The 60,948-nt window shown below is 36.2% G+C and overlaps 4 protein-coding genes across 8 annotated transcripts; 2 read left to right on the forward strand and 2 right to left on the reverse strand.

Annotated features, from left to right (window-relative positions):
- Positions 1-5,518: 5,518 nt before the first annotated feature.
- On the reverse strand, positions 5,519-7,371 carry LOC103715401 (probable glycosyltransferase 2). Its single transcript, XM_039116562.1, has one exon. The coding sequence runs from the start codon at positions 7,228-7,230 to the stop codon at positions 5,842-5,844; it is 1,389 nt and encodes a 462-aa protein (XP_038972490.1). The 5' UTR covers positions 7,231-7,371; the 3' UTR covers positions 5,519-5,841.
- A 4,462-nt stretch (positions 7,372-11,833) lies between these two features.
- LOC103715399 (peptidyl-prolyl cis-trans isomerase CYP71) lies at positions 11,834-40,282 on the forward strand. 5 transcript variants are annotated; one of them, XR_605378.4, is made up of 15 exons: positions 11,834-12,125; positions 12,379-12,464; positions 15,075-15,163; positions 19,806-20,045; positions 20,152-20,273; positions 23,304-23,379; positions 25,930-26,037; positions 26,108-26,284; positions 29,827-30,044; positions 30,434-30,566; positions 30,898-31,121; positions 33,132-33,285; positions 33,372-33,483; positions 34,458-34,513; positions 39,720-40,282. XR_605378.4 is itself a non-coding variant. In XM_008803014.4 (14 exons), exons 1-13 carry the CDS (start codon positions 11,971-11,973, stop codon positions 33,453-33,455), a joined length of 1,866 nt encoding a protein of 621 aa, XP_008801236.1. In that variant the 5' UTR covers positions 11,834-11,970; the 3' UTR covers positions 33,456-33,483; positions 39,762-40,282. The 5 variants fall into 5 exon arrangements, 3 of the variants coding, with proteins under 3 accessions (XP_008801236.1, XP_008801234.1, XP_008801237.1); XR_605379.4 differs by having other exon boundaries at positions 34,481-34,513; XM_008803014.4 differs by lacking the exon at positions 34,458-34,513 and having other exon boundaries at positions 39,762-40,282.
- A 6,498-nt stretch (positions 40,283-46,780) lies between these two features.
- Positions 46,781-52,512, forward strand: LOC103715398 (monodehydroascorbate reductase 3, cytosolic). The gene is made up of 10 exons (XM_008803011.4): positions 46,781-46,937; positions 47,352-47,423; positions 48,915-48,966; positions 49,578-49,658; positions 50,234-50,352; positions 50,572-50,791; positions 51,094-51,212; positions 51,316-51,441; positions 51,707-51,847; positions 51,971-52,512. Exons 1-10 carry the CDS (start codon positions 46,887-46,889, stop codon positions 52,292-52,294), a joined length of 1,305 nt encoding a protein of 434 aa, XP_008801233.2. The 5' UTR covers positions 46,781-46,886; the 3' UTR covers positions 52,295-52,512.
- Positions 52,513-55,378: 2,866 nt separating this feature from the next.
- LOC103699020 (60S acidic ribosomal protein P2-like) lies at positions 55,379-59,318 on the reverse strand. Its single transcript, XM_008781061.3, has 4 exons — positions 59,181-59,318; positions 57,048-57,136; positions 56,390-56,622; positions 55,379-55,708 (listed from the first exon to the last, which is right to left on the reverse strand). Exons 2-4 carry the CDS (start codon positions 57,133-57,135, stop codon positions 55,682-55,684), a joined length of 348 nt encoding a protein of 115 aa, XP_008779283.2. The 5' UTR covers position 57,136; positions 59,181-59,318; the 3' UTR covers positions 55,379-55,681.
- Positions 59,319-60,948: the final 1,630 nt, after the last annotated feature.

A 60,948-nucleotide genomic window follows, 5' to 3' on the forward strand; every position in this document is an offset into this window, starting at 1 on the left:
AAGGGAGGAAGAGTTGGAGAGATGATGGTGCCGGACCCAAGCCTCTTCTTGATAAGGGAGACATGGAAAACATGGTCCAAGCAAGTCTCTAGTGGAAGGGCTAGTTTATACGCGACTGCTCCAATGCATTGTATTATCTAAAACGGTCTATAAAATCTGGGCGAAAGCTTGAAATTATGACGGACAGCTATTGAATATTGCCAATATGGTTGGAGGCATAAAAAGACCTAATCCCTATCATTGAATTCTCGATCTGTTCTGTGCAAATCAGCAGCCTATTTCATGTGCTCCTGTGCTTGATGTAGGTATTCCTTGAGTAAGCTTAGGATATGGCCGTGGGACTTGAGGGTATCTTCAACCGCCCAGTAATCTCTAGAATGTAGGAAACCAATCGAGGTGGAGCAACCCCATAAACAGCTTCAAAATGTATGAGTTGTGTGCACATGTAAGTGTTGGTATTGTACCAAAACTCTGTTAAGGAAAGCCACTGAAACCAATCTTTTGGGCGTGAACTAGCAAAACAACGAAGATAATGTTCCACACTCTTGTTCACGATCTCAGATTGTCCATCGGATTGGGGATGATATGCGGAGCTATGAGCAACACGGTTCCTTACAAGCAGAACAATTCTTCCTAACCGACTTGTGAAAATTGGGTCCCTATCACTTACAATAGAAGTGGGCATGCCATGTAACTTGAAAACATTATCAAGGAAGAGGCGAGCTATGTTGGCAACGGTATAAGGATGTGATAACTTAATAAAATGAGAATATTTGCTCAAACGATCAACAACCACATAGACATCACAGCCGTGCGACATAGGAAGACCTTCGATAAAATCCATAGAAATTTCGGTCTATACATGCGATGGAATTGGAAGTGGTTGGAGGAGACCTGCAGGAGAGATATTCTTGGATTTGTTGCGTTGACAGCTATCACATTCATGGATAAAATTCCTAATATCAGATTTCATTCTCTTCCAATAGAATTTCTGCTTGGCATGCTACAGTGTTTTGTGAAAACTGGAGTGGCCCCGAAGTGGGCTAGAATGTATTTGATGAGAATTTTGGACCGAAATGGCATGCTAGAACCCACGTATACCCTTCCGTTGTAATATAAAAATCCATTATACAGTTGATATTTGGAAGAGTCCAACATACCTTGACTTAACTGCCAAAGAAGCTCTTGAAGCTCTAAATTCGTGTCATATTCAGACTTTAGCTCATCTGCCCATGCTGCAATTGAACTTGAGATAGCAACAAGAGTGGCTTTGTCCGGGTCATCTTCATGGCATCGTGAAAGGACGTCTACCATCCGATTTTCATTCCCTGCTTTATACTCCACATGCATATCATACCCCAATAACTTTGATGCCCATTTTTGTTGCATTGGCGTATCAATTCGTTGCTCCAGAAGAAACTTGAGAGCCTATTGATCTGTGTGAATTTTGAAGGGTTGGCCAAGGAGGTAAGGTCGCCACTTTTGGACAGCAATGACAAGAGCCAAGAACTTCTTTTCATAAGTGGATAAATGTAGATTCCAACCCTTCAGAGGATGACTTAGGAATGCAATTTCCCCCAACCCTAAGTTTAAAATTTCTTCTGTTATCATTCTTCATGTGCGGTAAGATTCTCTGACCCTCCTCACTTGGCCCCCAACTAGAGGTTAACAAAAACCTATACCGCAACCCCACAGCCTCACATATTACGGGCTCGTTTGGTTCGCAGGAAAAGGAGGGGGGAAAGTGTGGTCAACGAAAAAGTAATGAAATGCCTCTTGTTTGGTTGGAGTTTTCAAAGGAGAGAGATGGGAAAGTTGTATTCCCATGGAAATATAATTCCCACATTTCATGGGAAAGTCTTTCCCATGAGAAACATGGGAAAGTTACTTTCCCATGAGGTGGGAATCACTCCTTTTTTATTTTTTCCCAAAAAGACCCTTCAGCATTAAAGAAACATTAAAGAGGCATTAAAGACCTAATTTTTATTAAGGGCATAATAGGAATTATACATAACTTTCCTAGGAAAGTGGATGGTCAACCAAACATAAGCACTTTGGAAATTTGTCACTTTCCCATGGTTAACCAAACATGCCAAAAGTACTTTCCTAGGTATCCTCTTCCTAGGAATCTGATTCCCAGGAATCAAATTCCTAGGAGGGAAAATACTTCCCGCGAACCAAACGAGCCCTACAAGATTTCATCAACAACCATGTAGCAATGACCATCTCTCACGATCTTGCCAATAAATTTTCCTCATAGCAGGAGCCCCGTAGCATTACTCTTTCCAATAACATCCCATTTAGTAGAGGCCATATCTCTTGGGATTCTCTAATTTGAATCTGTCTTAGATTTTTATTGTTTGTCTTTCCTGTTTAGATCCTATAGAAACCAAGATATCAACAACTACTTCTTTCTCAACTAAGCTCTGACATGTCTTGTCCCTTTTCTTCCGTCTTGCTATATCTCCCTTCTCCTGAACTTCGCGATCTCTAATTTAAAACTCTTACTGCATATGTTCCTCGACAGAGAAAGGTCATTTTATAATCTCTCTTTTAAACTCTTAGTATATATTTTCCTCGTGAAAATAAAAACTTTTTATATTTTACTTGTTTGTGCATTAACAATCACATATCACCTCCCACTCTTCCTCTCAAAATCTCCATAGGTTTTTTCATGGAAACCACTAAGCCCAAGATATGGAAGTACCTCGCCAACCATATTATTTTTTAAGGAAATAGAAATTAATATATGATCATGGATCATGACTATAGCTCATGATAATATGTGTAAAATAAAGTACTTGTTTCATCTAATAGTTGAAAAGCAATCATTATTATCATGTATATATTATTATACAATATATTATTGCATCTTGGCCCCCTCTAAGGATATATTCTGGCTCCACTCCTGATTGACAATGATCAGTTTCATTATTATTATGGCTCTGACTCATCTGGATATATTCTGCTCAATAAGATAGCTATGTCGCCATCATTTCCCTCTTCATCGAAGTACTCTGTCTTTGATAAATCGTTCGCAAATGCCACTCATCATGAGATTTGCTTGTGACATTTCCTACAACTTGAAGTACAGCTGGAAAAAAATAATGTATAGCAGCATTCAAGTATGCAGATCAACATGTATTCCACTATCAGATCAACAGATTTTGTAAGCACAATTACCAATCACCCAACACAGAAAAATATTGTTTTAGGAAAGGAAGCAAAGGATGTACATTTTCATGAATTTCCATGCTTGTGTCTGTACGAATGAGATAGGGACAGGAGAGAGAAGTAGATGTAAACCTACATCTTTCATGAAAGAAATAGTTGCTTCACAGTTTCAGCACTCACTCTGCCTTGTTGACCAATATCTGAGTTTCAATCTTGTCTTCAGATTTTTCAGATTTCACCTTGTAGCACATAATTTTCTCACCAAAACTTTTCCTTTTTGCCTCACTTTTCTTTCTTTGCATTAGCTGGAACTTCATGAAATATAGACGTATCTTACATTATTTGTCAATAGCAAAGTTTGTTTGCATCAGAAAGCAAAATCTAATACCTTAGACAAGTCTTCTTGATTATCATTCAGATGAAGTTATTCAAATTCTCACGAATCACAAGCACCAAGCATTAGTTACAAAGATGCACTATCTTCACATATGCCACCATTCATTCTAGCGCAATATTAAAGAGTGAAGATAAATGGTTGCAGAGAAGCAAAAGAGCATAAAAGATATCATCATTATTTCTGTTTGCAGATCATAAGGCAGCTCTGGCTTACAATTAGCATAACAATACATTAGGCTGTCATTTGGTAGTGCCAAAATTGTAAGCTGACCAGATCGAGTGTAGCTTTAAGAAACCTTCTTTTAAGAAACTCCTCTCTGACTACATAAGAAGATGATAAATTTGCATACTGGTGCTCTATTGTTCAATTCTACATCACCAGGGGCGGAGCGAAGGGATGTTCTAGCGGGATTGCATCCCACCTAAACAATCTGAAAAATATATGTAGGATCTCTTTCCTGTTCCAAATAAATACTCTTCTTTGACCTCGAAGAATTCAAAGGTTTCCATTACATATGCCACCCCTCATGCAGAAAACGAAGTGTTTGAAGTTCTCGCTGACATTTTTTTGAATTGGGCAGTTATAACTGCAAATCCATAAGATATCCCATCTAAAGCAAAAAAGATTATTAAACCAGTGGATGGATCATGGGAAGAAGAATGGCAGATTGGGAGGTTAATCATCTATTTACTTAATTGGTAACCTTAATGTGCAAGGAGTTCCTTCACAAAACAAACAACAAAGTATCCCCTTACAATATATGTTTTATTTTAGATAAAGAAACCTAACTTGTTTTGTCTTTAGCTGAGAAAATACTGTTGCAAGGGGTTTGATAAGATGACAAGCAATGGGAAGCCAACCTATAGATGCTACATAAAAGGAGAGGGATTTATAGTGATTTTTCTTCCTCTTATGCAGGAGTCAAATAAGATTAAGAAAAAAATTGGGAAGCGCCCCCCCCCCCCCCCCCCCCCCCCCCCAACACACCGCCACCCAAGACAAGAAAAAAGAAAAGAGGACACCAAAAGGACAATTTTCAGGCTCCGCCCCTGAACAGGACACATACTATATCACATTTCGGCATGAAAAGACATGAGCAGAGAAGTACACGAAAGATTTAGATAGAAATATAACATCCTTAACTTTGATCCATTAGACAAAAAAATCTGCATCAACATGGAACAAAAAAGTTAGGTAAAAGATAACAGTGTTGACAATAAGCATGACAACCTAAAACAGAATCAAATAAAACAAGAAAAGTTATGATTGTAATATACTAGTATATATGGAGAAACATGTTACGAAATACTGCATCATCAAAATGAAACATATTATGTATTCCTTTTATATCCATATTTAGTATAAGACAAGGTTGGTTACAGCAAACTAAAAGATCACCACACCTTATTCAACAAAATAAAAGAAAGAAAACACACTGGCAAAGCATCCAAAAGGACAACTAATTACCTCCCAATTGCTGCTTTCAAAATCACATGCATTTGACTTATACAAAAGTATAGGAAGAATCCAGTTAGGCATGAGTCATCTTCAAAAAAAAATTAGAGATGGTCCAAAATTATGCTTATGAACAAGTAAACAAGGCCTCTGAAGGAGAAAGGCTTAGTTGTACAACATGTGCATTTCACAAAACAAAGTTGCGAAATAGGTCTTGTAAAGGCTTCAGCTGACTGGAAAGTTTACAGTGATGAAGAAGATTTCAGGAAGTTGACCTTAATAGAAAAAATATGTGTCACTTTATATAATAATGCTAGATATTTTTCTTCCCCCATAAATTTGAAAAACATGATCAAAATTCCGAGACAATTTGTACGTAAGATGACATTAAGAAAGACAATTAAAAAAATTGTCTTTAAAAAAAGAACCATATCGTCTCTTGACTTGAATTTCAAATATGAAAACATAACTTTGTGTCCACAAATTGATATAGATAGAAGAGAATTAGTTGCTTTTCACAGACTGATCATGAATCATTTACTCAGTATACATGAATGATTTAAATAATTTAATCAGAACATTTGAAGATATAAGAGAATTCCCTCGCTCCCTCCACCTTATATCCTCCTTGATTGGAATCCCCAAAATGAATTTAACAACCAAAAAGTTCAATGCTATCCAAAAAACCAAAAATGTTGCACCTTGAAGTTTAAAATTACATAACCAGTTAAGTTGATCATCATACAGCGCAACTGAAGTCACGAAGCTGCCCTGAGACAGCAGCAGGACTAGATTTTGTGGCCAACCTTGCTTGATTACCCAATAGATACCTTGGCTTGGAGATTTAGCTGGTCCTTGAATTCCAATGGTCTTGCTGTCTGATTCCTAGTCCTCTTGATGCTGGGGCTCGACAGTCCCCTGTGTCCAAATCCATACCAACGAAGCACCTGGTTGTCAGCGAAGTTGAAGGCTCTCTCCATACTGCCGAGGCACCTCTCAACAGGGTAATCCCCATAGCTGCCACATGGTTTGCACCCGACAAAGTGTGTTACGAATGGCCACCTCCCATCCCCGAGCCCTGGGTGGTGCTTCTCCATCATATCCTCATATTTGTCCACCAGTCCAACCCAGAATCCATGGAGGAAGTATGAATTCTCAATGTAAACCTTGTCCGACCAGCGATCCTGCTGCGAGATAAGGAGGTAAATCAAAGCAGACTGGTCATCAGCTTCAAATGCCGGCCGGCCCTTGAGGTTGGCAGTAAGCACCCGACCAGCCTCCTCTCGAACAGGGCCCTTGGGGCCCATCGGCGCCCACGCGTCGAGTAGGTCGAGCGACCACTGGCAATTGCGGAGGAGGAAGCTGCCCGTGTTGAGGGCGATCCAGGAGCGCTGCTCGAGGAGGTCCGGATAGCCATGGATGACGAGGTTGTGGCCGTCGTAGCGGGACAGTGGGACCTCGAAGGCCATGTCGGTGAAGAGGGCGTCGCTGTCCATCCACCAGATCCACTCTACCTCCGGGTGGGAAAGCAAGAGGAGGCGGATCAGCGGGAGCTTGGCCCAGTAACCGGCGAGCTCCCAGTCCAGATGAGCCATGTTGTAGACGATCTCGATCCCGTGGATACGGCAGTAGTCGATCTTGTTCTTGGTGCCCTTCAGGAGGTAGTGGTCGCCGATGGGATTGTCGCAGGGGCCGGGCGGGGATCCGGTCACTAGGAGTATCCGGGGCTTCCCGGCGGCTATCCGGCTCGGGAACTCCGTGTGATCCGCCAGCCACCGCCGACGCTGCTCGTCCCAGTCGGAAATCTTGGGGCCCAGGGTGTAGTTCTTGGCGGGGGTGGTGGTGGAATTGGCTGCGGCGGAGGCGGTGGAATTGGAGGCGGCGGAGGCGGTGGAATTGGAGGCGGCGGAGTCGAGGAGAGGCTCGTCGTCGGGATCGGAGTCGGAGCGGATCTCGCGGAGGATGCGGTCGATGTCCTCGACGACCTTCTGGTCGGAGTCGGCGTCGGCGGGGCCGGCGAGGTTGCCCACGCCGATGGTGCCGCGGAGGACGAGGATGGTGACGAGGCCGCAGAGAACGGTGATCTTGAGGTTGTTGAAGGTCTTCTTGAAATGCCGCCGGCGGGACCTGCCGCCAGCTCGGGCGTTGGGGAGGCCGGATCGCTCCCTCGCAGGCGGCTTGAATTCGATCCCCTCCAGGCCCATTTAATTGGCGTCCTGGTTCGCGGTTCCGCAAGGAATTCTTCTACAGCCGTGGAGATGGAGAGAGGGATGTTTCATCGCGGCGCTAAAGTGGGGGTTTACCCTTGTTTTTTATGGGAGAGAGGGGTTTTGACACTACGTGACCATTCCCTGAAACGAACATGGCGCCACAGGAGCGATCACGGCCCGTATTGACCAGAAAGCCAGCTCAGAATGTAGAATTGAATTGGAAAATATTTGTGCTAACGTGGTTTCGTGGATCCGCATAACAATCTCGCTCGATCTATTATTTTTTTTTATCGGTATGATTATGTATCTACTTATATTATTTTTTTATTAGTATAATTTGCCAAAATAATTTAAAAAACATATAAGAATATATTTATTATTTTTTATTAGCGGCGGTCTGTATTACTTTTTCAGCATAAGGTGTGCATATGCACTCGCATAATCCCCAACCAACAATTACTGAATGAAAGAAATAAAAAAATATTTTTTCTCTTTCTTTTATTTTTTTTCTTCCAACAGAGTATTGACTAGAAATACAATCAACCTTATCATTTAATAAAAGTGAACATGTTTTCTTTGCACCATTTGATTTAGTGCATTCTGATATGTAAGGATTTTCTTCAATCTCTACAATTAAAAGTTCCAGATGTTGTGCTCTATTCATTGATAATTATTTCTGTTTTCTAAAGTAGAGCTTTTATAAAAAGTTGTTGTTTGATAACTACATTTTTAAAGTGTTGTGGCACTTTAATATATGTTTGAAAAATAAACTGAGAAAGTAATTTTGTATAACAAAATTATCATAAAGGGCATTGCATAGTACTATACAACAGAACATAATAAAATATACCATATATTAGTACATAAATATATAATATAGTATACTATTGTTGTAATATAATATAATATTATTATAATATAGTAATATAATATTGTATACTATAATATAATAATTTAATATAATATTAAATTATTTAACATAATATATCAATATATTATGATATAATTAATATTATATTATATTTATAGTGTAATATGATAATAAAAGCTTTTATTCGAATAACTTCCCACTCCTAGACTTCTAAAGTTTCCAACCCGTATAACAGATTGATGCCCAGATGAGGTTTTGTAGCTTGGGATTGAAGAGACAAAAAAATAAAGCCTCGCATGTTCCAAAATCTAATTGCATGTTCATCTAACTACTCTGATATTCCTATGCTTGATTAGCAATAGTGCATGTAATAAGGACATGATTAATGATAAGGAACGGAGTTTCCGACATTAGACCCACCGAACTGGAACAGAATAATGGCTGTATCCCTCTCGAGGTATTGTCTGCTCCGGGGTTACTTACGCACCCTGAGACAGTTTTGCTCCACAAAAGGTGTCTCGTGAGGGAAAGAATATTCCCCTCCATTTAAGGCACAGACTTTTCTATGATTCAATCGATATGGGACTAAGTCCGAAAGCCTTTATTTCCACAATAATTAATATCCTAAATCATACATATGCACAAATTGCAATCCATGTCCTGGGGTCATAGAAACTTCCTTTCTTGTATTGTAATAGTTCCTCACAAGGTAACCTCTTCCACCAGAAGAATTTGGTCCATGGTGATGTTTTTAACGACCAAATCCATGAGAAGGATTCATGCTATTGCATCTGTCTTGATGGTTTGAGCAGCCTCTATAGTTCCTTGACATTGATTGGCCTTGCAAGTTCTCTCCTGAGCATAATTCATTATTCAACTTGTCCATTGGTTCCGCCATAGAAGATACCACTTGGACCAAATCTGGTGAAATGAAATTGGATAGCAATGCCTGGCTCGGTCTAGCCTTCAAGCATATTTTCCAAGCTTGCTCTTACTAGAGCTTGGAGCATTAAGTTGGGCCTTAGGTACATAAATATTTTATATTTAAAAAATATTTTAAAAAAGTTAAAACTAATTCAAAATAATTTTATTATTAGTTTACATAACAACAACAATTATCAATTAAGTTTAGAGATACATCAAACATAAATAAATAAAACAAGCAAAGTGAAAAAATCGGGTTGGGCCGGGCTTTAATACCTAAGCTTGAGCTTGTCCCGTTTATCCAATGAGTCTATCTTTTGTTTATCTTTTAGGTCCGTCGTCTCGACATGTCTAAATCTTTAGCCTTGTCCAAAAGACTTTGAGCTTAGTTTTTAGTTTTTTTCTAAGATATTCATGATTAGGATATGGGTTATTTAGATAAAATATGAAACTGTGTTATTTATCTAACTTTATTTTTCTAAAATTTGACAAACACAAAATTTGACAAATAGAATTTAAAATTATATATAGAATTTTTTGTATGTACATCCTCCTAAATATATGAAATTGCACGAATATCCTCGTAAAATTACTATTTGCATGCATATCCTTCTTTTTTTCTTTTTTGCATATATAGTACATGTTAACGTCGTTAAAAAATAAATGGCTTAAAATTAAAATGACTAAAATATTCTTATGGGTAGATATGCAAAAAAAATAATAAAAATATACATATAAATAGCAATTTTACGAGGATATTTATATAATTTCTCATATTGAGAAGGGGTATACATTCAAAAAATCTATAAAAAAAATCAAAACTTGGTTAAAATTTACCAAATCTTTTATGATACAGTTGGTTCGACAAGTCAAAAAAAGATCAAGTACATTGTCAATTTTCTTTTTTAAGATCTTGATTCAATCAAGTTAGAATATTGGGCGATCATTTTGGTAATGCTATTCTTTATTTGATTTTAATATAATTATGATTATTGAATCTATGATATCTACATATTCTTCATTATTTTTATAAGATTAAAACATCTCAAATTTAAATTAATTATAGATGCTTAGATTAGTAAAATAGTTTTTAGTAATTTGTTTTTGAGGCAAGAATTTTGTAAAAGCAACATAATTTATTCTATAAGAATTGATATTAATATAATTTAATCCTTTTTGTTATTTTTATTAATAAATTATCTTTACTAAATTTTGATCATATTTAATTAGATTTTTTAAAGTGTATATCCTCCTAATATATGCATAATTACATGAATACCTCACAAAGTTATTATTTGGATGTATATCCATATAAAGCTTTCTTTTTGCATGTCTACCCATAAGGGTATTTCAATTATTTTAATTTTAAATCGTTTATTTTTAACGGTATTAGATGGTATGGGTATACATATTAAAAAAAATAAAAGTAAGATATATATGCAAAATAAGTATTTTATGAGGGTACACATACAAATAGCAATTTTACGAGAATATTCATACAATTTTATATATTTTAGAGGGTATACATGCAAAAAAATCCATATATACATATATACACACACATACATATACATATACATACATACATACATACATATATATACACATATATACATATATATACACACACGTGCGCGCGCACACACACATACATAGACACACACACACACACACATATATATACACAAACACATTCACATATACATATACATATATATATATATATATGTGTGTATGTGTATGTATGTATATGTATATATATATATGTATATGTATATGTATATGTATATGTGTGTGTGTGTGTATATATATGTATATCTATAATACTATTATCTAAAAGATATAATGAAATATATATCGTTGCTTTATAGTTCCAACGTGGTTTTATACTCGAATTTAGCAGTGTGATCCAGTTTCTAGCTTTCTTTGATAGTTGAGGTCTCACTAGGTAGCGCATAAAGGAGAGAACCATCATGTGGAATATATATGTTCCACTTGTGAAGAGATGCAACAATAACTCAACAAATTGAATAACAAGCCTTTTTTACTTTCTCCAAAACATCGACATACCCTTTTTTGCGAATATGTCACCTTGCAAAGAGAGTACAAGTTTTCTTGAGAGCTCTTAATTTTTCTATGACTATTTCAAAACTATCAATACAAAAATAACACTTAAGATCTTGAGACTTATTTATGATGTATTAATTCATCCTACTTGTGTAGAAACATAAATGCATGACTCTAATGGCTATAACAATAATTAATAAATGCGAAATTCTGAAAGCTATGATATTAACTAATAAATACAGTCTGAAGGCTATCACATTAATTAATATCTAAGTTTTTTTCATCTACTAGGTTTTTTTTTTTTGCATAATACCCTTCTAAATATGTAAAATTGCATGAATATTCTTGTAAACTTTCTATTTACTTGCATATCCTTATAAATGTTTTTATTTACATTTCTACCTATAAAGATATTTTAGTTATTTTAATTTGAAACTGTTAATTTTTTTAAGAGTATTAGATGATATAAGTGCATATACAAAAATAAAAAAAAATGGAATAGCAAAATAAATATTTGACGAGAGTATACATATAAATATTAATTTTAAATAATTATTTATACAAAATTTGGTATTTAGGAGGTATTTATGGAAAAAAACCCGTATATTTATATCCCGATTTCCTAACGCATGTTCGGTGGAATTCAAATATTTGTATATCCTGACTGCGTAACTTATGTCGGTCGAATTCAAACCTCGAAAATAGACATAATTGCCCTTGCAAGGGGAGTTTTCCTTTCCTGGTTCTAAAACCCTCGCTCTCTTTGGAACCCTAGACTCGTCCTCTCTTCCTCGCATAAGATTTTCTTTCGAAACGACCCTCTCCACTCCTCTCGATCTCTCCTCTTCCTTCCCGCTCGTCGATCCTTTACAATGGCGGATCACCAGAACGGGAATCCACCTGTGGATCCACCGGAGAACAACGACGAGGAGCCGATGATAGGACCCGGCCCCGCCCTTCGCCCGCGCCCCAAGCGCCCTCTCCAGTTCGAGCAGGCCTTCCTCGATGCCCTCCCCTGTGCTCACATGTAACACTTCTCCATCCATCTCTATGTGGCCTTTCAAAGAATAACTGAATTCTAGGGTTTCTGATCCGGCCCTGCTTCTACGGGCTGTTCTGCTTAGCGAGCACTTAATTTATGCACTTCGCTTGTAAGCCAATGGTAGCAACAACAAATTGCTCCGTAATCCAAGAAATAATTACTAGATTTCTCGCGAATAGTTATCTATTTTGTGAAGGTTAGCCTTTTCTCCCCTCTATAAATGCGAAGCTTCTTGCAGGTATGAGAAGAGTTACATGCATCGAGATGTGGTCACTCATGTTGCTGTGTCGGCCGCAGACTTCTTCATTACTGGAAGCATCGATGGTGCGCACTCGCCAGCTATCTGAGTTCATCTGTCTCTAAAACAGTATCAATATTCAGTTCTAGAATATGTAACTTTGTTTCACATTTTGTCTAACTTAATGGTTATTGTTTGGCTATGACGGGAGCTGTTATGACTTATGGTTTTGCCTGTTTTTTATTTAATTGAACTTGAAACTTGTCTGGCTTTAGTCGTCTGTTTTGTCTAACAAAACGGGCTTATGGTTGTCAAGTTACATAATTTCATGTTACTCGAGATTTTTTTTTAAAGAATAATTTCTATTTGTTTTGCTATAACACTAGACACCAATTAAATTATGACAGGATTTTCTACAATGAACATTCTCTATATGAGGGAAACTTATAACCCATACACCTCTAAATAACTGAAATCGGTAGTAAATACAATTGGAGTCGGTTCCAAGTGTCCATGTTCATAATTCTGGAATATACTACATGAATGTTTTGTTAAATTTAGTTTCTCACTTTGTTTAAAGTCGGGGAATTTAATGATAGGAGAATATTTACGCATGAAAAACCCTTTTTAATATTAACATCTGACTCTAAAATAATTCACTAGTAGTTTGCTTGACTAAATTGTGCTCGTGCTTTAATTATACACTGCCATCAATTCTGAATATTATAGTAGAAGATGGAGTCTGAGGTGGCATTTTTTGCTGTAACTGTATTCAGGCTCATGTACTTTCTACAAAGTTTCTTTTGTCTATTTCTCTTGATTTTGTTGGAATTAAGTTTTCGATTGCTGGTATTTTCATAAACAATGAGTTACAAACTTCCTTCTGTCTTGCTAAACAATATTCAGTATTTTTGTCTACTTCCAAGAAAGGAGAATTGATAGTTTATACAGAACTACTTTGTCAATTATGATGCTTCTATGTGGTATGAAGTCAAATACAACAACAACCAGTAGGTTATTAATGATGAGCATTTCGTCGATCATTTAGTTTTTATGTAATATTTTGTATCAAAATAGAATGAAAAGTTTGCGGGAATGAATTGTGCACAAAGTTAATAATGAAATTCTTGAAGTACATAAACTTGTCCTCCAATATATCTATTCCATGGTTAAAAAAATACTACATGTGAAGAAAATTCCAAGGGCATGTTTGATGTCGCTTCTGCTTTTAAAAGGTCAATCTCAAAAATCACATTTACTTGATTTCTTAAACAAAAACTACTTTCTGGTGTATTTGGTATTTGGTTATCACATTATTCTAGAACGATTTTTTTGTGAGTGAGGTTACCATGTTAATGTTGTTTCTACTTCAAGAAAGTTCTTCTCACATAAGGAGAAGCCAAAAGCTAGGTTTCTAGCTTTTCCTAAAAGCACTTCTTAAACTTTTCCTTCTTGTAAAAGCACTTCTTGGAAATCATTATCAACCACTTACTTTTTTTCTAGGTAGCACTTTTTTCTTTAGTAGTTGCAAAAATAGTTTCTTTAAGAAACACCAAACACAGCCTTAGTTTCTGTAGGAATTGCATTTTTATTACTTCAAAATTTACAAAAGAACTTGGTCTAAGCAAAACCAAACTTGTCCTAACTGCCGGAGGAAAGAAGTCTAGAAAAGACTATACAACTATTAAATTGCATATTGTAAGTGCAACTATTCTAAACTATGAGTTCCATTTTTTTACCAAAGGATGAAGTGTAAGAAGCATGGAGCAACTTTGAACTGACTTAATTCATGCTCATCAAGATTAAAATACCGTGGGCTAATATAGTATTAATATCTAGTCTGCAACATAATACTAGATTTAGTTGGGTGTTGTGTGAAAAATGTAGTAGAGAAGTACATTATCATCTTATAATCAGTGAGAAAAACTGCATTAGCGCAGACAAGAGGGGCTTTAGATTAGTACAACATCTTATCCTTGCTGTTCAGCAAGCTATTTTTCTCTCTTATTTGTGAGATTGCATGATACTACCTTTGTTGGCTAGTGAAAAATGGGATAACTGTACAAAAGAGTAAGGAAGACCAGTACATGCTGCCTCTTCTTGGCTGCTAGGCACTTACGTATTTAGAGAGAGCTAAATAACCTTGTCCGGTGAATAAATTTATGTTATTGTTTAGACTGCAGCAGTTTGCTTATTGATATTTTTAATTATCTATTATTAGTTGCTAAGCAAGTTGTTCTGGAGGCATTCAAGTTCCTCTGATTCAAATGCTGATTCTGTGAATAAAATAGCAAAAGAAACTAAGAGACTTACTGATTGGACTAGATTAATAAAATTACAGCTAGTTGCATTTTTTTGTTACGTTTTCTGATGTTTGGTTTGCTAAATAGAAACTCAGTGGTTTCATCATTTCATGAATATTGCCCTTTTAAGATGCCTTTGCTGAAACCTGAAAAAACATGAAACAAAAAATGGTGCCTTTGCATTTGTTTTCAAAATCATGCAAAGAAATTTATTTAGTCTGATAGAGGACATTTTCTTTATTTTTTCATTAGAGGTGTTAAAATTTTCATGTTTAGGAAGTTTTTATGTATGGGATGTTCAGGCTTTTCTCCCTCAAGTCCCTAACTTGTTTGCCATGTTTCATTGTGCCTCCATTAGAATGCTGATATGTTCCTCTACATTTTTCGTTTTAGGGCATCTGAAATTTTGGAAGAAGAAGGCTATTGGGATTGAATTTGCTAAACATTTCAGATCTCATCTTGGTCCCATTGAAGGCCTGGCTGTGAGTGGTTATCTGGCTGTTTATTGTCGCTTGCAGAGAACTAGTCATTCATATGATATATCTTATGCTATAGTTAGCGTAACAAAAACCGTAATCTTTTTTATTGTCCAGATGCTTTAATCCTGGAATTGTTAATGCTTCCTTAGAGTTTGAAAGTGCAGTGGAAGAACCATTAAAGTTTATCACTCAAATGATTGTGAATTTTTATGTTTAATGCGTTTTTTGGTATTCAAGCTTTTGGGTATTTTGGGAACCTTTGCCAGAAATATTTAACATTTTTAGTCTAAAGATTGAAGTGTTATGATGCCACTAAATGTTACTTGATTAGTCTATTAAGGTTTTACATCGTGAAATTAAAAATATTTCAATTTTAAAATTGGAATAAGCATGCATCTCTTTTAATGTATGGACTATGGAAAACTCAAACACATGAAACTATTTTGGTTTCAAAATATGTCTATCTTGTAAACCTTTGGTCATGCCTTCAAATCCTTTTCATATTTAGCTAGTATAAGAACTTAGGGATGCTAATTTTTGACCAAGACCTGCGAAGCAGCCTGAACTCACCCAGAATAAATGGGTTTCCATGAGGATTTGTTGTTAATTAGGATGGGTTTGGGTTAGCCAAGACCAACTTGATTATAGATGGGTTTGTTCGGGTTTGGATTTGCCCTCCCCACCCCCCCCCCCCCCCCCCCCCCCCCACCAAAAACCCCCAACACACACACACACACCCCACAACCCAATGGGGCCTCATCGGTTGGACTAACCTTTAAAACCTATTTCTAGGCTTCCAGGATAGTGGTAATAGTGCACTGGCCATAGGCTAGTTAATGCAGAATTCAAGTAATTAGGAAAGTTATGCAATTAATGGTTTAGGAAAAAATGCTGAAGAGAAAAGTGAAGTGCGTAGTGTACGTTTAGGGTTTACTGTTTTTGTAGTGTACGTTTAGGATTTACTGTTTTTTCTTCTTTGCTTAAAATTTCTCTTGTCTCTCTTGCTTTATTTGGATGCATAGCCCTAGATCCCTTCTTTTCATCCCTATTTTGTTTACTTGTTTTAGGTGTATGACTGACAAGTGAAGGCTTATAATGGGTTGATGGATTGTGTATGGGTCCATATGAAATAAGTGGGTTCGCTATGGGTTTAGTTTTCTAAATCAGATTATATGCACTGGTTATGATTATGTATCATAAAAAAAAGCACTGGTTATGGTTGAAACTTTTGACCCAACGCAAATTCGACCCGATCTGTGCCTGACTTGACCCATTGCCACCCTAATAAGCACTAGAAGTAGATCATCCTAAAACCTATACTTTATATTAGAGCCTTATCCAAACTCTCTCATATTCAGCTTGTATGCAGTTTAAGAATAGATCTTATCTTGTGAACAGTATATCTTAGCGACACTTTTACATAAATCTTGTCTTTAGTGATTTAATGAAGAGCAACATAAATGTGGAATAAGCTACCATATATATGGAGTTGATGAGCGGACAGATAAAGGTGATCATAAGGAGATATCTTCCCATGGTATGTATGTGGATATAAAAAATTATAAATGGCTTGACAGCAAAAACTTGAAATATAGATAATTATCCTTTCACATTGCCATAAATAAAAAAAAATTAACAGTGTAGTCCATAATTCTGTATTGTTGCTTTTGTGTGTGCATGCAAGTGTGCATGTGTATGCATTTGGCTTTGAAGGAGTTATTTGGTCTTAGTGTGTTAGAACATTGTGAAAAGCTGGTGGTGTGATCTTAGAGTGGCTGACTACTATAGTGATGTCAATTTAGATATTTGTAAATTTTGGCTGCGTAGTTCATTAACTAGAGGACTTATTTCGTGACATTACACCTATGAGAGACAGAAAAATTCTCTAGAACAACAAAAGATGGGTTGCCTACAGAAACAGAGAGTAACTAATGAAAGAACAACTCATAACTGATCCTTGAACATTAAGACTAAACTCATGGTCGAAAAGGAGCTAAGATACAAACAACTCCTCATGGCAACCCCCAAACATCGATCTTGTGGATGCTGTTAACTACACGCAAAGAAACATATCACAGTAATCAACTTGAGTAGATACAATGTACAACATCTGGATCCTAGATACAGTTAACAGCATCTAGATCCAGTCATAACTGGGTTTACTTAGATACTTTCTATCCTTTTGATAGTAAGTTAGATTCGTCAAGTCTGTTGTTATGGTATACACTCAAGGTGAACCATTGGATAAAATATGCCTTCAAGTAGAAAAATAGAAGTGCAAAACAATTCTAAAATACAAGTGTCAATTTGAATCCACATCTAGTTTTTCTTTTCGAAACCAGGTATGGAATAAGGTTCATGTCTTATTCTGTATTAGACTTCCTTGAATAATGAATTGAGGAAAGAAATTAAGAAAGAATGAAGAGATAACACATAGATAGGTGGTACAATATAGGTGAGCATAGATAATAAAAAAATATGGAAAGAAGGGACCAAAAAAGGTGCAGCTTGCTCCGTGCATGTGGTCTAAGAGATGGATAAACTTACTTTGTTTTTATCCTAAGCCACTTCAAGGTGTTCATTGGCTTACTGGATACTGGAGTCTGGGCATATTCTCAAATGCCAAATCTGGTGATGCAGGCTGTGAAGGGGAGATATAATAAAATGTTATAATTGATCACACATGGAGCATATAATTAAGATGGATTGCATTTGTGGGTGGGAAATCATGGCCTCCAAGTGGGAGTCTGGGTCTCACCATGACTGTACTTGTCTTTTTTCTGCAGTTTTTAGTGCCGGATTGCTATGATTGGCTGATTAGTTCAGCTCGAAGGATTCATTTTAATGGTTAGAATGTCTGCAATCAAATCAGAGGGCTGTGATTGGTCTGTAAAGAAATTTATTTGTGTTTCTATATATAGCATAGATGTGGTAAATACACACACACACACATATATATTCAAGAACATTGAATTGGAATTTTTACAATGCAATCAAGTCATTCAAATGTTCAAGTGCTGTTAGTTGGGAGTATATCAAATTCAATGCTATCATCTTGATTAGTAAAAGACATTCTTACGTGGTTTTTCTTTTCTTTCTTTTTTTTTGTTTTTTTTTTTTGGGGGGGGGGAGATGGGGTGTGGGGGTGGGCCTCCGCCTATTTTAAGAAACCTTATGCAGTCATGCCTCTTCAACTATTGCACTTGGACAAGTGATTGGCATATTCTTTTTGTTGTAACAATCTAGAGCTGAAAATAGATTTGAGTATTGGTACACATTGATATCCACTTCTATTCAGTAAATACAAATATATATTTGAATACCATATGGATTCTTAGGCTTTTACCTGTACTTTCAAAAAAAAGGTGGGTACAGTTTTAATGTTAGTGATATCAATATTTGTCGAAAACAAACACTTAAATGAATCAAAGATATGGATGATATAACTGATGATTCATTGTCAAATAGGTTGGCATGTTAGTCCACTACACACCCATTTCTAGGTTAGTTAACCTATTCTTCGAGGGAGTCATTAGTTTTTTTTTTTTTTGACTTTTTTTTGTCAAAACTTGTCTCTTATATGTCAGACGTATTTCTTAAAGTATTAATCCAATATGAACTTGCCAGCTTAACTCAGTGGTTGTGCAGTGACCTGGGATCAAATCATGCCTTCACCAAGGCTTGGGGGATTAGGTGTATTTGGGGCAGGGCTACCCCCCATTGTGTAGGGCCCTTTCATGAAAAAAAATAATCCAATGTCAGGAGGTTGCATGAGTTGACTATGAACTAGAGACCAAAATGATGGCAGAGGCAAGGGCACTTTCTCCGAGGTTGATACCTTGCTAATGAGCAGCATGATGTACATGGACCCCTCAAACCCGAGCCTATGTGATGGCACCTAATCTAGTAGGAATTTCTAGTCTAGTCAGGAAGAACTCTTATTGGGATTGGACTTGATTTACTAACAACTGTTGGACAATGAGTATACTGGTTCATTGGTGAGTATACTAGAACATTGGGGTGTGAGTCCTATTGGGATTGGTTTTGATTCACTAACAACTGTAGGACAATGAGTATACTAGTCCATTGGGGTGTGAGAAGTCTACTTGGCTGAGGTATCTCAATAAATATTTTACTCTCAACGACCAACTCTATGTTGTTCTTTACCCATATCTTGGATGCCCATGTACTTGGTCTGTTATGGTTAAAGAAACAGAGGATCGGCAGGCATTATATTTATTTTCATCCTTGCTTTCATCTCTCCTTGATGTAAACTTTGACCAGGCATAAGTGTTGCCATAATAACATTGATGCACTAGAACGCAAATATTTGTTTCTACCAAAATCATAAGAGCCCCATGTCAAACTGCATGTAGCGAATAAGTGCGGAGACAATTGTATCCTGGAAATATCATATTGTTGTATGGCTGTACCCTAGTTTTCACTTTTTTTTTTCACTTTGCTGCTTTTGGATGATGAGTTTTCTGCATCTTCGCTTGTGCTTCTTCCATTTTGGTTTAGTTTCTTCTTAAATGTGAACCCAATTGTAAGTTGTTCTGCACTTCGGCTGATCATTATGGTCTGTTTTCCGTATGTTTGCTATTATTTAAGCAGCTGTCAATTATGGTGTGGTTCAGTAATGCAGGTTAGTATTGATGGTTTATTTTGCTGTACAATTTCTAATGATCGGTCGGTGAAGATTTATGATGTTGTAAACTTTGATATGATGGTGATGATGCGCCTTCCATTTATTCCTGGTGCGGCTGAATGGGCTTATAGACAAGGAGATGTCAAAGCTAAGCTTGCAATTAGCGACAGAAATTCCTCTTTTGTTCACATATATGATGCACATGCTGATTCAAATGAACCAATTATCTCGAGAGAGGTAAATTATCCTTGTTACTACATATTCTTTTCAAAAATCCTCTAGGAAAGTCTAGCTTACTCAAATTTTGTACATATAATCCTATGTATCTTTTTCTCTTCTGCAGATTCACATGGGGCCAGTAAAAGTTATGAAGTACAACCACATATATGATATTATGATATCAGCTGATGCCAAAGGGGTCCTAGAATATTGGTCTCCCACTACACTCAAGTTTCCAGAGAATAGGTGTGTTCTTAATTGCTTTCGGTTATTTTGCTCTGCCATTAATCTCTGTCTTCTATTTATTACTGAATTGCTACATTAAAGAAATTTGTTCCATTTATGTAAACATAATTATTTTTGTAATTTGCTTGCAAATTTAGCTTGGGCTACTGAACTTTGTTTTTTCATTAATTTCTTTCTCCTTTTCTTTCTTTTATTGTGATTTTTTTGTTTTCATGACCACAAACTAACAAATGTTATTTACTGTATATTATGAATTCATTTTACTTGCAATGTGCATTTTGATTGTGCTAATATGCGGAATTTGAATTTTAAGAATGCATTTGAAGGATGCCTTGAAGTCATTAAGAGTTGATCTTGGAAAGTCTAAATTGTCCTTCTATATGGCTGTGCAACATAGACTCTCTCATCTCGCTCATATAATCTATTTTGGACATCCATGCATGAATCAGATACATGCCAAATACTTAGCTAGTTTGATTTTGTTGCAGCTTCTGGATATTGGTGGAGAGTTTTACTCTTCCCATGTTTCATCCTACTACGAAAACATTGAAAGTGGGCTTTCCTTGTTTTTAGAGCCTGATTAAAGATGTTGGTATTAAATAACTTTGCGAGATGTCATGTTTGTTATATCCTCGATATAATATTTGACTTTGGATGAGAAACATGTATTTTGAAACATCTTAATGAGCAAAATCTTTTAGTATTTTCAATTATAAAATAATTAAATTATATATTTCCTGCATGTCCTTTTTTATCTTGCTAAGTCAAATACTAGGATATCGGCCGAGCATGATTCTTGCATTCCATGGAAGGTTGAATTTTATAATCTATGAAAGCTTTTGGGTTCTCGTTTGAGAGACTTTTACTTGACTACAAGAGTTTTAACAAGACTCAAACTGAAAAATATTGGTTGGCTGGCTAGGTTAAGAAATAAAAGGTTTTAGATGACTAAGGGGGAGTCTTGGAGCTGTATTTTTGTCAAAATGGATACTCCGTGCTTCTTCTCCCCTTTCTCATTTAATATTATTTCAATTTGCCCTTTTGACTCTTCTTTCCTCTCTGTCCTTCCTTTCTTTCATTCACTATACCAAGTGCCAACATTTTGTTACGGGTTCTACTGAAGACTTATTTTAATCTGCAGTTTAAATTTGATGTTTCTGCAGAAATCAGCCCTTGAAAACTTGAGGTGATCCAAACAAAAGAAGATTTTTGATTACAAAGGAAACTGAATATGGATAAAGTTTGATTCTTTTTCATTTTCTGGTGAATGTAATATGCCTTAATATCTTTGATCCACGTACACATATGCAGGGTATCCCAAGTGGGTCTGCTTTCTACCGGCTTCTTTTTGCAGAACATGGATTAGGGGTGTCATTGGTTCAAACTTGATTAATCTCGAGTTTGATCCAGCTTGATTTGAATTATTTTTGAGCTTTAATTTTGAGATCAAGCTTGATTTGTTGATTATTTGGTGGAGACTAATTCAAGTTTAATTTCAAACAGAGCTGAACATGGGCCTAATTGAGCAGCTTAATAACTGTAAATAAAACTAAAATCAATTTGAGCTTGTATCAGGCTTGTTTAGTACTTAATTCAAGCTCCATTCAAGCTCAAATTAAATCTTGGGTAAAGCTCGTATTAATATTAAAATAATGTAAACAAACAATGTCATAAAAGAAATACTCAATCATAAAACATAAATTTAGAAAAATAATTAAGTATACTATAAAATCTATCTTCTCTCCATAAAATTTAATATTTTGAGTAAGTTATCAATCAAAGCTTTTATGTGGTGTACTACCACCCACCCATGCACACATGCATATTCTTATAATTGTTTGAGCCTTATTGGGCCAAGCCTGATTGAGCCAGGCTAATTTTTGTTGACTTCAAATTCAATTAAAATAAAACCAGGCTTGATTTGAGCTTAATTTGTCCTGAACTCAATCGAAGGTTGAACTTTTTGGATCAATTGATAGCACCTGACATGGACCTTGTTCTTGAAAAAAATAAAATGATACTTATCTTATCTCTAGCAAAAAAAATTGCTCAACTTATGCAAATAATAGAAATATTATCTCATATCGATAGCTAATGTAGGCATACTGCAACTGAAATTCATTGGTCTCTTCTAGATCTGCTAATATATAAAGCAAAAGGCTTTGAAGCCTGCTTGTTAGAGCTTGAAGACATAAAAATGCACCACGCGCCTCCCAGTCTTGAAAACAGACATACTTTTACTTCTATTTTCTGCATGGGTGGTGGCCCCAGCACCGGGATATATTTTTATTCCCTAAGTTTTAGAATCCTGATGAAACAAAAACTTTTCAACTTCACTTGTCTAATTAATAATCTATTTCCTATGGAATGTTTAATAAAATGAACAACCTTCCTCGCATAGATTCTGTTGCATGATATTTTTTGAAATAAAATTATGTATTTATCTGTTTATTCACATGCTGAGTTCTAGTAATTTTGTAAAGTACGGATTTTGAGATCTTTTGTTTCTTGGATCAACTGACAGCGATATGGACCTTGTTCTTGAAAAAATAAAAGAAAACTCATCTTAACTTCATTAAAAGTTTGCTCACATTATGTAAACAATAGAAATGTTGTCGCATACCAATTGTTAATGTAGGTATACTGCAACTAAAATTCACTGGTATCTGCTAACATCTTAACCATATATCCTCTTTTAGCCTTTTAAGCATGCTTAATAGGATCAATTCTTTTGTGAATTTGACTCAGATTTTCATTGCTGTCCACCCTGGAAAGTAAAGAATGTTTTCATGAAAAAGAAAACATAGTTTTATGGAGAATATTTCAGCCTGTAACATTCTTCATGATGATATTTATGCCTAAGCTTTGTCTTATTTGTTAATTATAAAATTTAGTTGTATAATTTCTGGATATTCTTTATGCCTTCTTTCTATTGACTGAAATGGGTCAGGGAGTTTTCTTTCTTTCCAGGTCATGTGTTTATGATGATTGTTTGATATTTGACTAATTTTCTCTGTTTACCGCATGCAGTGTGAATTTCAAGTTAAAAACGGACACCAATCTTTTTGAAATTGCCAAGTGCAAGACCACCGTCTCTGCGATTGAGGTAGTAATGTAGTATATTCAGATTTCTTTTGTATTTTAGCTTTCTCTTCTTTCTCCTTTTCAGTTGTTTTGGTTGGCAATGATAAATATGCCAGTTGACTTCCATTTCTTAATTCTGGTATTTTATGAGCGCACAGACATGTATTTTATGTCTTGTAGGCTGTGAAGGGTACTTCTGAAGCTTGATTACCCAACCAACTTTATCGCTACTGCAGTGTTTTCTCTTCCTTGGTAGCCTCTTTGGGGAAGAAAAGATTTTGATATTCCTCTTTGCTTTGTGGTTTTGCTTCATGCATTTAAACACTATATTTGCAATTGAAATTGGTGAAAGCAATCATTTTAATGGCAACCCAAATTGGACAAAAGAATTGTTAGGGTCCTGATTTTCCATCAATTTGCCTTTGTGACCATCTGCGTTTCTCTGTTCTTTTTCATATTCTAACATATATGATATCAAATAGTTCCTCTTGTTCTTAATATGTTGAACCATTTTAGTATTTCTTTTTTAAAATGAGTTCATTTTCGATAAAAAAAAACTCTACATGTTTAAGGTGATACATTGTTATACTGCCAACGTGTTTCACATTGAACATCAATCTTATGCGCCTTCAGTATAGTGGTTTAAAGGTGGAAAGAGTGGACCCCTTAATGAAATTTCCTGGAACCCCAGGACTACAATCAATATTAATTATGTCTTCCCTCAAGAAAAGAATATTAATTATATTATCCCACTTATAAGAATAAATCATGCTAGGAGGATTGTAATATATTCAAGTCAATCCACCATGATTGTCAGGATGGTTATACAATCATTTGTTGAACCTTGAACATTTAAATTGGTACATTTGAGGTAAAATATAGCTATCTGTGGTTCATCTAATAAAATACTAAATAGAATGATTTGACTAGTTGAATGTTACTGATTGATGCATATATAACTTAATGTGAATGTAACTTCAGCTCTTTGACTAAAAGGAGAGAAGATGGATGCAAGCAGGTATATTACTAGGTTAGATAACAATGGAGAAGCCAATGATGAGGACATGGTTGGACCACGGGAACTTGTTTATATAAAACTTTTAGGGTTAAGTAAGTAGAATAAAACCAGTCAAATTAAAACAACAATTTAACCTATCACTGTACAAAATATACTAGTTATTGTACTTCAATTTTATGATTAATTTGTGCATTTTAAATTTAATTTTCACACCAAATATTTGTTCATTCTTAAGATGTTTAATAGGCTAAACAGCTACTCAACCATGCAGACAAAAATGTATGATGCCTAAATAAATAAATGGTCATCTGCAGTTATTAGATTTATATGTGCATTTTAAATTCAGTTTTCACGCCAAACGTTTGCTCATTCTTTAGATGCTTAATGAAAGATAACCAGTTAACCACTTAGACAGAAACATATGATGTCTAAATAAATAAATAGCCATCTAACATTTCTGAGATTATCGTGTAAGTGGTTGGAGTTGCAAAATAATTTATTGGGCCACTCTTAAACTTTCAGTGACCATTATTGATAATCTATAATCCACTATGTCATGTAATTAATAATATTAAAAAACAATGTATTGTCTAGACAAACTCACACATGAAAGCAATATAAACAAAAAATTTATTACTTTCTCTTCACAAAGGTGCCTTCTGTTGGAATGCTGTGCTTCTATACCCTTTGTCAATCTTCTTGGTACTTCCCTTGCCACCATAGTATGTGGTGCCAAAGGAGCCATGAATATGCAACACTAACATAGTTCAATACCTTTGAGTTTTCGTTCTGGTTTACTTTATGGATTGTAGGGGTATCAGATATATATTTGTTAAGCACCTTTCCTTCTCCTCACCTCGTGCACCTTTGGTGCTCTTTTCATTCCTTCTGATTTAGAAGTGATTTTCTTTTCCATAAGAAAGTTTGGAGTCACTATATCCTAATTTGATTGATTTGGGAGAGGACATGATAAGAAGAATGAGAACTGTGAGAAAACAACCAACAAAAATGGTACTTCAAATGCTCTCAGCTGTGTATAACAGATCTGGGCTGTTTCCTTTATAAGCATTCGGATTCCTGGCCGGAAAGCTATTGAAATTTGATTCAGAGACCCTTATAATTGACAAAAGCCTCTTATGGTCAAGCACTACTACTCTAACTTTTAGAGAAATCCTACCAAGAGATGTACTATTCTCTACCAGAAATTTATGAATTGATAATTATCTGTGGTTTTTTTAGTTGGAAATAATGATTAGTTTTCAGTTTACATATGGATACCTGGTGTATCACAAGTGCTACTTATTCCTTTTGTTTTCTTATGTTAATTGTCATTATGGAGACTTGTTTACATGTCTATTTTGCACAGTAGAAGAAGATGAAGTTGCTATTCATTTAAGATTTGATTTATTTCAAGTTTGTAATTCGAATTACTTAATTTGCATGCTATTTAGCTATGGTTTTTATATGCCAGTAGTAATGAACCAAAATATCAAATAAAAGTTTCTACTAATTTAGCAAATTTGCCAAATCTGTTCTTTTTTTCTTTTTGTTCAGGTGAGCCCAGATGGCAATCAATTTGCTATAACATCTCCTGATCGCAGGATACGTGTCTTTTGGTTCAAAACGGGTAAAATGAGGCTTGTGTATGATGAATCTCTTGAGGTAACATTCATTTCTACTTGAAAGCTGTTTTTTCAGATAATTTATATTCTCATATTCTGAAATTTGGCAGGTGGCCCAAGATTTACAAAGAAGTGGTGCTCCTTTATATCAGCTAGAAGCGATTGACTTTGGGCGAAGAATGGCTGTTGAGAAGGAAATAGAGAAAACAGAAAATGCTCCACAACCAAATGCTATTTTTGATGAGAGCTCTAACTTTCTTATTTATGCAACCCTTCTGGGTATAAAAGTAAGCTCTACTTCTAGTGCTTGTAAATAATAGAATTGGAAGCCTAGCCCTTTAATCTACTAGCCATCCAATAGTCTTGCTTTTCATTGTTATCCATGAGAAGCATGTTTAATATGGAAAGTTTTTTTTTTGATCTTCATTTAAGTCTTGTTTGGCAGCATCATTATCATTTCATATCCTTCAACTTGTGTATATATCCCAATACATACAATGGATTATACAATAAATCACATATATATTGACCTTTAAATATTTTCATCGGTAGTTTCATTTTGTGCCATTTTCTATCTACTAAATGTTATTTTCTATGTAAAAGACTCATTTGCACTGTGCACCCCTACAAAATGTACTAGAGAGAAATGTATAGTTTTTCCTTGGTTAACAGATAACTTTTTTCTCTTTAATTTGTACAAAAGTTCATCATACAACTGAGATTATTGAGCCATTTGTTTGCAAGTTGGAGAGTTTTGCAAATTAGGGTATGTCTGGTTTGGATGTAATAAAAATAGGAACAAGAAAAGTTATGCATGTGGAAATATTTATGCCATGAGTTATTTTAATTTTGTTTGGTTACAATTTCTGGTAAAAACTCAGTATGAGGTTTGGTACTGGTATGTGAAACCTTGATTTCTGGAACTTCTGGATTAGGGTTCATGTCCATCAAAAATAGAAAGCTGGCATAGGCAATGGCTTTATGCTAGGAAACATAGCTTTTGACAGCCTCCCCTCGGAAGAGTTATGGCTGGCATAAACAAGGTTAACCAGCATAATTATTCCCTGCTTATGACTGTTTTCTAAAAGCTGTTTGGCATGCATAAGGTTTATTCCAAGCCTTATGCCTGCTATGTTCCCCTAACAAATGCTGCCTAGAAAAATGTTGATAAAAAGTTGCAATGATGCAAAGGTGAAAAAGGTGGGTTAAGTTAAAAATGGGATAAGTTAGTCATTCATGAATTTTTTTCCTGCCATTTTTTGATTATATATTTCAGATACTTGAAATCCAGGCTTCTGTGGATATTTAATAAGTCTGGTTCCACGTATTTGTTAAGACAATATATCTTTTTTTTGTAATATAGTGAGACCATTATGGATATGATTTTCCTCCATTCTTCTTGTATTCTGCTATCCTTCAAGCGAACGAACATATTTCAGTTTCTTATGTTAGAGTTCATACTTCAATTTGAATGCCATCTGGTCCTAAAGTTTACATCTTTTTATCTTGTTAAATCTACTCATACATTTGTACTTGGATCTTGCCCAAATTCTATTCTCCTTTTGTTATTCTTGTAAAACACATATCATTTCTATCTCTTACAATTCATTATCTTGTACATCTATGTTTCCATTGTTTTTGGTATGTGCTTTGAACCCCTAGTTTTCCTGACCATTTTTTGCTAGATTGAGTGAATTGGGCATATCGAGTGTTGGCACGCTGAACCAACTTCCATAGAGGGCGTACCAACACTGTACCAAATGGTTTATGTATGAAGTCTGGTATAGGGATTGCGAACTTTGGTAGCTACTTTATATTTCTTTTGGAATTTTATATATATATATATATATATATAAGTCCTATGGCTTCTAATTTTTGTCTTTCTTCAGGATTTATCTTTTTTTTTTCCTGCTTCACTTCAGTTTTCCAACATTAAGTTTTTTTAAAGATATGTTGGTTGCCTTTGCACAACTTCTCTAGATACTTTCTTATGGCATCGAACCATTTGCTCCCACCTCACACATGGTGGTGCTCTCTCTGGTTATTACTGATGCAAGTCATATGTTTCGTCTCTTGTACTTGCTGCTCTTGGTATAAACATCTGTAACCAATAATTTTTGCTGGATGATCAAAATCACCATAAGGACACCTCTAAAATTCTTACTCATTCTCTTCTTATTCTTTATAAGAGCTTAATTTGTTTGTGCTGATTTTGTACTAGCCTCTCCCATTTTGTTCCTAGTTTAAAATATTTGCTCTCCATGTTCAGCAGAAAGCTTATATTCGGGTATATTTTTTCTGATATTTACTCCCTTCCATGTTGTATCGTGTTGACAAGCTGTAGTAAACTTTTCTCATCATATCAATGCCTACAATGCCCCATTTTTGATGCAACAAAATGTGTTTGATTTTTGGTGTATAATTTGCTTTAGGTTCTCTTTCTGTCTGATGGAGAAAATCTTGTCTGGTAAGGGCTGTAATCTCGGTATCGGATATTGTATCGGTACTTTATCGGTTTGATACGGTATGGTATGGTACATCTCTGTGCCGAAATAACTTTCCAATCATTTTTCTCATTTTTCATCTCGGTACGCCTCGGTATGGACTGGTATGCATCTTGGTATGTCTTGGTACACCTCGGTATGGGGCGGTACGGGCGGTATGGGGTTTGTACCTATTTGAAGGTGTGTTTCATACCGGTTTTCTGTCGGGGCGGTATGATATGCCCGATATTGGGCGGTTTCTGGCCGTCAGTTGTCTATTTCTTCCAACACCATGTTAAATCATGAGTAGTTGCTTTTGAGAGCTAGCTTTTCTAACTCACGCTTATTTTGACCATTTCAAGTATGTGGCTTGTCATGACCACACTAGATAATCTTTTGTTTATTTGTGCATTAACCCATTGATATTTGTGGTAGTATATATTGTTACTATTGTAGCAATTAAATTTTTAGTTTTCATAGAACCTTCTCTCATTAGCCCCCGAAATACTCACTGAAGGACTTGTTCAGGTCTTCTGTTGAACAATTAAAGTATACCAAAACACTGTTTCATCTATGCAAAATCTTGGAACTAAAGTGTGTTAGGCAAGAGATTGGTGCTTCTACTTTCAGGCTGATAGAACACTCGTAATCATATGTCTTCTCAGGATGAAACTAGATACTTTTTTGTTTATTTATGCATTAACCCGTTGATCTTTGTGCCTGTAGTATATATGCCTTCTCTCATTAGCCACTGAAATATTCACTAAAGGACTTGCACAGGTCTTCTGTTGAACGACTAAAATACACCAAAACACTATTTCATGTATGCAGGAATCTTGAAACTAAAGTGTATTGGGCAGGATGGTAGTGCTTCTATTTTCAGGCTCATAGAGCAGTCATAATCATATGCCCTCTTTAAGGTGTCTTCTGTGCTTATTTCTCTGAGATATAATTCGGCTTTGGCCGGTGATTTGCATAGTTGTACTACAAGATTGGGTTCATAATATAAATATTGACTTTACAAAAGAATTTGTGACTCAGCTATAGTGTATTTGATATTAGGCTTAGAGTAATTTTTGAAGGTGTTCTCAACATTATGATATGAAGTTTAATAGCAATATCTTTTACCATGATATGTTCCAACACCTGGACTCCCACAGTACTATGTGTCCGATCATTCTAAAGCATCTAATTGATGAATATGTGGTTGTGTTTTCCTTATATCTATGACCCTTTGTTTTCTAAGATAATATGCTCAGTACCTTCTTAACAATAACTTTCATTCAGTAGCTTGTTAGATATGGTCATGGTTGTTGTTGAATGTTTCCTTACTTTTGTTGCTACAGATAGTAAATTTGCACACAAATAAAGTTGCCCGAATTCTTGGAAAAGTGGAGAATAATGACAGGTTTTTAAGAATTGCTTTATATCAAGGTGACAAGAGTAACAAAAAAGTTCGGAAGATTCCTGCAGCTGCAGCAAATGTCAATGAAACCAAAGAACCTTTGACAGATCCTACACTTCTGTGTTGTGCTTTCAAAAAACATCGAATCTATTTGTTCAGGTACTAAAATCAAGATTTGGCAAATTGACTAAATATTTGCTTATGTAAATGAGCCATCAACAAATATTATCAGTGTCCATTAGTTGATTATGTTTGCTAAGAGAAACTGAAAGTGAAGCTGTGAAATCCGGTAAACTGGGTGATTGAGTAGCTGGTGGCTGAATTATATTCCTACATCGATACATTTGTAATTTGCATTTTTTGTTCTGGGGTTTTGGGATGAAACAGGCCTTGTGCTAAAACATGAATTTTGTTTTTTTATAATGAAAATACTGTAATAACATGAAGAATGTTATGGAATTATCTTCTTTTGTTATTAATTTTTAGTTAATTTAACTCCTTGATTGTGACTTGTAAAATCTTTCTTACGTTGGCTGTATCTTAAACAGCCGAAGAGAGCCTGAAGAACCTGAAGATGCAACCAAAGGAAGGGATGTTTTTAATGAAAAGCCGCCACCTGAGGAGCTTTTAGCAGTATCTGATATAGGAAACGCTGTCACAACATCCCTTCCTGATAGCGTGGTAAGGTCTCTTGTCAAATTAATGTGTTGACGAGAGTAATTTGTATCTACATCCATACTATACAGTAACAACTTATTTTCGGCATAGCATTTGATATTTCCTTAGTAGTTCTAGATATTCAATTCATTTGCTTGTGCTTAGATAAGGTAATTTATGTAGTAAGTTTCCTGAATGATGAGTTGAATATTGAACTCACATAAGGCTCCAATTCCCTTTCTGTATGGCATGATGATGTTATGGATTGTGATTATATATTCCATGATGGCATCATGGATGCAAGAATAGCATGTCATGTCCATCCAATGCCTAACAGCATTTTTTATGTTGTCAGGTTTTGCACACATCTCTTGGTGATATTCACATGAGACTGTACCCAGAAGAATGCCCGAAAACTGTGGAGAACTTTACAACTCATTGTAGAAATGGATATTATGACAATCTCATCTTCCACCGTGTAATTAAGGGATTCATGATACAGACAGGAGATCCTTTGGGAGATGGCACTGGTGGGCAGTCTATATGGGGATGGGAATTTGAAGATGAGTTTCACAAAAGGTAATATCTTATCTCTATAGAAGTCAGCGGTTCTGTATAATCTTCTTTGTTATTACTATTTACTACAAGGTATTGCATCTTTTATTCTTGTCATGCTTATTTTTATTTATTTCGACAGTAATATCTCCCCTTGGATCATTTTAATTTGTTTATTTTGATATAAAACCAAAATTTGAGATGGCTGGAAGTAGTAATCTTTGATTTGAAGACATCTTCCAATTTTGAAGTGTAATCTGTACGGTCCACCCCAACTATGATACTTCATGGTTGAATTACAATGAAAATACTACTGAAACCAAATAGTGAAACCTTGACCATTGAACCCATACCATTTATTCAAAGTTCAGTGAAGTATGTATAATGACATAAATTAGATTTGATGCTTGGAATGGTGCCTTTTAACAATTAGATCTTTTGGAACATATAGAATTATCTAGCTGTCCATGCTGCTGAGCAGTTGAAGTGCTGTTACTTCATATCCAATAATTCTATTTTAATATCCTGAATGGTCTCCTGATTTCCTAGTCTATGCTTAGTTGTATATGTATGAGCTGATTGACATCAATTATGAAGTTTCATGCTACAGCTTGTTGCTTTTCGTATGCACTGTAATAGCTTGAACCCCTAAAAGTCTTTTCTAAGACAGTGCTAAATTTTGAACAAAGATATTAAAAAATAACAAATGCATTCTTTCCTATGATAATCCAAGCTACAACACTTCTAGACTAGTCAACATGTCTGCCCAATCAATTGACGAGCATATCAGGGTCAACTTCATATATGATTGTTTTGTCTAGTAGGTTTCCAGAATATTATGACTCACTCTATCTTAAAGTAAGCTCTTAATGAATTGGTGCCAAATTCTTAGCTGAAGTAATTTTTTCCTAGAGAAGCAAAATCAGGAATTAAAACTAAGTTGATGGGTGTGAAGACCTGCAATGCTGGCTACGGAATTTGAGCTCGGTAGTGGAAAAATATACATTGAGATATCCTTGTCCTTTCATAAAAACAAGACTAGGAGGAACAGGGATAAGTTTGGTGCAGAGAATGCATGAATATTTAGGCATAGATTTAAGTCCAAAAAGGGCAAGAAAGATTCCTAGGGGAAATATACTGATGGGGTATCAGGAAACCTTATAGGCTACTGGATGGGAAGTGAGACCTGCACTATTAGGTACACAATTTTAGCTTATGCAGTTCAATTCCTAGGTGAAAGAATGATTTGACTAAGAGGAAGAAGGTTATATAGATATGGGTACTTGCATTTCATTTTTAAGCATGAATTTCGACTCAAAAGACAAAAATTTACATTATGCCGGCTAGAAAACACCAGCCCTTACACATTTTTCTTTTCCTAATTAAATATGTTACTAAGTCAGAAAGGTGGTTTAAAATGATTTTATGGGTCCAGTTAGAGTAATTTTTGGTCCTTACTAACTAATTAGTAATTTTTATAGCTTCTTTTTGGCCCTTACTAACTAATGAGTACATGATTACAGAGCTTTGGGATGATAACAAACTCTTTTTTCCCATTTGCTGTCTTGTTCAATCACTTAATTGTGTCTTCTTCAACTGTTAATTATGAATCCAGCACACATCATATCATGATGCAGTTTTCATGGAATCATGTTTTGCAAACTTGAAATGGTTCGGCTGTACATCTCACAAGACAGTCCTGCCATGGAAGAGTTCTTAGGTCCGGGTCAAAGAGTTATAGCAATAAACTTCAATACGAATAGTGAGATGGGATTTATAGATGTCTTCCATTTCAAAGGCTGGACTATGTTGAAATAAGTGACGCTTGCTATTAATGTTACTTTATGTTTACATCTATGTTCTCAATCTTGCAAGCTTATTCTTTTATTCATTTTGAGTACTGCTGTCAATTGCATTCTTACCTCTATGTTTTTGTTTTATAGTAATTCTATTTTGTTGATTACACTGGTCATAATAACTTATATTGAAGATGTCATTCACATACCCAGTTGATGAATGTTTTCCTGCTTGCAGCTTGAGGCATGACAGACCTTTCACAGTATCAATGGCAAATGCTGGACCAAATACAAATGGTTCTCAGTTTTTTATTACCACTGTGGCCACACCATGGCTTGACAATAAGCATACTGTTTTTGGCAGAGTTGTAAAGGGGATGGATGTTGTTCAGGTACAAATTTTGTGCAGTATCTTAGAAAAGTCTCCCCCCCCCAACCCACATTTGCTGACTGTTTGAATCTGATGTTAAATAAGCAGGGAATAGAGAAGGTCAAGACAGATAAGAATGACAAGCCATATCAGGATGTCAAGATCTTAAATGTTACTGTTCCCAATTCCTAGACTTCATGCTCTTTCCCATTGACTGATGGTATGTGTTTCTCCAAGTCTGTAGTTTGAAATCTTGGCTTGTGAACCTATGTCACAAGATATTCCAATATTTTTCAATTTTGTATATGGTCATAGTTTATATACTCGGGTGATGCACACAATGTAAACTTGTCATGGTTTATTTCTTTGTTGGTCAAGCTTAAGGATTTCCATTGGTAGTTGCACTGGTCAGAAAGTTGTTCCGGTACCAAATAGTTATCAGGTTCTTGTTTATATGTCCATTCTAACGAAAGGAGCATCACAGAATCTCATTATCATGTGTTGATGTTTGTCATGTTAATGCTTACATGGATTCAAAGCAATATTTTCTTCCCACACCATGATATTTCAATAAATGAGAAGGGTGCTAGTGTACAACTTGCTTCTGGGATGACATGAGATCAGTTCCTGATGGTTGTATATGGTGTTAATTTGCCTTCGGTGGCTTTGTCCATGTCATTTGGCTTATCAAAGTACTTTAATGTCAATGACATACTCTCTTTTCTGAAGGAGTGGCAAGTTTCGACTAGGACAGGCCAGCACACCCCCCCCCCCCCCCCAACAAAAAAAAAAAAACCCACCACCAAGTGCGGAATAAATGGATTGGTTGATGTTTTTCTTTTATAATTGGTTGGGTATGAGTTAGCATAGGCCAACCTAATTATAAATGGGTAGGGTAATCCAATGGGTCACCATAGGTTGAATAAACCTTTAAAATGCATCTCCAAGCCTCCAAGATACTAGTAGTGGCGCGATGGGCTATAATCTAGTTAAAGATTGTTTCGGATGATTAGTAAAGCTGCATAATTAACGGTTACATGAGAATAAAGAACACCGTAAATATGAAGTGACAACATGTTTAAGATTAATTTTGTTTTCTTTTCCATTGCTATCTCACATTGTTTGGATGCCAACCCTAAATCCCCTGTTTTTGGTCATATTTTATTTTCATTTACTAACATATGCAACTGACAGGGGAAATACTATTGCTCTGGCAGGTGGCTATGGGTCCATCAAAATAAATGGGTTAGGTATGGATTTGTACTTCTCGACCCTATTATAAATGGTTTGGTTGACTTGGTTCTAGGTTGAAGGTTTTCTTGACCTGACCCGACACAAGCCTGAACAATTGCTACCTGTAGTTTGAAGTGCAGCATAATTTGATTGACATATATCTAACTCCAGCCTGGTGGATATCTAACTCTATGGCAGATCCTTGACATCTTTTTTTCTTTTTTTTTCCCTGAATTGTTTTGGGGAAGGGCTACATTTGGCAGTATAATCTGTGTATGATTTGTATTCTTCATAAAATAGACTATAAAATTCTCACTGGTGAATTAAGTCATTTGAAAGCAGGAAGTATAGACACTCCATGCTGGTCACGGCCATATTTGTATGAAGTGGATAACTGGTACTGTTGGATATGGACTTGATAAGTGTCAAATACGGCAAATAAACATCATGATTTTTTTTAATTAAAATGATTTTTGATCTTTCTGGCATATGCCAAGATACTTTTGGACTCGTGGGTACTTGTACGATACTATAGAGCTGCTAGTGGTCTATTTGGCTCAGGCTAAGTATGTGTTGGACCTGGATCTCCCGATAAAATAAATCAAAATTTGGCTTGCTTTCCTCCTATCCCATGCCCTAATTGCCTGTTCCCTAATTGAGAGAAGGGTGGAGAGAGGAAGAGAAGAATGAGAGTGAAGCAGTGCTTGCTGACAGATGCCAGCCCCCCTCTTTTTGCTTTCTTCATTCTTCCTGCAAAACCTTCTTGTCACCTCATTCTCCTTGAGGCATGATTGAGACCTCTTTTTTCTCCCTTGGGTGCTGGGTTGTCTTCCCTTGGATCTTCATTAGTCACATGATGGTGAAATATGTGGTGCAGTCAAAGGGTTGAAGAAGCCCAGCAGTTCCCCTTAATCTTAACGTTTGCTGCATTTTTTTTTGGTTATCTTGCGGCATTTTCTTTTAGGACAATTAAATGCTTGCTGCATTTATTTTTTATTAATTTATATATGTTTCATGCTTGTTTTTGCTGTGTTTATTTTTATTTTGTTGCCAAATTCGTTTTATGGGGTAATCAAATGTTTGATGAACATATTATTATTGATTTCTATGTGCTTACTGCATCTATTCTGCTGTTTGGGTAATATATTAACATAGATGTAGTGTGTGTATGTGTTGTCAGTGTATATAGTATATATAATCATATCCTAGCTGAATCATACCTTGTCTTTCAACATTTGACCTACTTTCTATATTATTTATACCTCTTATGGGAAAAAAAGTATACTTATCTCTTTTGAGGGATCAAAATCAACAGTACTCCTCCCCGGAAATCCCAATAGCCGGTCTCTCTCTACAATGAGTATAGTTGAGTGTTTCCTATCTCATCCGTTAGAGAGAGGGATATTTTTTATCCAGGGTAAGGCAACGGGGCCGACTTTCTTTCTATATGAAGATGAAAAAAGGAAAAGGGTCAAACATTTCTTACTTAAGAATATGACTGTATCCTTGTTGTCTATTTGCATTCTATACCCAATCTGTTCTTCCTAGTTTTGATATAATTGAAAAATATCTAGATAAAGAAGATAGGTAGCCATGCCCTGCCTTCCCATGCCTAAATCCCAGGCCATATAATTTGCTGCCATGTGCAAGAAAATCAGGAATAAGAGGGATAATGAGACTCTTCCAGTTACTCAAATAAATAGAGTATATTTCCTAACATACCATCTAAACTGATCTTGTTGGTATCTATTCTTTCCTTGACTTGAGTATTTGTGCTTCGGTACTGCCACTCATAAGTCCCAACTTTGTCGAGTGAACTAGAGAACAAGATGATCAAGGGGTATTAAGGGAAATATAATGCTTTACAAGAGAAACTGGATGTACCTGTTATATAAGGCATGGTAGAGGGGTATGTAGTGTTAGCTGCTAATAAACATGTCTTACTTTGTTGTTGTGGCAAAACTATAAATAGCTTGATGACATATTCATAATTGGTGTTGGAGCCACATGGAAACACAGAACTTATAGTTCTTTCTTTGAATTTGGTGACCGCGTGCTTGAGTCACTAAAAACAAAGCATATTGGGTTTTCTATTTATAGTGGGTGCGAGCTTTAATGTAAAGCATGAGCGTTTTCCCGTTCCTCATAGGGATTCTGTCAAAATGCTGCCACTATGGATATTTAGATGTGAGCACTAAAAGTTCTCTTGTTAGTGGCCACTGGTAACGAAACTGAGAGCTGGTTCATTCTCTCTTGGTAAGTTTGTGGGCCAAAGGTATTTAATGATTATATTCCTCTGACTCAATAATGGAGGATGCTATGATATGCGGGTTTTATGAGGTTTACTAACGGAGATTTCTCTCTAAGGTGGTCGTGGACTCATGGGTGTGGGCTCATGGGTTTCAACTCCAGCATTGCAATAAGGTTTGAATTTGCAAACTAGTTTGCACTGTAGGATGCTGAAGGCTATGGATTAATCGCAGTGGATCCTGGGCTATGGTTTAGTTCCAACTCCTTTAAGAGTAACCTTGGTGTGATGTGATGCATTATTCTTTTCTAGGGTTTATTTATGCTACAGAGAGCCTTTGGATTGTGAGGCTTGCGTGAGTCTTTTTTCCCTTTTTTATTGACTGAAGGGTGGCACCATATGGGCTCTTATTTTGGGATCTTCTGCTCTCACCATGGATGTAGGCAAGTTGCATCTCACTTGTCTCTTTTTCCTTTTATTTTTTTGCTTTGCTTTTTTTTGTTTCTCTTTCTCGTGCCTGTGCATCTTCTGTTTGTAACAACTATACAGGAGGGAGTCTAGACATGGTTACTTAGCATCTATCCTAGATGATAACAAGATTTGCTAAGCTTTGATTCATCACATTTTCAATCCCTTTAAAACTAATTTCTTTCTCCAAAAAATATATAAAAATAGGCCTTTCTTTTTTATTTTTTCGATCATTGGAGATGTGTCAAATGCAATGGCTAAATAATTTTCTATGAATCAATTATCAAGAATTCATTAGACACCACAGATAAATATATTACTCCACACAACATTATCATTGCAATATTAGTAACCTAAGAAATATTCAAGCAAAAATATATTCTCATGAGAATAGGACCCTGGCCAAGTGGATGGTGGCCACTATAGTCCACGGTTGTGTGGCCAACAACCCATGGGAGAAGAAGAAGGCACCTTGTTGGAATGTAGCACACGCACGCACACGCACATATGGAGATAGATAGATAGATAGATAGATAGATAGATAGAGAGAGAGAGAGAGATAGAGATAGAGATAGAGATAGATAGATAGATAGATAGATAGAGAGAGAGAGAGAGAGAGAGAGAGAGAGAGAGAGAGAGATGGTCTACTTAAATCTTAGGTTGGATTTGCATTAGAGAATCTGGATGTTGGTGTTGAGAGAGCTCGATTAAGGCACTTGGGGTCTAAAGTGAGGCTTTCTTGGAGAGAGAAGCTTCATAGGTAAATGCCTTCAAGAATTAGGAGAGAGGAAGTAGAGGCTATGGAGTTATTTTTAACTTGAAAGCGCTTTTTCGTTCTTTTCTTTTACTATTGCATCCACAAGGATTTGGATTTGGTGTGGGTCATATGGTGGGCCATTGGCTTGGATAGCTGATTTGGGTGGGACATCAAGGGAGTACATGATTGAAAGTAGGGAGATGCCTCGATCCAACTGAAGGGTGCACAAAGGGATGGTGAGTGGGATCAGAGGATATATACATTTCTCCAAAGCTAGGGTTATGTCCCCTCCTGCTCCTCTCCCCTTGACTAGAATGGCCAAGCCTTTTTCTTACTATAGCTGCACCAATAAGGTTGTTACAGTGCTAGTCAATTACATCTGGTAAATTGATAAGAGTTTTAATGGAAGGGTGGTTCATGATTAAAATTGTTGTAGATCTCAATGAAGCTTTATAGAGCAGTGTTGTGGTGGACAGGCGATCCTAATGAGGGCATATGGAGTGATTTCCCCCAGAGCATGCATGGGAGCAAGCATGATGCTTAACCATTTTATCAAGTCTAATCCTCTTTTGACTAGGCTGGTACTAAATCCTAGGCTGGTGATGGATTCCTTTCACCTGATGTAATTAACATGACTGAGATATGCCTACAGGTCAGGAAATTGAGCTTATGATTTTAAGAGTACCTAAACGCCAATAAATGTTCAATTAAAAGTATCATACACGTTACTGTGTCTTCATAAAGCAGTGTTGTGGAGGGCAGGTAAATAGGCAGTATATTGAGCATTTTTTTTCTTTTATTGATCTAAGGACTCATAGAAGTGAGGATGATTTTTAGGCATAGCATCAAATCCGAAGTGGTGTCCAAAATTTAGAGTAGCATCCACATAACCAGATGGGCAAGGGTATTAGTTGAGTTTGATAGCTTGTTGGCATAACCTTGTTTTAACTTTTGACTTGGGGGACATCAAGACCCAAATAGATGGTGAAGGATCGCTTTCACCCAAAGTCTATAAAATGATGAAATTAGGATTTTGGGAGCACCTAAAATTCACCATAGTGTATGCTTAAAATAATATTATACATGTAACTTTGTCTTTATAAAGCAGTGGTGGTCCACATTTACTAATGAGGGTGTATTGGAGTGGTTTTCTTTACCTCTCATGGGATTGACAATTAAAGCAAGGCATAGGATTGAAGCTGAAATGTTGTCCAAAACTCAGTATTATCAGCTGCTACTTATGAATATCTGCTAGAGGATTGGCAAGGAAAATAATTATATTTGAGAGCTTGTTGGTCTAGCTCTGTTTGACTGTCTAGGGCGGTACTGCATCTGAAGGAGATGGTAATGCAGTGCTTTCACCTAAAATTCAGTACACTTGAGTGACACACACCTAGTGATTAGAAATGACAAGATTAGGAGATGGCTCAGTTTCTGGTTTTGCTGATCTATATATTCTTAATGAAGTCCATTGCTAATACTGAAGTTTTGCATTCTAGGCAATACCATTTTAAGACGTGTCGGCAAAAGTGCTACAGTAAATGGCACTAACTAGAAGCCAACAGAGACTAAACTGCAAAACGGTCAAATACTACATTTCTTGTTAAGTCCAAAAATGAGTGAAGTAAATGTTAAACAACTTGCTGCTAACATATGGATTTTGAATTTATTTCTTCTGGATCATGTTTTATTTTGGTATACAAGCATCTGCCAAGTTGTTAAGTTTTTCTGTTTATTTGTTTTACTATAGGAGACATTTTGAGCCCCACTGAGCTTTTGCTAATTGTAGTAGTCTGCTTGCAACATGGAGGAGGATTATGAAACCGGCTGTGATTTTATGACATGAATCTATCAGCGCCACCCTCAGTATTTTGCGGTAATATCTGATGAATTCTGTCCGGTGGTGGATACATATATGATGCAGAATTCGGCTGATATGATATTAATTACTGGAGAAGTGTGAGGACCTGGGCATTCAGTTGGCATTTTACGAGGCATTTGTTGTTTTTATTAGGGTATTTATCTCTCCTGCTGCATTGTTTCTATGTGTGTTTTCAATCCTGCAGCTATCTTCTCAAATCCACATCTGACACTAGCAAATAGCACATCATTCTGGTGGTAATGTGGAAGGTTCTGCTTGAAGGATGAAATCTTACAAATAAACATGAAAAACATCTTCTATGACAAGCAATTAAATATAATTATTTGTATGACAGTGAAGATTTATCTTTAAAAAAATGTTGTGCAGGGACTTGTGAGGACAAATTTCTGTTAAAATAAAATATTATAATTTTTTATGCTCAGAAAAAAAAATCTGTTAATAATACATTATAATCTAGCCTAGGAATTCATGGTATGTTGAGAATGCTAATTGACATATGAAACCAAGGAACCCAAATGGTTGGTCCGGTGGATTGTTTATTTGTCATGCTCGTGAAAGCTGCATGCTTCGTTCTGATGTTTAGCTGATAATTCTTGAAAATATTTCAGAGGGTATCAGTTAGACCTTGCAGATTCTAGCATCTGGGAGTGGCTATGCTTTGTTTTTGGTATCTACTGCTTGATCCAGGTAAAACGAATCCCTTTAACCTGTTGTAGCCCAACCTCTGGTTGACGACGCTAATCCAAAGCTCAGCAGATGGATTTGGATTGTGATTGTATGGTCATGACAGGCATTGAACATGGCAAATGATATTTAGAATCATCTCTGCATTTTTTTCGTAACTGATGGGTCATCCTTTGCAAAATCCCTATTCTTTTTATTATGATTCTTGAAAAATTAATTAGAAACAGAAATAATTCAGAATGAGGCTCATTATGGATACTTATGTCGAATAAATCAAACAGCAGTTGTCAAGGCATGGTAATAATTTATTTGTCAGAAGGCTGGAGAGAGTTTGAGGAAAACTTGACCGGTTATAAGCATGCTCAAGTCATGGTTGACAAAAAAGGTGCAAGATGATCACAGCAAGTATGGCATTCCTTTGTGATTCATTTGGTCTCTCATAGTTTGGTCTAGAAACACTGGGTGACGTGGTAATTCGGTTCTCATGTAAGTGATTCGGTGAATGATGTGCCTGCTTCATAATTATTTAGAGCTTAAATAAACTACAAGCAAGAATAGACCTTATAAATTATATGTTTGACTTTGCATAATGAACAGGGCTTCATTCATTCAACACAGCAAAAAAAAAAAAAAGAGAACTCTGCATGCGTGTTTAAATCAAGATGACTATGCAGTGCTAGGGCTCTTTTTGTTTGTGTAGTTAGGTGTTCTATTCCTACTTGTGATGAGGTTAGGATGCATAGAACTTGCATTCTAGTTAATGTGTATGCCGGTGTTTTTGTAGGAATCGAGCCAGTTGGCTTGTCTCTCTCCAAAGTTCCATTCTGTGGCCTGCAGGAACCAAAAAAAGAAATCCATGAAGATTTTTCCCCCCCATCCCCCATGATTTGAGCTAGCCTATTGCCGCTGGATTATTCAAATAAGTGTTTAATCTTTTATCTTTTATTTGGTTGAAAAAGCTCGGCAACCGGCCGGAAGGACAGATGTTGATTAGTTGACCTTCAGTTTGAATGAGAAACCAAATAATAGGAAACCTACCTTCAGCATCCGCATTGAAATTTACTTCTCAAACATGGGAAAAACAGTATATCAGGTTGCAATCCCTATTATTCACCCAAATATATCTACAACAAAATTATTTTGAAAACAAATTATGATGGTTGTAATAGGTGTCACCTGCCATTTTAATGAAAATAAAAAAACAAATAAAAGAAAACTAATGATGTAATTTCGTCATATCACTACTAGCTAAAATAAAATAATTTTTTGCAATCCTGACATATAATAAATGGCATCCATCATTCTCATTTATATAATCGCCGTCTTAATCAAAAAACTGATGGCTGATGACTATTATTTAAATTCATTTATTTATTTATTTTCAAAAAGTAATGGTGTTTTGATGCGAGAGTATGAAAGAGAGTGATACAACCAACAGATTTCCTTCCCTTTTTTTATTTTTTATTTTATTTTTTTGTTTGACGTGTTTTACTGGCATCAGGATCCTAGGATCTAAAAGTCAACTAGTAAATGATGCAGAGGATAACCGGTTGAGTTTTCTCAATTTTCCTTTCTAGCCGATTATGATGCCCTTTTCCTAATTGTTCTCGTAACAGGTATCTGCATGCTTATCCCAGCCCTTAACCTGCTAGATATCTGCATGCTGAGTCAGGCGGGTGCTTCACTTACCACCTGTCGATATTCTTTATGAGAGCAATCGCATTGGTAGTTTCCTTGCTAATAGGGGTTGCATGAGCACTCAGCTGCTGTTGTGGAGTGCTTCATATTTTCATAATTCGATTTTTACCGTTTTGTACTTTCAGCTAGTCCAGTGAAAAAGGTGTTTTGACCTGAAGATTGAAATGGATGGTGATTGTGGTAGTAATAACGAGCGCACTAATGATGTGTATTAGTAGTGGTGGTGACGGTAGAGGCACCAACGATGGGCACTGGTAGCAATAATAGTAATGGTGAGGCGGAGATCCTAGAGTGATGACTGTTTGATGGAAGAAGATGGTGGAAGCAGCAATGGCAGCAATAGTAGCATTGGTACCGGAGAAAAGTTGGCACCAACGGCAATAATGGTAGTTCCATGATGGCGGTGGCGGTGGCAGTGGCAAAGATGGTGGCGGTGGACTACTAAACTAGAAAATGGGTGGGGAAGGAAGAAGCTCGGGAAAGTCAGATAGGGCATATGAATCCCCATCTGCCCTTTCATCTGCCTTAGAAGAAGTCTCATCCGAACCAAGATATCATCCCTTTTCTCCTGAACCAATAGTTCCCTTTTATCCCAAACCAAGATAGTGGCGACAATAATGGTGGTAATGGTGGTGGAGACAACGATAGTAGCAATTCACAGCAATGATAGTGACAATGAAGGTGGTATAGGTGGTGGAGATGAACAAAAGTCATATGGAACGAGCACCAAAGAAGAAAATATGGAGCATGCTTTTTATTTTGCCATGCTTTCTCTAGTGCCTATCTTAAAGAAGAAATCTAAAAGTCATAAAGTCCTACTAATAAACTTGTTAGTCTCATGATTAAAAAATAAAAAAAAAAGAAAATCGTGCATGGCATCTTCTTTCTTCCTCGTTTTCCAAAATATGCTTTTTATCGATATATATACTAGATGGCCAAGTAATACACACCAAGCAAATTGATCATTTAGCAAGCTAATACATATGAAAAATCGACACATAGTTTCTAGAACATGGTATTTACCAGTATATAGTACATGGTCAGATGATACATACTTAGCAAATTAGTCATCTAGTAACCCAATACACATCTCTAAGAAATTGATATGCAGTTTTTATAATATCATATTCACTAGTATACACTATATAGTTGGTGATACACACTCATCAATTTTCTGATATATACTGCAAGTTTATTTGATATAGACTTAGCAGTAATTTAATACATATATTCAGGTAAATTGATACATATTTTTCAGAACATATTTTTTACCAGTACACACTATATGGTCAAGTGATATACACTAAGCATGTAAGTGATATACACCAAGTAATTAATACATACTTTTTAAACAATAACATTCATCGGTATCGGTACACAGTTTCTTAGCTTTGTTTAACATAAGAAATTATATACATATCATTTTTTAGATTCTATAAACTCTTAGTTGCAAAGATCCAAAAAAGGACAGGAGAATTTGGACAAGGAAAAAGGGACTTAGGAGAAGAAGGAAACCCTCACGGATGTGATAGACGGCTTGATAAGGAAAAAATAGATGGAGAGGCTTGATGAGGAAAAAAAAAAAGATACAGATGGTCTCTCTTAGTAGATGATCTTTCTTGGCGCATTTTCTTTTTGTTTTTTAAGTTATCGCATTAACAGACTCCGTTAGTAGGAGTCTTGTTGCTATTTGACTTTTGGGTGTCCTCTTTAAGATGGCGTTAGAAGAAACGTGGCAAAATAGGAGTTTCGTTCTATATGATATTCCAAAGTGCTTGACCCATATGATTTTTGTATGGAGAAGATAAAAGATATGAGTTTTATATTTTTGAAAAAGATAAAGAAAGAATTCTTTACTTTTATTTTTATATAGATAGTAAAAATAAATTTTAAAAATAGAAACAAATAATAGCACTAGGTAAATTTTACTTAGATTTTTATAATTTTATTTTTAAAAATAAAAAGAAAAAATGCTGCCAAATATCCAGAAAGATTAATAGGTATGCCTATTTTATTTATTCTACATTCCTTTACTTATTAACTACTTATAAATTTTAATTTCTAAATATTAATATTTTTATTAAATATAATAAATTATAGTAATATAACTATTATACACAATATAAATATAATTATTAAATAATATTAGTTCTTTTATTTGAAAAGTGGACCTCATAAACGGAATCAAAATACTGTTTGGCTCAATGTCCCAAAGATTTTCCTTTCCGACAGGTTGACCAAATGGAGTAGAGACGTTAGTAATTTGGACTAGTTAGCTATGGTCAAAAGATAGAGAGAGTTCTTTCATACAGACTTTTGACCTGCTCGCTAAGAGCCCATGTCATGGCTGACATACGTAGCGCCGGCAAAATAATAGCATCAATAAATATAGGAGTTATTCTGAGCCCGAGTAGGTACTCCGCACCTCTACGCCATCTTCTTTCTTTTGACTCTATTACTTATACTCATATTAGAGCTGTGTAGGCAGCCGTTGCATCAAAAAATATTATATATTAACTTTTGATTTAATTACCAAAAGAAATGAAAGCTACGCCGACAATGTAACCTAATACGCTCCCACCACCAACTGGCCGTTGAATTCCTTTGGAAAAATGGCTGAACGTATCAAGAGGTGTAACCGGATTTTTTTTTTTTTATAGCAATACATCCATAACTTAGCATTCCACTTTCTTGGACTCCTGTTTGATCATCTCCTTCCTAAATGAAATAGTGATGGTTAGGTTCCGTTATTTTTTTTTCCAAAAAAGAAAAGAATTAGACTAGATCATATGAAGTCGGCATTTGTGTGTTTTGTAGTTCAGACTTCGGAAGATGGAAAACTTTAAACAAGATGCTGGTTTCCTCTATGGGAAAGAGTTGGGTAGGAAAACTACATACTTGTGCATTCTCTACATTTTGATAGGGAACTCAATTTCCAGTCCTCATCCTATCAATCGTGTCAAGCCCTCTCTCAATGGAAGTAGCTCATCCTTGGGAATGGAATTATTGGGAATCTTTTTGACAATTGCTTATTAATATGTAACCAATTAATCATCAAGCAGTAATTGCTTGCTAAGGCTGCATAGCGGATTGGGTTGGAATTGGAATTGGCAAACTCCAAATGGAATCTGTATTCCGATCATATAAATAATTGAATCCAAGCCTGATCCATTGCCATTCTAATTAAACCAGATTAACATTCAAATTTTGATAATCCATTAGATTTTTTTAGTTTAAACCAAATCAGAAGTAACCCAAACACAAATCACAATAGTTGTAAACATATTATTTATTTAATTAAATTTAAATATGTAATGAATTGAAAATAACAATTAAATGCATATAGACATGATCAGCAATTCGCATCATATATGGGGCACAAGCATATGTAGATTATAATTTAATGACTAATTGAATAGAAGTGATTACTATAAGTAATTTTTTAGATCCCACAAGGGTGGTGAAATTGATTCAAGTCTGAATTGAGGTACTTAATGTTCCAAATATAATCCATATCTACATAGGGTCAATTTGATCCATGCCCAATCCAAGTAGCTTTGATTTGAATTAAATTTTATTATTTTATGGGGATTGATCTTAAATCAAAACTGGGTTAATCTAATCCACCTCTAGTCCTATTTGCTGCTCCATGGATAGCCAACATGTAAGGAGATGTTTGTCTTCATGGTTCCCTTCATGTAGGATCTAAAAGACCTAGTTTGTTGAAGTCCCACAATAGTGATCATAGGAACATGAGGCAATGCCTGGCGCATGTTAGAATTTTGGCTGGCCAAGATAATGACATACCATACCTCTGCTTGCAGCTGCTTGATTTGAGAGGTGACATCTAATGCAGCTGCTTGATTTGGCCAAGATAATGACACTCTTTCTTCCCCTTTTTGTCTAGGTAAAATGGGTAACAAATCTTCAGGTGCATTGTTGCTTGACAACAACTAATCTAATGTAGGTAAAAAATCCTAAAGAAATTTTTAACCTGTACAAGATCAAACTAGGACAATAAAAAGCACAAACCAAATTAAAATTCAAATCAGAAGTTAACAAGATCAAACTAGAAATAAAAATTCTGAAGAAAAGAACTAGAAAATAAAAGTTCACACCTCATCTTCTTGTTCGAGATTTAGTCTTGCACCTACAATCTTGATATGGCCTCTAGAAGAACCCTATTTTCTCACTTTCGATTCGTAGCCTCGAGCCATGAGCTCTTAAGCAATCTCTCATTGGTCAAGAAATTTAAAAAGGATACTCTTTTGTTGGAGGAGAGGAAGCTGTCCATTGCACTTTGGAACTTGTTATTTTTTGGCTTTTTTAGTTGTATTCGTATCAGTTTTAGAAGAAAAAAAAAACAAAGAAAAAAAAAGAACAAATGGTATGTTGATAGCTCTCGTCTCATAATTGTCCACGTCATTGTTTTTTTGGAAGCAATCGTGGCCGGCGAGTCATCATCGGTGATGGACGGTTCAGCGTGCGACACGTGGAGTCTATGGTTTACCACTTCCGCTTGCTTTCCTCCGACCATCCCAGCCAATTCGGACGCCCTCTCACCCCGCTCCAATAAATAATCCCTTGCCCCCTCCCCTTCTCCTCTCTTCTATTTCATTCAGTTCTCTCATCTACGACGAAATCGACCGATCCATGGCGGCGAAGCACTTCAAGTACGTGATCCTCGGCGGCGGTGTGGCAGCGGTGGGTTTGGATCTCCTCTTCCTCGACTCCTTTTCCCCGATCTCCTGATCCGATGCTTCCTATAATTTTTCATTCTTTTCGTCTTGTTTTTGAGAGATTGTTAGTGATGCGATTGGCGTTTCAGTCTCTCACATGTGTATCGATTTTTGATTATGCGTGGATTTGAAAGTTTCTTGATGATTGACGGTCTTCTCTGATCTGAGGGGCTCTTACTTTTGCTAGTTTAGGATGCTTTTGAGAATTTGAGACTGTTGTTAGTTTAGATTTTTTTCTTCTTCAACTTGCTTGAGATCCGGGTGATTAATTACTCGACTACACTGGGGTAGATGGGATTACGGTTTCCAGTAATGGATTCTTTGCTGTCTTCTTTTCTTATATGCCGAAAATCATGTTTTCTGTGTTGTGTATTTGCAGGGTTATGCGGCCAGGGAGTTCGCAAAGCAAGGAGTCAAGCCAGGAGAGCTGGCGATCATATCAAAGGAGGCGGTATGGTTTTATTTTTTTTATTTTTATTTTTGATTATTAGATGTCTCAGTTGTTTCTAGATTACTGCAAGTGATGGTCTATTTGTTCGTGTCGCATTTATTATATAACTCCGAATCTGTAAGTTCCTTGTTTTATTGTGTTGCAATAATTGATTATTCTTTTTAAGGTTTTGGTCATGTTTACTTGGATCTATAAAAGGTGGAGTCAATAGCTCTTTTGCTGTTTTAATGGTTTCTTATGTAATATGTTACAGGGTATGAACAGTTTGACCTTATGTTGGTTCAATAAAAAAAAATCATGCTCTATTTTCCAGTTATCTTCATCATATTTTCTGATGTCATTGTTTTTGCTTTTCCCTTCCCCTATTTGATGGCTTGACCAAAAGAATAATGGCTACGAATCCGTAAAATCAGTTGTGCTGCAAATGCCTCTCTCGCAGATACACAGTTCTGAGGAAATTCAGAATTGTGTGCTTGATAATTTTTGTTAACGGTTGTAAATGTTCCATATTCTTGTTGGTCCGATCCCGTTCCTTCAATCTCAGATTCTGTCAGGAAGCTATGAGATTGATAAAAATAACTTTGTATTTGCAAAAGTTCTTGCTTTGCATGTCTAAATGTATTGTTAGGTTAGTGGTGGAGCATATTGCATACAACCTTCATCTCATGGCACTACATTCTCCCTAAATGCTGAGGTGGTTGCTGTTGTCTTATATTCTCAGGAGTCGGGAAAGTAATTATAATCGATTGATCGAATCCTGTTTATTCTCTTTTGACTTTGTAAAATTCCTTAAGCCATGGAAAGATCCTTTGTTAGCTCTTATTTTTAAGCAAAAGGCAAAGTCGTTTGTAACCTAGAGAGACATCTCGTTGAATTCATATTTTCTAGAAAGGAGTAGCGATCTGCTTCAGATGAAACTTGGAACATAACATCAGTACTAAGAGCTTTTGTTCATCATCACTTTGCATGCTTGAATTCCTTTCAGTTCGCCCTTTACTTTCTTTCTGGTATTATTCATCTATTTTGGTTATAGTACATGACGATTATCGTCAACAAACCAGGCCAAGTACTTGAACTGGTGAATATGTATAATTCTATAATTCGAAAGTTCCTAGTTATATACAATAACAGTCCCTCTATATTGTTTTGCAATTCAGAACAATAAGATGTGGTGATGCTATCATGAACTTTGATATCAGATGTCTGACAATTTCATTTGGTTCTTTGAATATTTTTTGTCTTGAGTTTTAGAAAGTCAGAGACTCTTGCCATAAAAGTGGATTGTTTCACATTCGTTTCACAGGGATGATATAACATGCTTCACTACAGTCCATCCTGATCATTGCCAATTTTCATGTATAAATTATGTTGTATTAAGTAGATCTTGTGTGAATTATTGGCAATTTTTTATATAGTTGCTCTCTATGGACATCTTCATTTTTGTTCTGCATATTCATAAGGCACATATTTCTTAACAAGACTATATTTCAGGTGGCTCCTTACGAGCGTCCAGCACTTAGCAAGGGTTACCTTTTTCCTCAAGGTAGGTCATGCAACATATTCTCAAAATGGTTGATAATATCCATCTGTGCATGCATGACTGTTCATTCATTTACTTTCACATATATGACTCTTATCTGTGAAATCCAGCTATTTAACTTGTGGATTGCACCAAAAATATTTTTAGTATTTCCTTTTTAAAAACCATATTCCAACCATATTGAAGATTGGTGTCATTTATCAGTTTATTTAGCTTTACATATTGTCAAGTTTACTGTCAAATATGTTCCATGTTGAAGCATATTTGCAGTTAAATATTGGAAATTTCTATCCCATTATTTGGTTGATTTGTATTTGTTATTGTGTTCAAATGTGGTAATCATTATAATCGTTGATGCAACCTGTTCAATGTCTTCCTATTATTGCCACTCTGAGAGATACGTTAAAATAATTACATCCAGGAGCAGTTGTAACTGCATGCATAACTGTTAGTCTCTGCATAATTACTTGTTAGTTGGTCCTTATCAGTCACATTGTCTTTGATATAAGTTGTTCTGGCTATTAAAACAACTAAAGGCTCTTTTAATAGCAACCAGTTTTCCCTGAATGCTTTTTAGTTCCTGTATTTACATTTATATTGTTTCTAATTTGCAGGCGCTGCAAGGCTCCCAGGTTTTCATGTATGTGTTGGAAGCGGGGGAGAAAGACTACTTCCTGAATGGTATACAGAAAAAGGTGAATCTTGCTTTCTTATTTTTTTATTTTGCTAGCTATAGTTTAAGATGAGTGTAGCGTATGGACATTTGAGAACAGAGATGGTAGCTGAGGTGCGTGTGCATATAATATTCTTGCTTGTGTTTAGCTACTTATATATCAGTAGTCTTGTTGCCAATAGAAAGATAAGAATGCTACACGTTCAATCATTGACAACTATATATAAATAAAAGATATGGTTTCCTTGAAGTACATGATCAGATGTATAGATGAGCATATCCGAAGGTTGTTTTCCTTAGGAAGTCAGAGGAACATGTTAACTTTCCTGTCTGCTAGTTAGATCAGTTGTACTGTATAGTTATTTGTACAATACCCGTTCCAAAAAAAATGTGGTCTTATTTGTTCTCGTTATACCTTTATTGCCTTGAGCAATGGTTTTCAATTGACATTTCAATTGTGGTTATATGGTTCTACATACTTAAATTAATTTGCTTGTTTTATATGGTTCCTAAAATTGCAACCAGCTTTAGATGGGAAGTTAATTCTTACTTTAATTCTAACTCAGATTGTTTACTGTAATATATTTGTCATTGCAGGCATAGAGCTGATACTCAGCATGGAAATCGTGAAAGCAGACGTTACTTCAAAGACTCTAACAAGTGCTGCTGGTGCCACGTTCACATATGATATTTTGATCATTGCTACTGGTTCCACTGTGCGTTAGTAGACAATAAAATGTGAAATTAAAAATGAAATCTTTATACCATGTCAATTCTTAATCATGGAATGAGATTATATAATATTAATCTGGCATGCCTCTACTGCTGTTTGTCTCTATGACCTAAGGTTCTTTAGTATTTAAAATTCTGTTCTATAGTCAAAGCACTAAAGCATGGCATTCCTTGATGTTGAGGTAGATTTTTTCCTTATGCAGGTTATAAGGCTCTCTGACTTTGGTGTTCAAGGAGCAGATGCTAATAATATATTTTATCTGAGGGAGATTGATGATGCCGATAAGCTTGTGGCAGCAATACAGGCAAAGAAGAATGGAAAGGCTGTGATTGTGGGAGGAGGATACATTGGTCTTGAACTTGGCTCTGCATTGAGGATTAACAATTTGGATGTCACAATGGTGTACCCTGAACCATGGTGCAGTAAGTTTCATTTTGCTTCCACCACATGAATTTTATCATACATATAGAAGTTACATCACCAGTTCTTCCATTCACCAAAATCAGTTAATTAAGTTGTATATAATTATGAATAAAATGACAAATATTGGGATTGCAAATAGACAGCTCCCTAATTATCAAAATTATTTGGTAAATTGAAGATCTAAGGTTACATCACTATAAAAAGAAAAAAGTTGTTTAGTTAAAGCCATGTCGTGTTCTAGCTGTGGGATCCTTGCATACTTGAATATCCTCAATTCCTCATCATCCCTTGTTTCTTGCAGTGCCTCGCCTTTTCACATCAGGTATTGCTGCTTTCTATGAGGGTTATTATGCAAATAAGGGAATCAAAATAATTAAGGGCACAGTTGCTGTTGGATTTGACTCTAATGCCAATGGCGATGTAAGTTACTTGACCTTATTCAAACCTTTACTTGTACAATGTTTCTTTGGACATATATACACTTTCTGTATCATTATGTGACTGCATGGTTTATATTGATCAGGTAACAGCAGTGAAGTTGAAGGATGGAAGAGTGCTTGATGCTGATATTGTAGTTGTTGGTGTTGGTGGAAGACCTCTCACTGCACTTTTTAAGGGCCAACTTGTTGAGGAGAAAGGTGGAATCAAGGTAAAAAATCTCTCCTTTGAATTCTACCTTAGAAGCATCTTTTTTTTTTCCCCCTTCCCCTTTCTGTCCATCCTTGTTGTCATGAAGTTTGTTATCCAACGAGAAATGTTTCCATAAAAATAGCAGAAAGAAGCTAGCAAATATATTAGAAATATGAAAAATATCAATATGTGGAAAGTGTTGGTCCATAATCTATCTAGCCACTTGTTGGGATTGATTTTAGTCTTGATGTGAAAAAAGCTTTAGCTGTCCTTTTTGGTTGCAGACTGATGGTTTCTTTAGAACAAGTATTCCTGGGGTATATGCTGTAGGAGATGTAGCAACCTTCCCCATGAAACTGTACAACGATATAAGGAGAGTGGAGCATGTTGATCATGCGAGAAAATCGGCCGAACAAGCTATTAAGGTAATCACTTTTCCAGTGTGTATATATATATATATATATTAGCTGAGTTTCAATTAATTGTAATGACTGCAATGCATGTAAATTGGGTGGTTTGCTAAGTTTCTGATTTTGCCGCACTGTCAGGCAATCAAGGCAAGCGAAGAAGGAAAAGACATTGAGGAATATGACTACCTTCCATTTTTCTACTCTCGTGCCTTTGATTTGTCATGGCAATTCTATGGAGACAGTGTTGGAGATACTGTTCTCTTTGGCGACAATGACCCTGCATCAGCTAAGCCAAAGTTTGGTTCTTACTGGATCAAAGATGGGAAGGTGGTAGGAACTTTTCTGGAAGGCGGATCTGCAGAGGAAAACAAGGCCATAGCCAAGGTAGCAAGGGTTCAGCCACCAGCAGGAGACCTTGAACAACTGACAAAGGAGGGTATTACATTTGCATGTAAGATCTAATTCCAGAGTTGAGCTGGAAATTGGGCAGTCTGTATGGTCGGCAATTGCATTTTCTTTTCTGATAGATTGTCAACTTGATGGTGGTTGAGTTAGTGTCTATGAACTTAAAATAACAATGTTGCTGTGTCTTTGGTGTGGACCACCTATAAACTTTCAATGTTGCCACCTCTTTGGTGGACCTTCAGTTAAACTGATTCCCTAATAATTTTATTTGTCAATACCTTTCTCAATCTATTTTTATTGACTTTCTAACTCGTAGCAGGTTCTCTATGTTTTAATGGAGTGCGGGGTAAATATTCCTCCACATTTTAATATTTTTTTCTATAAATTGCTATTACTGGTCAAAGATAGGATGTCTATTTAGATCCTTAGACCATGGCTGTGATATACTATATACCATCTTCTAAGTTTGAACTGGTACAAGACTATAAAATGCAGTTCTTTTGGTCTAAAGTGAAAACTTGGGAAAATGCAATTAAAATTGTTAAATTGAATTTTATCTTATAAGCATTGCTCTTATATATATATGATCCATTTTTGGGCACTACTTTTTAACATCCCAAATATTCTCATAAAAACAGATGTGCTTGCAATCCTATAACAGCTTTAATAAGATATCCACAAGTGAAGCCTTGCAGCTTTTAGCAGACATAATTAGGGAAGAAGGCTTTGGACTGCAGAAGTCAAATCTAGGTGACAATGGGACTCTGTTTCAGAACAAGGCTCCAAATCCTTTTCATCATTGTGCATTCTTCTAGTTTTTATTCAATCAAATGTATATGATATGCACCAGCTGATTTTTGCTTGAGTGAACTATCAAAGTTCACCTTGATGTTTTCTGGTTGTCGGAGGCACCAATGAACACGAGGATGAGGATGGGATAAGGGCTGGAACTCCAGATCCCGGGCACCTGAAGCTCCGTTCTACATCAAGATATCTTCCCTGTTGGCACTTTGATACTCGCCTATGCAAAGGCTGACCAAAATATCTGTGATGGCAATTGCTTCTCACCATGAATGATCACTTTGTTTCTGCAGTTCCAACAATGCCATAGATGTATGCTGGAGTGGAGTTTGAATCTGCCATGCTCATATTAAGTGTTGGTTAAGACAATGTTTAGCATCCAACCAGGTATTGATTGAAGGCCCCCATCTGATGGATGAGATTCCATAATTGTCTAGAAGAATGCTAGGTAAATATAGCGTGATTGACATCTTTGACTCCATTGTATCCCTAGCAAGTTGAAGAATGGATCATCCCTCGGCCACAGAATGGAATTGCAAGGAATTTTTTTTCCCAGTTCATCCTCCATACAAGTCTTGATTCTAGGATGCACCTTGAGCATCCAAATCTACTTGAAGTTATCAGAACTTTTTTTTTTTGATGTAAATCATCAGAAGCTGTAGTAGCTGTTATATTCACTTTTGTTTTGAAACTCTCACTCCAACATATGGTCAGCATCTTGAGTGGATGATTGAGGGGTATAAATAATGGAGTGGACAATTTGCTCAGGAAAATATTGATGCATAAGAGTGATGTTCCATTCACCATTCTGTAGGATTAGATCACTTACAGTATTTAGTATTGATATTAGTTTCATATTAATAAATTTCTATCTCCAAAAGATCTATTGTAGGCATTACTCTGTAATGTAGCTTTTGAGAATAACAAGATTTTCTGCAGATAATGCATGTTGAATAGAGATTCCAATTGCTGAAGCTGAGGGCTGTAACCTTCCAGCTCTTATTTCCTCGTTAAGTTGCTTAACACATGCTCTGTTCCAAGTTTGGAGCACATACTTTGTAGCCTTCAACTTTTAGTTACCTAAAAACTTGGGGAACTAGTAAATCTTTTGCTCCATGCTCAGTTAATTACTTCCTGGGAAACTTGAATTTGCATCCAAGAATTTTCAAACTGAAAGAGGGAGTTAACAACAATCTTATTCTCCATTGCAGTCAGCAAAGGACAATGATCTGAACGCACTCTGTTCAAGTGATGCATTCTGGCTTCTGGAAAACTATTCAGCCATCCATTATTAGCCACTCCAAGTCTAATCTCCCCAGATTCTAGCATTCCAATCCCTATCATTACACCACGTAAATTTTGGCCTATAGTAGCCTAAAATAGTTAGTTCATTACTATGAAGAAAATCAATGACATTCTGTGCTCCCAACTGACCTTAAACCTCATTTCTCCCTAGCTTAAAATATGCAGTTGAAGTCTCCAGAAATTAGAGTCTATAAACAAAGGCTGACTGACTCGGCTGGCTTTTGCCACAGCTCTTTATGCTGCAGGCTGAAGTACTTGCATAAACCTCACCAAGGATCCAAGTGATTAAGCTTTGCAAAGAAAAAAAAAACATAAATTTGATTAAAAGCAAAAACAAAATCAGTTTCCCCTAAATTCAACTTCTAGATTGAAATCAACCCCCATGAATGCCACGAGAGGGAATAGCTTTTATTTTCCACCTCATGTTGAGGTGTCTGTACTATCTGTCAATAGAACTACCAGAGAGCCTTGTTTCTATAAAAGGCATAAATCAAGATCATGGAGATTGAACATCCTCCTGCACATGAGCAGAAGCATGGTTTCCCAGCCCGTTTGCAATTCAAGATAACTCAATTCATTGAAATTGAACAACCTCCTGCAAGTGAGAGTTCTATGAGGATCAGTGCAGATGTGTTTTGTTTTAACATTGGTTGCACGCTGGACAAGTTTTGGATACTTCAAAAGGACTAAGAAAAATCCAAACAACACCTTTTGACTAGCCTTTCTAGATAAGATCCTAAATCATTACAAATGGAATCAAAATAAAGCTGGCTAATGACTATGTAGGAAATGTTGCAGCATGAGCTCTTTTGGGATTGAGCATGGCTAGTCGTGGTGGGTGTTATTGGATTTGACCGGATTCGGACCTGTCCCAACAAATATGCCAGGGTTGGTATGCAAGGACCCATGCAAGCATACTTAGTTCTATACTACGTGGAGCTGCTCCTTAATTAGCTAATCCTTTTCCACAATTTGGTATTTCTTCCTGCTCAATGATAAAATACCAAGCAAAAACAAATGAATTCAGACAAAGTATGGAGATGGTCAAATCATCATATCCAACACTATATTGTCAAGGGTAACTAGTTGCAAAATTCAATCTAAGCAGTCAAACAGATTAAATAAATGACAATGCACATTTAAAGGAAATCCTACAAGTTCCATTTTACTGATTACAGCAAGGGAATAAAAAACAGCTCAAAATACTAAAGCATATGACTCCTCATTGTTTTGAGAAGAATGAATGAAAGATCTAAATTCAAGTTCTATAAGTCTTTGCAATCTTGCAGGTTAGATGATCAAGAAGGCTGCAAAATGAAAATGTAATAGCTGAACCACTCAATCAAACAAACTGAAGCCCATATCCTGCAGCAAATGAGGAAAAAAAAAAAAAAGAATCAGGCATAATCTAGTAAAGATTTAGTCAGGGATCAATTTCAAATAATGGCAATATTGAAGAAAAGTAGGAAGCTGCTGTTGATTTTTGACATATCAAATATCAGCTGTGCGCCAGCACTAGGGAGGTGGGCCAGATGTTTGCTTATTTTATCCCGGACAGCAAAGAAGTTGTTCAGCCCATCATATCCATCCAGATTACTTGTTTGCCAGAAATCTCTTCTGTACCGCAACTGGCAATAATGTTTTATGGATAGGTTTACTGGACTAAACAACTCCTTCCTTTTTGATATAAAAAGCACATGCAATTCTGCCTATGCGGCTGTTGGATAGGACCTGACAGAGTGTGCAATACTTAAAAAGGTAGAGGAGTTCCACGTCATGTGCATCCAGATACCTTAAGACAAGCTAGGCTTGGCATTACTCTTAAAGGACATGTCTAATCCACTATAATACATATAAGAGCAGGTTATGGCATGGCCTTTGTGGCATCTAAGAAGGCCAAACCTAAATATAAAAGGAAGACATGTTCGATACCTTGGGGATAGGCAGACATGTTTGGTACCTCAGGGATATAAAAGACATAAATGGATGTGATGAATTATACCCGCATTCTAAGAATATGACAGAGTATCATATACCAACACTTACGTCATCTGATTCTTCCTTCTCTTCTACTTTCTCTTCCTTTTTGGGCTCTGCTGCAGCAGGAGCTGCTGCAGCACCACCACCACCTCCACTAGGTGCTGCCACCGCCATGGCACCAGCACCAGAAGGGACTGAGGCATATTTCTCCCTCCCGCATGCAACTAGTTCTGTTATGTCTTTACCTTTAACTTCAGATAAGAGGAACTCAATCCTATCATCACCGGCTTCAACTCCAACTGTCAACCATAAGGGAAAACATTCAGTTGATCGAGCAGGAAAATTTCAGGCTAGACAAATAATTCTGAAGTCCAGATTTGAGAGCTCTCCCCTACATAATATATTTTGCAGAAGATTTTATCACAAAAATTGCTTGAGACATGAGGGCCAGCTAGGAACTTGGATATATTTGTTACAAAGGTACTAGGGATTATGTTATTCTCACCCAGAACTGTACAACAGACTAGTACAGAAGATCAAAGCTAATTCATGACTTTAAAGTAACAATACCTTGAGACTATCTATTATATAAATCGAGTAACATCTGATTGAGCAATATAACATATATAACAAAAGAAATGGAATCAGTGAATCATCATGAGGGACTCTAATAACTCAAAATAGCTAGAAGAAGGAACCAGAAGGACCAAGAAACAACACATACCTGATCCTAGGATATCCTTGAGATCATCAGAAGATGGATTGTTATTCCCACCCAGAACAGCAAGTAAATAAGCAGCAATCACCTTCATCCTGAACATGATAAGCCCATGAGATTGAAATACAATTCACAAATCCAACATAATACGAACTAGTTGAGACATTCTTCCCAACATCCTCAAAACCAAGCAGTCAGAAGAAGGCTACACAAAAACCATGGAAAAGACAATTGCAAATTAACTGGCACTCTGGAACCAATTGCGTCAAACTTCATCAGAGGAAAGTAAGAAGAGAAAAGAAACAGAGATAGGATAAATTAGACACATGTTATGCAAAAAGAAAAGAATCTATTAGTCCCAGAAACATTACCCTAAATATATGAGGACATAGTTTTCGATGTGAAATATGACATACAGCATCATATCAATCCTAAAATAGATGGCAGAAGGTTTTACTGTGTGCATCATAGATTCAAGAAGAGCCATTATTCGTGAATAAGTGAATATTCAAGAACAAAATCGATCATCTCATAGATTCAAGGGCAACAAAAGTTCCCAGCCTTCACAGTGGGGATATAAGAGCATCATAACAGTTTTAAGAAAAGAGAATAGATTCTACTTGCCAAGTTTCATCAAACAACTATCTGTATCAACTATAATATATGTTGACAACTACATGATCAGCTTCAAAAACATATGCAGCATCAGTAATTATATACAATGTGGAGTTAATACCAGTTTGACTACAAGCAGTAAAAATCAACTCAGCCATAAGGATTTTCCTTTGTGTGTGTTGCTCCATCACCCTTCACATTCAATAAAAGTTTACTAATACATCACTCAGACCCCTTTCAAACCCTTGACATATTCTGCTGATCATATTGCCCAATGGCCTATTTTGTGCATGTTAATGTTTTAAATCCTTATTGCTCAGTATAAAGGAAGAAAGAAAAAGTAGGTTCTCCATACCTTGATCCTCAACTGACAATACCAGCTATTGGTCATCTTTCAATGTTTCGTATCATTATTATTGAACAATCCAAATTCTCAAATAGAATTGCTGGTCAGATATGATATTAGACACATTGACGGAGAAAAGCGACTACAATTTTCAGTTCACCAACAAGATGATGCATTTATATAGTGTTGCATATTGTACTTTCCATGGTTTCACTAACATTCTCATGTCCACAAAAATCAATTTCTCAACCTATTTTCAAGCACCAACATATTATCAATGTTCTAATTTACATAATGCTGACTCCTTATCATGTAAATATTTACAAGAATTTTCGACATCATCCCTTTTTTTTTGTTTATAATAATCTTATGCCTTTTGATTAGATAGGATATCAATGACTTCAGGTATCCATCAGATGTCAATTTGGATTGAAGAACCATATCTCCATCTACATAGCTAGTAAAAGAACAGCAATGAACATCAAGTAAAGTAGAATTTAAATGCCTCCTCTGAAACTTGCTTTGCACTCATAATTAAACACCCCGCAAACTGCAACCACTAGAACCAAGATGTCACGCCTCACCTGCCAGCATTCAATGACCCAATACATGTATAAGTATACAAGATACAGTCCTCAAGCTAACCCATGTAATTATTTTTGGTAGGTGACATTGTTACACATGCTTCATTGTCCTAGCAACGCATGGTCTAAATTGTCAGAATTTAGCACCTATCATACCATAATCTCAGATGAATCCTTCACTGTTTTTTTTTCTTTTTTTCCAAGCTAACATACTTTCCAAATAAAATTGATTAGGGATCAAGAGTAGCAACAGATTCTTATCATGCTGAATAGCTAATGCCAGGACAGCACAACAATGAATGCCATGGTTAAAACTGCCAACTAGAAGTATAAATTACAGAAAGAGTTGTTTCAGAATAATACTACGAAACATGTTTACTAGATTATTAGTTTTGAAGCAACAATGTATAGATAAAACTAGAATCTATTGCGTTGAAATAAACATGGATTCGCATCAAATCAAAACAGACCATACTATGATATTTCCAATATCTCAACATGATTTGCTTCTGTGCACAGATTCAACTATAAAATTCAAGATTTGCTACTCTGATCGAAGGTTATAGAAGACAAGAAAAGGAGAAGTAAGAATACCTCCCAAGGGCTGATCGGACACGAGGCCTGCCGCTCTAGGGTTTTCAGAGGGAAGGGGAAGCCCCTCTATGGTGTATATATACGGATTGGAGGGTTTACGATGATCTCTCTAGGGTTTTTGGTGGTCCAGATTTTGAAATCCCTGACCGTTGATTCATCAACGGACGTTACCTGATCAGTGAGTTGGGCCGTTTCGTGGACCGGTCCAAGCGGGGTCCAGCTCCGGCCCAATTGGACAATTGGACGAGAAAGTTGGAGGCGAACGATATTTGAACCCAGAGAATGCCAAACAAAATGCCTGAGAGCCACAAAGTAAGCAGCAGCAGCTCCTCATTCATCCGAGTATTTGATGATGGCCCACGCAAAGCTGGCATCTGATTGATTCGAATTGAATTAGGTTTCTTAGTGGCTTCATGAGTAATTATTGGTTTATTTATATGCTGAGAGTGGTGTGATTCATGCACCTGGTTTAGAGAGTGTTTGATGGAATTCTTCAACCATAACTGCTGTTATGGGGATTCATCTTTTTGGGCGACCATCAGTGTGGAAAGATTTAGCGATCCTGCTTCGCGTCTTCTTTGGTGACAGCGTCTCGGGTGCTTGTTTTGGATTTGGAGCTTCAGCAGTTGAGAAGCAAGTGGATTGCTATGTCATCTGGATCCGACTAATTCTTGAGGGAGAGATCATTGTTATGTACATATGACTTGGATTTGTCACACCAGGCTTTCCATTCATCAAAGAGAAGGAAAGAAGGCTATGGACCTCCTCAGAAATTGCATTCATTCACCTTGAAATCTGAGGAGTACATCTTTAATTTAGTTAATCATTGATTGCTTTGTTGCTGGTGCAATTGGAGGAGGGAAGGAGCTCAACTGACTTATACTAAAGCTAGGTTCTAGATAGCTGCATATGTTGGCAATCCAGTTTTGGATTTTTTTGCACGATGTAGATTTCTTGATGAACCTTTATAAATATTAAAGAAATGGATGAAGTAATTGCGAAAAGCGGGTGCACAAGCAGAAATGGGAGTGCATTTTGGTGGTGGTATGGGGAAGCAGACCTTTGAGGAAGAGGAAACAAAAGGACAAGGAAATGCTCAGGTTTGCAGGTGCAAGGACGGAGTTTTTGGAGAGATTTCGAAGCTGGCCTGCCAACCTAAGTTGAAGTTACTTCCTAGTAAGAACAATAAGATATCATATAATGGAACTCTATGATCATCAGGCAGGTTTGTCGGGATGATTTCAAAGGAGCATTTGAGTTTTTGAAAGAAATGTCTATGGAAGGCATAAATCCAAATTTTTGTACCTATTCTAGTAATCTGACTCTTTGTGCCGATCTTCAAGAAGTACAGTTTGGGTCCTCAAAACCACTGCTGCATCATTAAACCAAGAATCGGTAAAGACGAATCCACCGGAAGCGCACTCAATGACATGTAAGCTAATTGTGGAAGATTGAATGATGCTCAGAAAGTTCTAATCCATTCAAGAACTTGGTTTCTTGGAATGACATGCCTGTTGGTGGGGGGGGGGGGGGGGGGGGGATCACTAGAGATCCTCAGCATGATGTGAAAGGAAAGGAAAGCAACACAAAGCCATGAAGTATTAATAAGACATTTAAGGGGTTGACAGTCAGATGGTTGATGCAGGATATGCACCCAAATAAGTTAATTTGCATTATGAATAAAAGAAGAGCTAATCAGTAGCATATATTAAGTTTCTGAATAGAACAGGATTTACCTCATTAAATTTGAGAATGTGACAGAGAGCAG

The sequence above is a fragment of the Phoenix dactylifera genome, unplaced genomic scaffold (genome assembly GCF_009389715.1).
Source record: "Phoenix dactylifera cultivar Barhee BC4 unplaced genomic scaffold, palm_55x_up_171113_PBpolish2nd_filt_p 000112F, whole genome shotgun sequence".
Lineage (NCBI taxonomy): Eukaryota > Viridiplantae > Streptophyta > Magnoliopsida > Arecales > Arecaceae > Phoenix > Phoenix dactylifera.

Excerpts from the sequence above, each read along its gene's own strand:
- LOC103699020 (XM_008781061.3), bottom strand. The coding sequence starts at position 57,135 with ATGAAGGTGATTGCTGCTTATTTACTTGCTGTTCTGGGTGGGAATAAC. Across the intron at positions 56,623-57,047 it reads CAAGGATATCCTAGGATCAG|TTGGAGTTGAAGCCGGTGAT; the intron begins GTATGTGTTGTT and ends TATGGTTGACAG. Across the intron at positions 55,709-56,389 it reads AGAAGGAAGAATCAGATGAC|GATATGGGCTTCAGTTTGTT; the intron begins GTAAGTGTTGGT and ends CATTTGCTGCAG.
- LOC103715398 (XM_008803011.4), top strand. The coding sequence starts at position 46,887 with ATGGCGGCGAAGCACTTCAAGTACGTGATCCTCGGCGGCGGTGTGGCA. Across the intron at positions 50,353-50,571 it reads TCATTGCTACTGGTTCCACT|GTTATAAGGCTCTCTGACTT; the intron begins GTGCGTTAGTAG and ends TTCCTTATGCAG. Across the intron at positions 51,213-51,315 it reads ACTCTAATGCCAATGGCGAT|GTAACAGCAGTGAAGTTGAA; the intron begins GTAAGTTACTTG and ends TATATTGATCAG.
- LOC103715401 (XM_039116562.1), bottom strand. The coding sequence starts at position 7,230 with ATGGGCCTGGAGGGGATCGAATTCAAGCCGCCTGCGAGGGAGCGATCC.
- LOC103715399 (XM_008803014.4), top strand. The coding sequence starts at position 11,971 with ATGGCGGATCACCAGAACGGGAATCCACCTGTGGATCCACCGGAGAAC. Across the intron at positions 20,046-20,151 it reads AACCAATTATCTCGAGAGAG|ATTCACATGGGGCCAGTAAA; the intron begins GTAAATTATCCT and ends TCTCTTCTGCAG. Across the intron at positions 30,045-30,433 it reads CATCGAATCTATTTGTTCAG|CCGAAGAGAGCCTGAAGAAC; the intron begins GTACTAAAATCA and ends TATCTTAAACAG.